The sequence below is a fragment of the Pelodiscus sinensis genome, chromosome 7 (genome assembly GCF_049634645.1).
Source record: "Pelodiscus sinensis isolate JC-2024 chromosome 7, ASM4963464v1, whole genome shotgun sequence".
Taxonomy (NCBI): Eukaryota; Metazoa; Chordata; order Testudines; family Trionychidae; genus Pelodiscus; species Pelodiscus sinensis.
The window spans coordinates 36,175,191-36,247,279 of NC_134717.1; positions in this window are offsets into that span (position 1 = coordinate 36,175,191).

Sequence of the window (72,089 nt, forward strand, 5' to 3'; positions counted from 1 at the left end):
AATGTTTATTTTGAAATTGTTATTTTGAAATAGCATTAGTGTGGATGATCTGGGGCAGCTAATTCAAAATAATTGACCTCCAGAGGGCTCTCACAGCTGCACTATGACTGCACTGGCCACACCCGCCAGCTTCACTGCTCCTTTTCTCCTATAGAGCTTAAAACTCCAGGCTTCAGGAGAAGGGCTTGTGTCACATGGCAAGCTTTGCCAGCCCCATGCCACACAGCAGGATCCAAGGAGCCATGACAGTCCCAAATGCTCCCTCAGAGCCTCCCATGTCTGCTACCTCTCCTGCTGCTCCTCAGCTACCACTGGCCAGGGATGCAGGAGAGGTCCAGCCTGGATTGGTGTGGAGATCATGGACCTCATTAAGGTCTTAGGGGGAAGAGATGACCAACCTCCAGGATCCCTACACCAGGAAAGGGAATGGTCTATGGCCAGATCATCACCAAGCTGGCTAATAAAGACCACAATAAGACCATCGACCAGGTCCGTAGGAAGGTCAAGGAGCTCCAACAGGCCTACCATGAGGCCAGGGAGCAGAGTGGATGCTCCAGAGAGGCACCATACATGTGCTGCTACTTTGAGCAGCTGGATGCCATCCTGGTAGGGGGGCTGGTCAACTCCCCTCAATCGTTGTGAAATCTAGCCAGGACACAAGAGTGGGGCTGTAGATGAGGAGAAGGAGGAGCAGGAGTCCAGCCAGGCAATCATGCCCACCAACCAGGAGCAGCTCCTCACCGTGTAGTCAGTACCCCCCTCCCAGGATGTCTTCCAGTCTTCAGACAATCTTAGGGAAGGCAGTTCAGGTGAGTTCTATAACTTTCCCTATACACATGTGGGAGTGGGCAGTGGGCTGTTAGGGGCTGTGCTCTCCTTGCTTGGTCTACTCAGCCTGGAGGCTGTACAACAGCCTGTGAACATGGTGCACATGGCTCCCTAGTCTGGAATACTCAACCCCACGATGCTATCACACAGGAACCCCTCCGTCCTTCTCACAAGGTTCCTGGAGAGGCCTGCCTCTGTGGTGGGACACCTACCCACAGCAAGCCAACGCTAAGGAGGCTGGGGTCATGAAAACACACAGCAGTACCATATATGGTGCAGGGTCATGCCCACACTCAGGAAGCATCAAGCACAGTGATGCGGAGGAGACTGATCTTGTACATGGGAACATGCTGGGGGGAGGAAAAGGAAGGAACCCCAGTAGCACTCTTTCTGGCAAGTGGCCTCCGCCACTCACACACACCTTCCCCCAGTGCCACCCCCCACCTGCTCCAGTGGGCAAGGATAGAAGTTCTCTCTCTGTGGGCTGCCACCAGAGCCAGAGCCAAAACCAGATCCAGTGTATGTGGGACAAAGTAGGAAACTGAGCCACCCCATTCTCCTTTCCCACTTGCAGGCTTCTGACCCGGCTGGCACTTTCCCATGCCTGCTTGTCCCTTGGCCATGGGTATACTAATGCCCCTGGGGATGTCTGTGCCCCTGATGGGAATTGCCCACTGTCTAGTCAACAGATGGCCTTGTTTCAAAGCACATCACCATTGTCTGAACAGAGACCTTCAATGTCATCTCAGAGATTAGGGCTCGACTTCATACACAGTGTCTCCTGGGATGACTGCCCTCTATGCCCCTTCTTCAGTTTGGGAAGCCCATGGCATCAAAGCCATCCACAATGGTGTCCATGTTCCCCAGAGTGACGACTTGCTGTAGCAGCATATGGTTGATGGCCTTTGCTACTTGTATGAGCATGGCCCCAACTGTAGAGTTCCCCATGCCAAACTGATTCTTGGTGGAGCGGTACCTGTCCAGCATGGTGAGCTTCCACAGATCGATGATGATGTGCTTCTGCAGGGGAATGGCAGGTGTCAGTCAGGTGTCCTGTTGCCAGAGGGAAAGAGTGAGCCACTCGCAGAGCTCCAGGAAGGCGGCCTTCCACATGTGGAAGTTCTGGAGTCACTATTGGTTGTCCCATAGCTGCAGAATGATGTGGTCCCACTAGTCCAAACTTGTCTCTGGCCAGAAGTGGCATTCCACAGTGTGAAGGGGACTGAGGGGGATGCACAGCACTAGAAGCACCCAGACCTGGGTGATGAGGGCCTGCAGTCTGGGCTGGTCCTCATCCTGCTGGAGCAACTTGTGGGCAATCTGGAAGTACTGTGCCATGAGGCACAGCACGAGGCCCATGAACCTGGCACTGCTGTGCAGCAGCTGAGAGTGCTGTGGCATTTGCAAGGGCAACCAGAGCACACTGCGTCCATTTGGTGTCCTGAGGCACAGCAGGCAGTGGATAAGTGGCATGTGAGATGTGGCTGTAAAGAGGAGTCCCTGAAAGCACGTGTCACAGCCTGCCTGACCAACCAGCCACAGGAAGTGTTCTCCCTCCTGGTGCCCTCCCCAGAGTACTTCCGGGGGCTCTAAGTCCAAAGCAGGCTCCAATCAGTGTGGACATACTATTTCAGAATAATTTTGACTGATTTCAATGATTCCCTATAGCGGGGATGCGCTATTTTGATATTGTTAAATCCAGACTTATTATTTCGATTTTACTTATTTTGAAATAATTTCCTAGTGGAGACATGCCCTAAATGTTGAAACTGTATTGCTGAGCCACAGGCTTTACTAAAATGCTTTTCAGACAGTAATTTGTAGTGCAACATATTGCTGGAAATGAATATGGAGATCAGAGAAAGATGCTGATGAGGAATTCAATGCAGGCACAATGTCATCAGCTACGTCTACACTGGCCCCATAAAACGGAATAGTCATGCAAAGCAGGTAAGTCAGAATAGGGAAATCCGCGGGGGATTTAAATATCCCCCGCGGATTTAAATAAACATGTCCGCCGCTTTTTTTCCGGCTTGGGGAAAAGCCGGAAAAAAGCGTCTAGACTGGCGCGATCCTCCGGAATAAAGCCCTTTTCCGGAGGATCTCTTATTCCTCCTTTCACATAGGACTTTCAAGTAGGACTTTCAAGTAGGAATAAGGGATACTCCGGAAAAGGGCTTTATTCCAGAGGATCGCGCCAGTCTAGACGCTTTTTTCCGGCTTTTCCCCAAGCCGGAAAAAAAGCGGCGGACATGTTTATTTAAATCCACGGGGGATATTTAAATCCCCCGCGGATTTCCCTATTCTGACTTACCTGCTTTCCATGACTATTCCGTTTTATGGGGCCAGTGTAGACGTAGCCATCTAGTTTTAGATGTGTATATTGCTAAATGTATCACCTACACATAAGGTGTTAAGAGAATGGCTCAGTTTTTGAATTTTAGACTATCATGCTTTTCCATCCATCACAAATAAAGGTGTCTGGGGTAGGAAAGGTATATCAGGTCAGCTTTGGGTACTATTTACTCCAGGACTGCTTCCTAGTAATAGACACTAACAAGTTATTTAGACTTACAATCTTCTATTCCAAAGTGATTATTTTTGAGGAAACTCATTGATTTTTGCCACCATCTACCAACCCCCCTAGGAAACATTACCCACAGTGCTCTCCTCTCTCATCCCACAGGAGTTGTTTACAAAGTGAAGTTGATCATTTTTGTTGGGTGCAGAAACAAACAAAAAGGCAAATAAGCAAATTAAACAGGATCTTTCAGTTTGCTGTAACTACCCTTCAATCCAACAGTTAAGTGACAACTCCTTTTTCTATAAATATTTCTTGTTAAATTCCTAACACCAGAAGCCTTCTTAAACTATCCTAGAATAATATACAGCTAGTACTTGGCCACATTCTTTGCTCTCATTTTATAAGCAGTAACACACTTGCTCAAAATGGTTTCATATGTTTCCATGATAAAATGACGCTCAAATTCCAACATTTCAGATTGCCATGATCATTATGGTAGGTCACCTGTGCTTAATATTTGGCATTTTGCAAATATATTTGAATATATTTGTCACATTAGTAACTATGATATCCAGTAAACTCATTGATAGAGAATCTAATTGCACAATGTTTCATTTCATCTTGACATTAGGAGGAGCTCAGATAAAAACACTTGGTGCCTACTCGCTGGTTTCCACGTGTTGTTTGTAAATCTTCATATTAGCTTGTGATTTTTTTTTTCCTCCAGAGAAGGACAGAAGCCCCATTTACAACAAGATTAAACAAACTACTAGTAGTAAGTGGACAATAGGGAACAATTTTGCATTGTCTGGGCAAGAGCCCTGTTGCATCTCCTTGTCCTGTATCCATCTTCCATCTCTTGGTGTCTGAGATTAGCTGTAAATACCTGCCAGTTTGGTCCCCGGCCATACAATAACTGACACAATGCCTGCCACAACCATGTTTGTAGCTAGTAAAGTTCCTCAGATCAATGTGAACAGGGATTATTTGCTGAGAATAATGCTATAAACCAAGCCAGTTCAAAAGTTAGGGAACATTGATATTAGCATATTTTTGCCATCCTTGGTTTTGGGAAAAAAATAGTCCCCGGTCACTTTGCCCACGGGAAAACATGACTGACCTGTTTAAAAGCCAGCTGTTAGCATGAGTTGGCTTAATCATAAAAGTTGACATCACAGACATATGTAAGATGATAAAATGTCCCTTTATTCACAGATGTCTCAAGCTCCTAACATATTTTAATATTACCTGAAAAACTTTTAAGCAATAATGATATCAAATAATGACCATTTGCTTATGATACAACGTAAAACTACAAACAGATGTAGGAAACCAATATGATACACTGTATTCGTTGGGGAGAAATTCCTACCTTCACTTCAGTGGAGTGTTCTCTAACGGAATAAGTGTTTTTCCACAATTGATGCTACATTAGATGAGATATGCTTGACAGTGAACTTCTGAACTGAATTCATTGATCCTAATAAAAAGATAGGTGGCCTGATCCTCCTTTGCCTTGCAGTCACCCCCAACTATTCAAAAAGGGTGTAAACTTCTGCTACGTCAGGTAGGAAGGTAGCTGGCATACGTGAGCAATTGTTATTCTTCTTAAGGATTTGTTAGCGGGCCACTGGTCAGTATGTTATGCATTCCTCTGTATGCCCAGTCCATGGAGAAAATAAGTCTGTTATAGCTCCCAGCTGCAGATCCTGGGGCACTAGCTCCATTTATAAACAATGATGCTTTCAGCTCTGGAGTTCCCCATTTAGTTGTTGATGTGTTACCCAAGATGGAAGCCATCACTTTGGCATACCTGAAGAGGATCAAATTAATACATTTTAAACCCATACTATGGAAAGGGAAAAGGAGATCCCCAGTATTCCAAAAGGGAACGCCCAAATCATTTACTTTCCAGTGACACTTCTCTTCTTACTCCCTCCCTATAACCTAGGGTTGTGGGTTAATTTACAGCAGAACCCTGGTGATAAATTCCACTACTGGAGATAGACATGCAACATGTGCATACCTTTCTTATGGCAGACTTTGGCTGTTTGCACATAAACCCAGTTTGCTAAAGGAAAAAGTTGTAAACTTGACTCCATTTCCACTGCCAAGTTGCATATTGGACTTCCCAATCCCCTGTCCCCCAAGGCATAATGCCCTTTTTAAAGGATCAAGGAAAACCTTCCCCTGTTCATTTCTCAGAACAAAAGTGTCAGAACTAAATTCTCTTTCCCTTCCTTATTCCTAGTATATGCTTTATACTACCCCTTCATGGCAATGACAACCAACATTAAAAGAGAAGAAAAAGGAGCAATAGCAGCAAGCAGGCTGGAGAATTTAACAATGATATAAAGATTGTTAAAACAGACAACATAAAGAGCATTTTTTCCAGACACTATAACAATTATTTCAACAAGCTGTAAATGTTAAACTTCAGCTCATGAGACTTTTAAAAAGTAGTGGATTCTAAAAATCCAACAAATTGAAAAGTGCAGACAAAATTTTGCTCCTGCTTCCACCATGATTATAGCCTTGAAAGTAGATTAGTATTTCATCTTTGTTCCTTGACAAAGACTGTAGGTTGACAGAAAATGTGCCATAAATTCAAGTCCTAGAATAATCTGTAATTTTTTTTCATCCTTTAAAATGATCTACATTTTGATTGGTCACTGATGACACCTCCTTGTCATACTGCAAGCTGCTGAGGCTGTGAAAGTGTAGCCAGCCAATCAAATTATAGAACAATGAGAAGGTCAAAGTAACATTGCATATTGCTGTCCTTCTGAAAATACATTGCACAAGGCATTAAAGATGGAAATTTAACCCCTTGCTGGTATTCTGTAATCCTGATTTTTACTACCTGAGTAAAATAGAGCAGGAGGATTTCCCACTAAGCCAAAGCAAGCAAAGAAGGATAAAACTCTCAGTAAAGGGAGCTTATAATTAAGGGTATCACTTGCCCCCTCATTCTGCCTTTTGTGGCAAAAAAGTTGCTAGTGAGGAGAACATGGCAGAGTCTTTTGTTATCCAAAGAAATGAACCATAGTTTTCATCCCACTAGGGGTTTCCACAGTAAATGGAGCTTTTCTTTATTTCAGCCTTATTTTAGCAGTTCTCAGACTGGCAAGCTGTTCTGGCATCAAGTTATCATCTACTGGAGCGACACTAAGGAAAAGAGAAAGCTCTTTCTTCTCTCCAGAGAAAAATAATTAATTTTAAAGAAAAGAAGATGCAAAAAGAAAAGTACTGTTCATTACACAATCACACACACAGTTTAAATATATGATATATACACATGCACATCTATCCAATGTATACTTTATGCATATGTATTTTACTTTTGAAGACAAAAAAAATTGCTATAATTTTAAAATTAACTACCAAGAAATGTAACATTTGTTTTATTTCTGGCCTGTACCTTACCCTGACAATATTGTATATATGTTTTGCATGATGAAACACATCTGTATTATGCTGGGTGCACTGACGCTACATGGGCTGTGAGACCGAAGAACTGTATCTTAAGGACCCTAAGATTTACAAGGAAAGTAAAGAAGGAGGAATCCCTTGATTTTCTGGCATCCTATGCCATACATCTAGACAAGATTATGTTTTCATTCTGTGAATTTTTACAATTATAACTCCATCCCCATATTGAAAGAAAAGTACTTTGCACTCAAGTTCTATATACCTGCTAGAAATGTTCTTTTAGTTACACAAAATATAATGCGGTTGTAACACTTCAAGCTAATGAGCATTATATACCATATTAAATAATTCCAGGAAGAAGGGACCTACCAGTGAAAGAGTAACAAAATGAGAACAAAATGGTCACTGCCAGCAGACGGGATACTGGGCTGGATGGACAGTGGTCTGATGCAGTATGGCTGTTTTTATGTTTTTAAAATGAGTGACAAAATGAAATAAGAAGGAAATGAGAAGTTTGAAATGCCACCTCAGGAGAAATTTTCTACATCAGCACTCTCTAAACCTGGTCCTTTCTGTTTTTCCATTGACAAGCTAGGCAAAAAAAAAAAAAAAAAATCAGTTTTCACTCAAGAACATATCAGGCAGAGCCCCCAAGAGGAACTGGAGAAAGCATTTGAACAGCTACAATAGGACACCTCTCTCATTAAAATTAATAGAATTTATACACCAAGCGACAATATAATCCTCTCAACTTCTGCAATCTACACCAAAATGGGGCTTACCAAAGGATTTTTAGGTCCTAGGTATTTGAACCAACTTGTGCGCTCTACTTCCATCATGATTCCTACGTCAAGAAAAAGGATTCTAATTACTCCAATTTTCAAAATTCTACTCTACTTATCTATCTATCTATAGATATATATAGATATATATAGAGAGAGATATTTTAGAAATGTGCATTTGTCCATTTTTTCAAGAACTCCTCCTAAACGTTAAGAGCTAGGATCACTAAACTTGGCATGTAGCTTTCTCTTACCCTAACTTAAAACAAGGTAAAGATTGGTTGTGCCAGAAAAATGAGAGGTGCCAGGAACTGGACTATTTTCCATAAGAAGGAAAGGGAGGGGGCACAGAGAGGAGGGACACGATACTGAGAGTGGATGCTGAGGACAGAGTAGAGGAGAGCTATACTGCAGAGTGACACCGGTAGGGTAGCTGAGACTGGGACGCGTCATCTTTCCAGTCACTGAACCAGGTAAGTAGTCCCTCTGCAACCCTTCCCTTACCCCCCAGCCCTTAGCCACAGAATTGGGCAGAGTGGGAAAAAAGGCCCCACCAGCCTGGGGGAGGGGAGAAAAGGCTCGCCAGATGGAACCTGCCACACTCCTTCATTCCTCACCCCCCAACCTTCACTCATGCACCCTCCTTCACATACTTATCCCACCAAGTCCCTCCTCAACCCCTCACCCTAACTCCTGAACCCTACATTCCCTCAGACTCCTGCCTTGCTCCCTCTATACCTCCAAGGCCCTGCTCTGACTCCTACACCCCCCATACCTCCAGCCCTGAGCCCCAAAAGACCCAGCAATGCTGGGTAAGTCTTCTAGTCCAAATATATCATAAACCTTGCTGAAGAAAACAAAATATTACTCCTGTTTCATTATCATGAATCATGAAACAGGTAAAAAAAGTCAATTTTATGCATAGTTTTAAAAAGTTATGACAAACCCAATGTGGACTGGGTTCACTAAAGTACAGAGACATTTGTGGACAGTAATTATTGGTGTGGTTAACTACTGGATACATAGCCGGATGTGTGATACCACTGCTCAAACTGCAGAAAGGGCCAGATGCTAGGTACTTTGCTAATGAGGAATTGAGAAAAAAAGATTAATTAGAAACAGGGTTACTGACTTTCCCAATTTCCCAATGCAAATGGCATCCAGTTCATCCAATCCATCCATCCAATCAGAAAAGCTGACAACCCTAAATTTATAAATAAACACAACAGAAAGAAACAATATATTTGTGCTTGCTGTCCTAATTTTGTTCCTTACTTATACATTCTCCCCTGATTTCATGTAAGCAGAACACAAGCTTGTTAAGTTTTCTTGCTTGGAAGGTAACTGGGACTGAGTACATAAATCCTACACCTGCAAGGAAGGGGTTAAGGAGCTGTTGGTAGCCCCATCACACCAGTATCTGCAAGTCATGACAGGAAAAGAGGAGAAGTTTAAAAGACACAAGCTCCACTCAGTAGCGGGCAGCCCTGGGAAGGCAACAGACTGATGAGGTTCCCAGGAAGAAGCCCAGTGGCTAGCACAGCCTCTGCCTGCTGAAAACAGGAAAAGACCCACTGAACTTTGGAGTGATTTGTTGCCCACTCACAGTCCCCATGAAAAAAGGGGCCAAATATGCTGGCTACAATTCCCAGCAGGATTCCCTCACCACCACCACCTCTTTTTTCCCCTCACCAGCACTCCTTTGTTTAGTCTCTTCTGCCAACCTGAGATTGTTTGTTTCACTGAAAGGGGGGGAAAGACTTGAAAGGTCTCAGTCAGAGGGCTGAGAGCCAGCCATTGCTAGACTGGTCTTGAACACTTCCTTTAGAAAGACTAGACTTGCGCTAGTGTACTTTGCACATAGCATCCAAAGGGAGTTCTTTGATGGAGACAGATCCTTGATAGTAATCAATAAGAAAGAACTTGAATCAAAACCCACTGAAGTCAATGGGAGTTCTTCATTGACTTCAGTGGGCTTTGGATCAGGCCCCACGGACGGCATTTAGAGATTCTCTCAAATGTAGCTACTGTATGATAAGTGAGGGAAGAGTGATGGAAGATATTTGCTTGTTTCATTAAGTACCCTCAGTCCCTGATTTCAAGAGCAAGCTGGCTGCCCCTGATACACTAGAATTCTTGGAGAGAACTGGAAAATACAGGTTGTCCCTTAATTGTGTTTCAGGTTTTCTTCTCAACTATTCAGAACTGGCATCCACATACTCTGCTGATAGGTGCAAAATAGGTAAATGAGAAATACAGCAATCTGCCTGATCTGGCTAAATTATAGAGTTAGATGTTATGACAAAAAAGCCAATTAAACCAATTAGGCCATGGCAATTTTAGCAACTTTGTGGGGTCTTCAAGAGAAATATATTGACAAATTAAATTGATGCTACTCAATTAAAATTTACTTTTTAATCAAAATTTAGGTAAGTTCCTAGTACTGTAAAAAGTAGCACACATGAATAGCCAACTAGTTTATCATGCATAAAAACAACCATCACCCTACACTGCCCAAAGTCAGGGAAGCTTTATGCATACTTGTGTCAGATTCTTCAATCTTCAAAGGAGGTCATTCATATAAATTCAGTAAAGACAGTAATGTGTGAATCTGATACTACCCTGACCCCATTCCACCTTCAAAAGCAACTCTAAAAGCTTAAACAGTAAAATTCAAACAAAAAGGCACTTCCATTGCTGCCAAACAGATAGATAGCCTATGTCTGAATTCAATTTACAAAAGAGAAACCTCACTGTACATTAGCTGCTTTAATAGATTCAAGTTTATTGTCAGAATATACATCTACCTGCAGCAAACTACACAATTAGAACTGAAGCAAAAAATGCAGAGAAAGTGTCCAATAAGCAAAAGAGACGATATAAAAGTTAATTAACCCATTTCAATAACAATTATCTTTAATAGAAAACCATCTTATCCTTCAAAAATTGCCACAATGGAACCAGCGGTAACACTCATATTTCCACTTTTCCAAAAGTTTAAAATTGTGTTGAACCTGTTCATGCACAATATATTGTAGAAACCTGTCAGGAGCTCTGATATAGTCACCCCAAGGTCTAATCCTATTATTTTGGATGAAAAACTACAAGCATGAATACAAGACCAGCCCTACCCAAGAAACATCAAGAAAAACATAAAGTACCGTAGGTGTCTGGCCTTAAGTGTTGCTAGAACAGTAACAAGCTGCAAGCAATCTATGAATCTAGAAATGGCAGTAAATAGGATTGCTTTCAGTTTATGAGCTGGTAAGCCTGTTTCATAGAGTAGTTCATGGTGACTGACAGTTAAAACATTGGGTCATCCACGAGTGCTTGTGCTACATGCCAAGTGGCACAACGCCATGAAGACTGATGGCACTAAGAGAAAAATCTCACAACAAATGCTCATCTGATGTAGCCACCTAGAGGGAAAAGGAATAAAAAGTGGAGAAATAGTTCAAAGTTGCAACCATGTCTGGAAAGAAACATCTGAGACTATGAAAACAAAAGTAAATACCATGTTTTTAAAATGATCAGAGATTGCCAGAACTTCTGACACTATAGCAATAATTGTATGCTGAAACTAAACCCCGCTCTCTTCAGAGAGATGTAATAAACAATCTTCCTTCAAACTTTTTCTTCTTTAACTTTTTTTTAATTCCTTTCTCTGTTTCTATTCTTCAGAACTGGCAGCAAGTTAATTTTGAGAGAGAGAGAGAGAGATAGACAGAGAGGCCTTTTTTTTGAAGCTGTCTCTCAGATCTATTTCAGGCCCTAGTAAGAGCTTTGTTCAGCCACTGATAGTGCTGTGATGCCCTTCTCTCTTCGGTTTCTTTTTTTTTTTTTTAGTGTGTAGCCACTCTCACCAAGGAAGTTTCAGTTATGGCATTACACAACAGCCTCCTTAAGAACGAAAATGAGAGCCTGGGAACATTCAAGAGAATTTTTTTTTTTCAGTTGGCCATAAGGCAGAATGAAAGAGGTGCATGGTGGTGAAACAATGAGAAAGGCCCCCTTTAGACAGAGAGATGAAAACACTGAAGTATTACAACTAAACTAATCAAAGGAATTCATGATAATGTCTCAGGAAAACAGAGAGGAGCAGGAAATTTGAATTATTATGAATGGGCTAGAACAGTGGGTTTAAGACAAGGCCAAAGAATTATGGCCTATTACAGTTACATTCTTTCAGGATTAAGTCTGTAGTAAGTCTGTGGAAGGTTTAGCAAAAAATAATGAGTGGGATTGCGGAGATACTAGAAGAGGACTATATAAGAACTAAGTATTACAATTATCACGATAGCTTATCCTCCCAGCTCCTGGAGAAGGGTGATGCTGAGTTATTTTTTCACTTAGCTCTAGGTAATGCCCCTGCAGTTTGGCAAACTGCTTTTTAAAAATTCACTTAAAGCAAATATTTATGTAAAGGGTGAACAGGATCTGCTTCCATTTTATTCTTTTCCCTAAAGCTTTGGGATTAGAGAAGACACCTAAGTACTGATCTTTTAATCTATTAGGGCAGGAATATTTTGATAGGGTGATGATATTTAACCAGGGGCAAAAGGCCAATATCAGGCTTATGAAATACTCAAGTCCCACTTCAGTCCTCAAAATGGAGTTTAAGGGGGACCTTGTGCTGGTCCTCTGCACAAGGGGGAATTTAATTGACACAATCCAGGCATATTTAGTCTTTCATTCAAACTCTTGCCACATTCATTTTAGAAACTGAATCTAGGAGAGTAGGAGAGGGTGTGTGTGTGTGTGTGTGTGTGTGTGTGTGTGTGTGTGTGTGTGTGTGTGTGTGTGTGTGTGTGTGTGTGTGTGTGTGTGTGTGTGTGTGTCTGTGTGTGTGTGTGTGTGTGTGTGTGTCCCCAGAATGAAAGCATAGAAATCTTAGAAAGTTCAACTAAATTATAGAGGGCTGGAAAGGTGAAATGGCATATTCTGCTAAATCCACAATGACAAGAAAAGAATCTTGAGCGGAGATGAGATGAAAAGAATCATTTTCCTCACTAGAGTGCAGTAAGCCTTCAATGATTTTTAAGGAACATTTTTGAGCTTTGCCTATGTTCTAATGTACATTTCCAAGAAAAATCAGCATCAAAAGTCCTTAGCACTCCAAATCTTCCGTGCACTTCTGTCCCAGATAGAAGAGGACAGTTGGTGTAGTCTCTCCTTGCCTCTTCTTCAATTCACCCTACTTCTCTCCTTGCTCTTTCTCTTGCTCTGTCCAGGCACCTTGCACATGAAACAAAAACAGAAAAAAAATCCACATAACCTACATAATCCCTTAGCTTCCTCAAAAGAAAAAAAAGAAAAGAACTCAGAGGTAAGAATCAAACCCAAACAATACTTGAACAATTCCCTGCCATTCTGTTCAGCTGTGGGCTTTGGGTTGACCGCAAAGAGGGGAGATTAGTATTCAGAAGTTATTTGTCATTGGGTAACACAAGGCAAATTTCTACCTATTGTTTTCAAACAGGCCAACTCTTCCACCTTTACCCTGAGAGATGCGGTTTCTATGTAAAATGAAGCTTCGCTTATTATCTTGGGGGTAGAACCCTCAATGTCAGGATTTGTTTTTAGTTGACTAAAAAGCAAATGCTGCCATTTGACAGTTGTATCTCAAGATTATGAGTGAGGAATTACTTAGGAATTCTCGTCAGCCCCGGATGGCCAGACTCTGGGAAGCAGGCAATGGAACCACACTTTAACACCCTCAGGCTTTGGATAGTGAAGAACATTAAGAGAAGCAGAGGCAAGGCTGGGAGAGCTGAACTATGCCCAGGGATTTACATGAGAAGGAAGGGGGGCTATATTGATGGTGGCTTTTGATCAGATGGGGTGAGTCCTAGGATGGTGAAATGAGGGCATTGGGGACAGAGGGTATGTTTACACTACCCCGCTAGTTCGAACTAGGAGGGTAATGTAGGCATACCGCACTTGTAAATGAAGCCCGGGATTTGAATTTCCCGGGCTTCATTTGCATAAGCGGGGCTCCACCATTTTTAAAACCCCGCTCGTTCGAACCCTCTGCCGCGCGGCTACACGGGGCATGAACTAGGTAGTTCGAACTAGGCTTCCTAGTTTGAACTACCGTTACTCCTCGTGGAATGAGGAGTAACGGTAGTTCGAACTAGGAAGCCTAGTTCAAACTACCTAGTTCGTGCCCCGTGTAGCCGCACGCACAGGGTTAGAACGAGCAGAGTTTTAAAAATGGCGGCTCCCCGCTTATGCAAATGAAGCCGGGAAATTCAAATCCCGGGCTTCATTTGCAAGTGCGGTATGCCTACATTACCCCGCTAGTTCGAACTAGCGGGGTAGTGTAGACATACCCAGAGGGACTTACATGGGGTGGTAAAGATAGGGTTTGGGGGACTGAACTGGATGGCAATTGTCTAGATAACTGGGCCCTAACCATAGGCAGGTGGCGGGTTCATTGCTGAGACAACTGGCTCACCAGGGACTACAATAGCTTCTGCTGTACCATCTCATGCATGGCCCCAATCCTCTAGCAGGATCAACACTTCTGAGGGCACGGGGCAATTAGATTTGGTGAGTCTCCCCTATGTGGAGCCAAAATGAAGGGTTCAGAGTGTGAGGTGGTTGTGAGTTGAGGCAGGGGAGTGGGTACAGTAGGGGGAAAGGGCTCCAACTGGCAGTGCAGTCTCTGGGGTGGGACTGCAGATGAGACATTTAGGGTGCAGAAGAAAACTCCCAAGCTTGGGCCAAGGTATTTGAGAGAGAGAGTGAGGGTTTGGGAGAGGGCTTAGTACAGCAAGTTGTTACCTACCAGCCCTGTGCTTTTGGGAGCCAGAGAGTGGCATTCATGGAAAACCATCCTCCCCCGCTTCTCCTAAGCCTTTGCTAGAATCAGACAAAGCAATGAAAAGGCCAGGGAAGACACACCTAAACTAATTAAGGAAACACCCCAGCCTCATCTGCACTGAAGATAGAACTCATTAGCATACAGAATGGAGATCAGCTCTTCCAAGGCAGGAACCGCAGTGAACTATGGGATACTGAAAGCAGAGAAGCACTGCCTGATGGGAAATCTCTACTCTAGATGCTAATGAACCCAAGCCTGCTCACACCCAAATTAGTCATTATCAGACCAATTCTAGTAATGAGCCTATTGACATCTAAAAAGTTGCATTGTGAGCTCATTCAAGGAACATCACCCATAACCAGGGCTGATCAGTCTCTATTGTCTCTCCTCTTTCTCTTTGAAATATTGTCCTATCCCTATAAAAACTCCTATCTTGCCCCAAGAAAAACTGTTCTGATACCTGGCTTTAAACTGCATCAGTTCCATTGAGGCTTCCTCATCTCCTGTCTGAGCATGCTAGGGGCTCTGCTCTGCTCCTGTCCTCTAGACCCCCAGCTACCATCATCATCTGGGAACCCCGATCAGTGCAAGCTCCATGGTGTGGTGAGGTCTCTCTCTCTCTCCCATCAACTACCTCTCTAAGCATAGCCTCCTGACCCTGCCCTATGTAAACTATTATATGGTTAGCTAGCCCTAACATTTGTAATCAGTTCCAATTTAGATTTAATATTGTAACTATTTGATATCTATTCACTAATCAAAATAACTTTCATTATTAAGCTAGTTACTTCTCTCTCTTTCTTTCTCTTTTGCTCACTCTTCCTTAAGGGGTGTTGTTTTGGCTTCCCCATTCGCTCTGCAACAACGCTTCTTGTACCCAAGCTAAAGATTCCAGTAGTGCCCAAAGTCCTGTGGTTTACCAGTGAATGATTGTGATGTGAAAGTAGGGCTAAGGAAGTGCTGAACCTGGGGGTGTCTGAGGATGGCAGCTTAAAGTGCTGTTTAATCCAGCCCACTGAGTCCAAAGGCACACGAGGGTGCAGTGTGGCATTGCTGTGAAACCCAGCCAGCTGAGTCTAGGGACATATGAGGGGGTCAGCTTGTGAATGCTGATTACCCAGTCCTCTCAGACGTGCTCTGTTAGTGGGTGTGAGTGTCTGTGTATGTTGCTAAGGTGGGAAGAACCCCATCCTGAGGAACCTAGTTCCTGCAGGAAAGCTCCAGTGGGAGGGGGAATTGACAGCAAGGAGAATTCAGCTCCATATGAGAGCACAAGTAAGCACAAACAGCACACTGATAGAATTGTTAACCTCCCCCCAGTCTCATAAGAGTAACGCTAATAAATGAGCATACCCCAGAGTATTGGGCAAATCTAGTAAAGTGGGAATAAGGATTCATGGTCTAGGAGGGAATTAGGGTGCGGGAAGGGGCTCAGGGCAGGAGGTAAGGGTGCAGGGTCTGGGCAGGCATTAGGATGCAGAAAGCTGGGGAAGGAGTGTGGAGTGTGGGCAGGAGTTGGAATGTAGGAGGGATGTCAGAGCTGGGGCGGGGGGTTGGGTGTGGCATCTGGGTGGGAGTTGGGGTCTGGGAAGGTGCTCAGGGCTGAGGCAGGTGGTCTGAGGGGGCAGGATGCTTACCTAGGGCTGTTTCCCATTGGTGTCACAGGTCTGGGTGATGGAAGATAAGGAAGGGGGCAGGTGTATCTGCCTGCTGCCTTGATCTCACCGAATGGCCATGATTCCTGGCCAATGGAAGCTGTAGGGATGGAGCCTGCAGGCAAGGGAAATGTGTGGATGGAGCTCACAGTACTTTCAGCTTCAGCCCAGCATGGACAGGGAAAGGAACAGCAGCACCCAGAGCAGTGTCACCTCCTACCAGGCAGGTGTTTTAGTGGCTACAGCCCCAGCGTAAAGGAGTCCCACAAAAAAGAGCTGTACTTTTGGCAGCCTAGATACCTTTCTGTGGAATCCCCTCCCCCTTAGCCTGAGGCCCTGGGCTGCAGCCCCTAAAGCTCTTTTCTTAATCCAGCCCTGTCCTGTGGTCTGTACTCCCTTCAAAAAACCAAGTCCAACTTTGGGATTGCTGACAATCAAACTGGCAGACCAGTTAATGGGCTGGGGGGAAGAGTGTCTCTCTCACAAAAATAATTCCTTTTATTTGTACATGGACTTGAAAACATACATACGGAGTGACACACAAAAAGTTTTGTTAGATTTCTGTTAGTAACCAAATGGTCATTCGCTAACCCTGTACTCACATGGAGAAGTGTCTTCTGGTCACAATAGCTGTTAGGGATGCTGCCCAGATAACAGAAGCAGGGATTTCTCCTGTGTTGTATGGCATCAGCTAGAGAAACAAGTATTTCAGGAAAGCCACAGCTTGAAAAGCCAGCAGCTTTTCATATACACCCTGAGAATCAACTGTTAAAACCTCAGCAAATCATGTGCTTCTGAATCTCTTGGCATTTGACCAAGAGCAGCAGGCTTCTAAACTAGCAACAATGAGAATAAAGTAAACTTTTCTCCAGTTTGGGCACCAATGTCAAAAATCTGGGCAGTCCTCTAGGAGAAGGCAGATAATTTCAGTGGCATATGTCTCAGCTAATTCTGATCTCTCAGACACCAGCTACAGTTATGGGGCAATATCTGTAAAAATCTAACCTCTCAAGGACACATGCATAGGGAAACAGATGGCTTGTAACAGACTGTTTAATCCCAAATCAAATAACAGAATCAGCACTTCAGGATGACTGCTTATATAGACATTTTTGTCAGGCAGTGTGGCCATTTTATGCTATAGGACACCCCTCCAAAAATGTATGAGGTGTGTTGGTTAATAAAAAGATAAGAGACTAATATTTTTAAAAGGTAATTTGGCAAACATTACATACAAGTCTACTATACTTGGGAGCAAATCAGGATGTGGATCAAAACATCACATTTAAAATTAATATAGTAATATGTAAAAAATATAGCTTAACCCATAGCTCTTGTTGTGAGGTACATTTAAACAGCTGTTTCAAGCTTCCGGTTTAGTTCCCATCCACCTACCTTCTCCCCTTTTCGTAGGTTTTTTTTTCCATTTGTGAAATGGGTCATTTTTGTAATTATAAAAGGGGGCTCCAAAGGATACTAAGCTAGCAAAAAATACTATATTTAAACGTGTTTTCAAAACATGACGTGGCATTGGGTATATGAGGAGATGGGGTAAAGTACATGGCAGAGCAGAAAATGGCTAAAGGTCTAAAAGACTAACATGGTCTTGTTCATCATGTTTAAGAAGGATCAATTCAAACTGGAACAGGTACAAAGAAGGGCCACTAGGATGATCCAAGGAATGGAAAACCTGTCTTATGAAAGGAGACTCAAGGAGCTTGGCTTGTTTACCTTAACCAAAAGAAGGCTGAGGGGGGACATGATTGCACTCTTTAAATATATTAGAGGGATAAATACCAGGGAGGGAGAGGAATTATTTAAGCTTAATACCAATGTGGATACAAGAACAAATGGATATAAGGTGGCTAGTAGGAAGTTTAGACTTGAGATTAGACGAAGGTTTCTAACCATTAGAGGAGTGAGGTTCTGGAACGGCCTTCCAAGGGAAGTAGTGGGGGCAAAAGATCTATCTGGCTTCAAGATTAAATTAGATGGGTTTATGAAGGAGATGGTTTGATGAGATAACATGATCTTGGTAACTAATTGACCATTCATTATCAGAGGTAAATACGTCAATGGAGGGATGATAGGAGTTACTATAGAGAACTTTCTGGGTGTCTGGCTGGTGAGTCTTGCCCACATGCTCAGGGTTTAGCTGATCGCCATATTTGGGGAAGGAATTTTCCTCCAGGGTAGATTGGCAGAGGCCCTGGAGGCTTTTCGCCTTCCTCTGTAGCATTGGGTACAGATCACAGCTGGAGGATTCTCTGCATCTTGGGGTCTTCAAAGTATTTGAAGGCTTCAATATCTGAGATGTAGGTGAGAGGATTATTCTCGGAGGGGGTGGGTGAGATTCTGTGGTCTGCACTGTGCAGGGTTTCAGACTAGATGATCATAATGGTCCCTTCTGACCTTAAAGTCTATCATGACAAAAACAGCTTCCATTCATTTTCTGACTACTAAGTGAAGATAAAAGATAAAAACAACCAAATAGCAAATTGGCTATTGTATGAACCTGTTGTATGAACCTGTCCCATTATTAATATTTCACATTTTAATATTCACGTATTTGGTATTTTTCACTGATGAAAGCAACACCAACCTGATTTTGAGATCCTGAATGTCCACCAACTAAGCCAATGGGTCTCTGAAAATCAGGCCACATAAGTAGAAGCCCAAATATAGATTTACATGAGGTTTCTAACTTTTAGCCCTATTTTTGATCACTTTAGCCATTGTCTTCAACTTCTCTTACTTTTAATGTTACCATGATTAGAATCTGTCACGGTCTTAAATAAAATCAGATAGATACCTTATAATAGATCAAAGGTACTGAATCTGTTAGATGCCAGGAGATCACTGGGAAGCTCTAAACACTCTCAATTCTCATTAAACAGAGGCCTTGGGACCCCCCAGCACCTTTCAGGATCAGGAAGTTAGTTAGTTCAAGTCATGAGAATTCCATGAGGTGGTTTTGCCAAGATAATTTGAAGTGGAACAAGGAGTTCTTCACCAGCTCCAGTCAACAGTGCTTTTTGGTTTAGCGCCCTTCAAATATGTATTGACAAACAGAGACAACAGAGCAGCAAATGGTTTTTAGCATGGTGAGGAAAAGAGAGATAATCTTTGAATGAATCAGTAAAATTAAATCCTAACAGAATCCTTAGTCCATCAGTGTGCGAGTTAAATATAAATAACACTGACAAATAAACAATATATAATATTTGCTTGAAGAGCCTGCGGTTTGTACCTCCCATCCTTCCGTACTATTGAAATCATGTCCTTATCTCAAGTACTTTTCACATATCAGAGAAGTGGCAAATTTCACAAAGCTTGCACTAATGTTATGCATTTCTATTCCAAGTGAAATGCTCTTCAGTAAGTAAACATGAGTATTCAATAATGCTGTTTCTGGAGACAATGGAAAAGCTCCCTGTTTCAAAATATATTGATAAATAAATCATTTTGAAAGCATAGGATAATACTGCTGAACACTGAAGGACCGAATCACTCAAGGCTGAGAATAGTAATGATGTGATTTTAAGTACCCTGGTTTTTTCGGGTTTTTTCATTTCCTCATTGTGTTTGACAATACACAACAAGATGTTTGTATTATCACATTTTATAATTCCGTAGGTACTTGACTAGATCGTTTGAGAATAATCACATTTCTGTTAAAGGACTGGGAGCATAATGAACACAGCCAAGTAAGTTGGATTTTGAATGTTTTCCATATTTCTTTTTTCAGTCCTGTATTGCATGGTTCTTCAGGCCCTGGAATGGGTTGAAACAACTGTGTTCTTACACTTTCATTTTATTGTGTGCATATGCAAAGTAATGATCATTCAGACATCAATGGAGCACAAAGGCTGCTATAAGAATCAAGACCCTATTATCATAGGTACTGGATTAACACAGGCCCTGATCCTGCAACAGCACATGCATACACTTCATTTTACATGCTGTGAGTAGAAATACACAAATAACTGGCTTTTATGTATTTAAAAAGTAAGTGTTGCAAGATGAACAAATGTTAAAATGAAAAATGTTGCATTTGAGGTAATTTTTTTTTTACCTTTTTAAAAATTAAACTGACATAAAATTCAAAATAGAAAGTTATTTCAATTGAAACATTTTATTTAAAAAATGTCTAAACTCAATGTTTAGATTCTTTTTCTAATTGAAGGGGAGTTGCCAAAACATTGACAAATTCAGCATAAATTAACAAACTGCTACAGTTGACCGAAATCTGCATTTTTCAGTGGGAAAAAAACTCTGTCTGAAAAATTTCAGTTGTGAACTAGTTTCATAAAAATCAAAAGGCCTACCCACATTCATAGAAAACTTAAGCACACACAAGTTTTTGAAGGTTTGGGACCATAAAGAATACATGGCTGTAACCTCTGATAGTTTACTAAAGATATAAAATAGATGAAGGTTGGGAAAGTACAATAAAACAAATGAGCAAAATAATCAGGATAAGAAGAACACAGCATTCTTTTTGACTAATTGTTTTCCCTAGCCTGTACAATATATATATTTGTAAATAGACTCCATTACATGTCTATAAATCCATCTGCTGCTGATGTTCTATTTTAAAAATACTAAATTCCCTTCCCATATCAAAATATTTTCCCACCATCCAGGATCTTTTCATACAGGTTTACTAAAAGCCAAGGGGATACAGGGACCAAAAAAGGTTGGGAACCCCTGATCTAGACCATCCCTGAATAGATGTCTGTGGGTATGTCTACAGGGTTTAAAAAAAAAAAAATCACAAAAACTTCACCTATGTCCACACTGTAATCATGTTTTTTCAAAAGAACACAGGGGTTTGTCCGACATTGGTAAACCTCATTGTACAAGGAAGAAAACCTTTTCCGAATGAGCTCTTTTGGAAAAAGGCATGTGTGGATGTGGAAGAGGCAGTTCTTTTGAAAACAGAGGCCTCCAGAAAAAAGCACAGGTGCCCTGGCGGACACTCTCTCCACACTAATCACAGCTCTATAGTTCCTGTCTCCAGTCACCTATTAAAGTTGCACGCACCTGGGGCAAGCCTTGTGGCAGGAAGCTTGCCTCAGAGCAGGACCCTGACCACATGGCTCTGACTGCCTCATGTCTGCTGACAGATGGCAAAGCCACAAGTCCCCCAAGATCTTCCTGGCCCACACAAGGAGCAGCACCAGGGGTCACAGGATCCACCCAGAAGCACCAAATGCCTGGTACCTTCCTGGACCAGGCCAGAGATCCTGTCCCTTCTGGAACTGTGGGGGGAGGAGGAGGAGGCCCTGAAGGATCTCAACTCCAAGCACCACAACACAAGATTAGAAAGGCAAAGGCACAGAATGAGCTCAAACTAGCTATGGGAATAAAGGGAAACAAGAAGACGTTTTATAAATACATTAGAAGCAAGAGGAAGACCAAGGAGAGGGTAGGCCCACTGGTCAGTGAAGAGGAAGAAACAGTAACAGGAAACTTGGAAATGGCAGAGCTGCTCAATGACTTCTTTGTTTCGTTCTTTACTGAGAAGTCTGTAGAAATGCCTAACATAGTGACTGCTAGTGGAAAGGTGGTAATTTTAGAAGGTAAAATAAAAAAAGAACAAGTTAAAAATCACCTAGAAAAGTTAGATGCCTGCAAGTCACCAGGGCCTGATGAAATGCATTCTAGAATACTCAAGTAGCTGATAGAGGAGGTATCTGAGCCTCTAGCTATAATCTCTGGAAAATCATGGGAGACAGGAAAGACTCCAGAGGACTGGAAAAGGGCAAATATAGTGCCCATCTATGAAAAAGGAAATAAGAACAACCCAGGAAACTACAGACCAGTTAGTTTGACTTCTGTGCCAGGGAAGATAATGAAGCAAGTAATTAAGGAAATCATCTGTAAACACTTGGAAAGTGGCAAGATGATAGGGAACCGCCAGCATGGATTTGTAAAGAACAAATCATGTCAAACCAATCTGATAGCTTTCTTTAATAGGATAACGAATCTTGTGGATAAGGGAGAAGCGGTGGATGTGGTATACCTAGAATTTAGTAGGGCTTTTGATACGGTCTCGCATGATCTCCTTATCAATAAACTAGGTAAATACAACTTAGATGGGGCTACTATAAGGTGGGTGCATAACTAGCTAGATAACTATACTCAGAGAGTAGTTATTAATGGTTCACAATCCTGCTGGAAAGGCATAACAAGTGGGGTTCTGCAGGGGTCTGTTTTGGGACCGGCTCTCTTCAATATCTTTGTCAACAATTTAGATATTGGTATAGAAAGTACGCTTATTAAGTTTGCAGATGATACCAAGCTGGGAGGGATTGCGACTAATCTGGAGGATAGGGTCATAATTCAAAATGACCTGGACAAATTGGAGAAATGGTCTGAGATAAATAGGATGAAGTTTAATAAAGACAAATGCAAAATGCTCCACTTAGGAAGGAACAATCAGTTTCACACATACAGAATGGGAAGCGACGGTCTGGGAAGGAGTACGGCAGAAAGGGATCTAGGGGTTATAGTGGACCACAGGTTAAATATGAGTCAGCAGTGTGATGCTGTTGCAAAGAAAGCAAAAATGATTCTGGGATGTATTAACAGGTGTGTTGTGAGCAAGACACGAGAAGTCATTCTTCCGCTCTACTCTGCGCTGGTTAAGCATCAGTTGGAGTATTGTGTCCACTTCTGGGCACTGCATTTCAAGAAAGATGTGGAAAAATTGGAGAGGGTCCAGAGAAGAGCAACGAGAATGATTAAAGGTCTAGAGAACATGACCTATGAGGGAAGGCTGAAGGAATTAGGTTTGTTTAGTTTAGAAAAGAGAAGATTGAGGGAGGACATGATAGCAGTTTTCAGATATCTAAAAGGGTGTCATAAGGAGGAGGGAGAAAACTTGTTTATATTGGCCTCTGACGATAGAATAAGAAGCAATGAGCTTAAACTGCAGCAAGGGAGGTTTAGATTGGACATTAGGAAAAAGTTCCTAACTGTCAGGGTGGTCAAACACTGGAATAAATTGCCCAGGGAGTCTGTGGAATCCCCATCTCTGGAGATATTTAAGAGTAGGTTAGATAAATGTCTATCATGGATGGTCTAGACAGTATTTGGTCCTGCCATGAGGGCAGGGGACTGGACTCGATGACCTCTCGAGGTCCCTTCCAGTCCTAGTATTCTATGATTCTAAGATTCTATAACATGGACATTTATTGGTGCATGGCCGAAGGTATGGCCCAGAGGGGACATCACCCCCACACTCTCGACCAAATCTGGAGCAGGGTCAACGTGCTCCGGCAAGAGTACGCCCGGGGCAAGGAGTGCAGCTCTCGCTCCAGGGCAGGACCACGCTCCTGCCCATACTACCAAGAGCTCCACCGGATATTGGGTGGTGAGCAAGCCCTTCCCCACACATACTGGTGGACTCAGGCTTGAAGACACCTGTGGTCACCCAGCCAGAGCTCCTGCAGGAACAGGAGGAGGAGGACAACAGACATCAGCTGAAGGAGGATGACGACAGCGGCAGCATCAGCAGCCTCAAGCTGGAGCTGGTACCCCAGGCCTTGGACTTCTCCCAGGCATCATCTGATGCCATGGAGGGATCATCAAGTGAATGCTGTCAGGCTGTCACACACAGGGTGGGGGAGGTGGGAGCCCAGGGGACGGGACGCAATCGTCGCTTGACATGCTTGGCCTGGATAGAGTGCAGCTGGCCGTGCATGTGCAAGCATGTGCAGCAGCCCTGGAGCGCACATGGGCTGCTGCTCACAGTCTGGGAGGACGCCCTCCCCCCACCAGCCACTGCAGGAAGCAGGCTGATCACAAGGTTGCACGCACAGCCCCACACGGACCGACGAGTGTTGCACATAGCACACAGCCATGCCTGCACACACAAGGCATCATCTGCTCCTGCAGACAGTGGTGCAGGTTGGGGGGTGGGAGCAGGGAGGGCCAGGCTGCTCCAGGCCCCTCTCCCACACATGGAACACGGGATGGTGATGTCCTGAGAGCAAGGTCATGTGGCCTCACAGGGGCCCCAAGGTGCCCAGGGGACTATCCTGCCCACTTCCCCCCATTCCTCCCCATGGACAAGGAGGCCAGGGTAGTGTCAGGACAGTGTCCCCTGTTCCAAGGTAAATTGCTCGCTGCTCACAGAGAAGGGCATGCCCTCAAGGACAGTGTCTGCATGGATGACTGACCCTCTCTCCCTCTTGGCACCAGCTGTCGCCCAGGCATACCAGCCCAGGCAGCTGACCAAAGCCAGGGGAGCCACAAGCGGTGGAGGATCCACTAGGACCTCATGCGAGAGCACGTAGCCGTCCTACGTGACATGCAGCAGACCCTGGCCCAAAAGGTCCACAATGACACCAAGTGGAGCAATCACATGTGGGACCAGCTTATGTGGCAGGGAGAAAATGTGTGCCATCATCCGGGAAGTGATGGCTTACCCAGATCCTGTCCCCGCTCCCCCCACTCCTGCTCCCCCTTGTCTTGCTCCCCCCACCCCTGACCCCGCTGCATCCCCCCTCCTGTCCACCCGCTTATTGTCTCCAAGCTCCACCCAACCCGGAGTTTGTCAAGGTCCCCAGACCCGAGGCGGCACTTGCAGGTTCTCTACATGCCACTCCCAGCCCTGATCCTCTTCCACCCGCCCAGCTCCAGGTTCTCAGCTGCCCTCCACCTCAGTTACTTTGATTATAAAAAACAATATACAAAGTTTTTGTTGAAACCAAAACTGGTGTCTTTATTAATTGCACAGGGAAGGGGGAAAGGAGGAGTTGTGGTGGGAAAGTTATTGGAGAGCAAGGCACAACCCCCAATTGGGGAGAGTTACTGGGGTCCTTCAGAGAACCTCTCCCTCAGGGCCTCCCAGATGCACACCCCTAACTGATGAGCCTGACAGATGGCAGCTGTCCATGGCTGTTCAAAGACCCTTCCCTCACATCCTCCCTCCCAAAGCCTTCCCTGTGGACTCCACTAGGTTGTGTAGCATGCAACAGGCAGAGACCTCCTCAAGGATGTTGCACTCCCCCACATCAAGGTGTGTTAGAAGGCACCTGAACCTGGCCTTGAGGCACCCAAAGGCACATTCCACCTGCATGCGGGCCCAGTTCAGGTGTGCATTGAATTGTTCCCTACTGGGGTCCAGGTGGCCAGTGTAGGGCTTCATGAGCCACTGCATGAGTGGGTAGGCCATGTCGTCAATGATACAGAGTGGCATCTGGATGTCCCCCATGCAAAAGTCCCACTAAGGGAAGAATGTTCCAGCCCCCAGCTTGCAGTACAGGCTAGAGTTCCTAAATATGTGGGCTTCAGGTGCCCGGCCCGATCACCTTACAAAAATGTCTGAAAATTGTCCCTGGTGGTCGACCAGGGCCTGCAGCACCATAGAAAAGTAGCCCTTCCTATTAATATCCTGGGCTGCTCGATTCTGTGGTGTACAGATCGGGATGTAGGTCCCATCGATTGCTCCTCCGCAGTTCGGGAAGCCCAGGGCAGCAAATCCAGCCATGATTGGGTCCAGGTCTCTGAGGCAGATGACCCTGTGTAGCAGGACAGAATTGATGGCCCTCACCACCTGCAGAAGGAGACACAGAAACACACAAAACAGAGAATGAGAGGGGGTGCCTGAGCCCATGGGAGCAAACACCCCAGGATCCACCTCCAATGAGGGCACCCCTCAGCAGCAGGGCTATGTGAGGTTGGGACAGCACAACCACCTCTGGGGACAGCCTTTCCCTCCAACCCCTCTTCACCCCCACCCACTCCTTTCCTGAGGGTCCCCCTTTCCCACGACTCCCCCTCCCCACAGGGAGTGCACCCCTAGAGTACTTTACCTCCATAAAGAGGACCCTGATGGTGGACTTCCCCACGCTGAATAGGTGGCCCGACAACCGGCAGCTGTTGAAGATGGCAAGCTTCCATACAGCAATTGTGACCTGCTTCTCAAGGGGGATGGCAGGCTGCAGGTGGGTGTCATCTCCAGAGGGCAGGAGTGAGCCAGGGACACAGCTCCAAGAAGGAGGCCTTCTGAATGAGGAGGTTGTTGAGCCTCTACTGGTCATCCCACCGCTCCATCACCAGGTGGAACTGGTGTCCAGTCTCCAGATTTGTCTCTCGACCATGGGGTGCAGGGGCAAGGGCCTTGCTCCCGCAACCAGGCTGAGGGTCTCACAGATGAGCTGAGAGTTGAGCTGGGGCAGGACTATCATGACAGTCTGCTAAACTGCTGCCTAACCTGCAGCATTACAATGTGGGGCCATCACCTGCCCGGGGCAGCTCCAGCTCCATAGCCAAAAGGAAAATAATGCTGTGGAATCCAACAAAGTTGAGCAAGCAGACCACCCATTGCAAAAGCTTTGCTGTCCCTCAAAGAGGTAGACAAGCCCACAGCACAACCTGAGAAATGGCTGTCCAGGAGGTTCCTTTAAGCACACGTCTCAGATAGCCTTAGGCAACAGCACCCGGAAGTAACTGCTGACCTAATTCTGAAGTGGTTCTAGGTGTAGTTACTTTTATGTGAGCAGGGCCAGATTAAGGGGGGAGCTAGCCGGGCAGCTGCCCAGGGCGCCAACCTATGGGGAGGTCTGATAGCAGCTGTACAGGGCCCTGCACACCCGGGGCTCCTTATAGCTGCAATTAGGTGCTGCGTGCCCGATTGCAGCTGTAAGGGGGTGCGCAGCGTGCCAGGGGATAGGGTCATGCATGCGCTGTGTGTCTAGGGGCGGAGCCGTGCATGCGTCACGTGCCCGCTGCCCAGGGCACAGGAATGGCTCGAGCCAGCCCTGTATGTGAGAGAGCATCCAATGAGTGTGGGTGCGCTTTTTCAAAAAATCAGATCACTTTTTTGATCCACTTTTGAAGTGTGGATGGTTTTGAAGAGATCTTACGAAAAAGCTTCTTTCAAAAGAAGCTTGCAGTCTAGACGTACCCTATGTAACTTGCTCTTAAACATCTCCAGAGATGGAGATTCCACAACCTCCCGAGGCAATTTATTCCAGTGTTTAACCATCCTAACAGTTAGGAAGTTTTTCCTAATGTCCAACGTAAACTTCCCTTGCTGCAGTTTAAGGCCATTGCTTCTTGTTCTATCATCAGAGGCCAAGGAAAACAATTTGTCTCCATCCTCCTTTTGACGCCCTGTTAGATACTTGAAAACTGCTATCATGTCCCCTCTCAGGCTATGTCTACACTACAGGCTTCTTGCGTAAAAAGCTTTTTGCAGAAGACATCTTCTGCAAAAACTTCTTGCACAAGAGCGCATCCACACTGCAAAAGCGCATTGAAAAAGTGATGCGCTTTTGTGCAAGAGTGTGTCCAGGCTGCTCTCTTGAAAGGAAACTCTGATTGCTATGTACAGAATGGCCACCATGGCACCTGTGTTTTTTTAGCTTGCCTCTTTTTGCACAAAAAAACCCTGTTCCCCAAAAACTCCGTAGTGTAGACCTAGCCTCAGGCTTCTCCTTTCTAAACTAAACAAGCCCAATTCTTTCATTCTTCCTTCATAGGTCATGTTCTCTAGACCTTTAATCATTCTTGATGCTCTTTTCTGGACCCTCTCCAATTTCTCCACATCTTTCTTGAAATGTGGTGCCCAGAAGTGGACACAATTATCCAATTGAGGCCTAATCAGCACAGAGTAGAGCGGAAGAAGGACTTCTCATGTCTTGCTCACAACACTCCTGTTAATGCATCCCAGGATCATGTTTACTTTTTTTGCAACAGTGTCACACTGTTGACTCATATTTAGCTTGTGGTCCACTATGACCCCTAGATCCTTTTCTGCAGTTCTCCTTCCTAGACAGTCTCTTCATGTTCTCTGGTAAAGTGGTCCATAATCCCAGATCCCACTTCTAGGAAAGCTTAGACTCCTGTGCTCAAGAGTTTTACCCTTGGCCTTTTTAATTGTAGACTCCCTTTGAAATTATACAATTATATGTGAATGGATAAGCAGTCTCTGGAAGAGCCTGGTCCTAGTCATGAAGGGCCTTGTAGATTAAGGCCAGAGCTTTAAATTAAGTCTAGAAATAATCACAAGCACGGCTATGAACTGTTCTTTCCCAGACGATTTGTTCAGCTATCATGTTGCCACATGCAGCACTAAATAGAATAAGTTGCCGTGATCTATCCTAGAGCTGATTAACTCTTATATCTCAGTGCCAATACCTTCAGCTACAGGTTCCTGACTAATCAAAGATGGTAAAATGCACAAGATGTACAGTACTTTGTGTCCTGGGGTAGTGAGGCATCAAGGAAGATTCTCAGGTTTCATGCTACCCGGACAACAGATGGTCAGATGTCCTCTATCAAAAGAGAAGATTAGTCCTTTCCAACAAGTTTTTTTATTTTTCAGCTCTTCTCAATTTTTAATTTCTTCTTTGTCCCTGAATTGAAGGTCCAGATGCTTATCTTTTTCCTTATTCAGATAATCTAACTTTTTGATGGGATAACTTACTGACTATACCTGGTCACGTGTTTAACAAACAAATCCTTCTAATCAGTCACATAGTTTAGCCATTAATTCAGACAATGCAAGTCAGGCTCAGAAGCAACATTAAACAAAATCTGATTGTTCCATCACTGTTCAGTGTTCACGTCAAATTCAATGTAAACAGATCCTACTAGCCATGTAGGCTATATTCAGCCAATCAAGGACCTAAGAAAAATGCTGTGGGTTTTTCCAGCATCACTCTTCCAGCTAAAGATCTGCAAATTTGACTGTACCAGCAAGCTGCAACCTCAGAAAATTCTCACATTCAAATAAAGTTGGTGCAGAAAGCTTTGACAAAGTTTTCAATACTGATTTTCTTTTATGTGTACAGATAAGACTTAAATCAAGGCTGATTTTTTTTAGAAGATCCACGGTCTGTGTTGAATGTCTCCTAACTTTCTAACATTAAAGTCATATTTATGGGGGAAAGCTTGTGCAAAATCAACACAAGAATCTATTTACCAGAATAGCTAAGAGGCATCACAGGATCAGGCAAATCAATACCATGTGTCATCTGTAGTCACTCTTCATGCCACATCATATTTCTATCATTTAGGATCCCAGTGGTCCCAGGGGTTGTGTATATTAGTCATGGTGTATCAAATTTTCAGACCTGGATGTCTGAAGTTTGGCTTGCTAAATCAATATTTAGGCTCCAAAATGGAGTGGTCTGATTTTTAAGGGAGATAAACAAAAGCCAAGGAAAGCTTCAGGTGTGAAACTGGCAGAGATTACCTCTAAACTTGCATAAAGTTGGTAGAGGCAGATCTTATATACTGCTTCTTGTGCCAGAAAGGCCTTCTTAATAGCTGTGTAAGGAGAGGGAGAAGGCATGTTGAAGGAAGGACTTGGTTGCAGCAAAGTCTCACCACTTCTTCACTGCAAAAGATCTCCAAAGCACATTACATTAGTAGCATAAGTTAAAACGTCTCTCGTCAGCATTAACTTGCTCTGAGGATGGGGGCTGTGAATCAGGGAACTGCAACCAAGTATTTAACCCCCTACAAATACACACACACACACACACACTTACTTGTCACTGTGCCCAAACTGTGAGACTCAAGCTATACTACCATAGTGCCCAAAGATCCTAAACAGAATTGGGCATGATTATACAAATAGTTAGAGATTTGGTACCTACACCAAATCTTTCAAAGTCTAACTTCAGATTGCATCACAGTTTCTCATCCCCACTCTCACCTTCATGTAGAGAAAAACTTCCCCAGACACCAGAATTAAACTGCCTTGTATAATTCCCAGCTATAAGAGACTTTTCAAGTGAATATTGCACTCCCACATTTGAGTTCTCTGGCCCAGGTTCTCAAGCAAACAAAATTCACTTTGGCAAATTTCACTTCATCAGCAACCAGACAACATTCAATATACTCAGTCACTTCGTATGCTTTTTAAATATTAGCATCTGATCCGCACATCTGCAAACACATGGTTTAAAACCACTGGGGCTAGGTCGTCAGCAGGCACTGCAATGGATTTGTGGCACACTGATTTGCAGCACCTATCTTCCCCACTACCACCACCTTTACATAAAAGCTGTTGTGCTGGCTATCTTTGGTTTATTTGACATCATCACATGCATTTGACTATTTGTGGCCAGTCCTATGATCATAAACAAAAGTAAAGACACATTCCCAAATTTAGAAATTCTCCTTTCTCCATCATAGTGCCTAACCACTAAAAACTGATATGGGGGCCCCATTGGACCATGTATGTGATGCTTCAGGCACTTTAATAAGAACCTAATGGTTCAGGTTTCTTTTTTTCTGGGGCTATGCCTAGACTGCAGGCTTCTTTTGGAAGAAGCTTTTCAGGAAGAGATCTTCTGAAAAAACTTCTTCACTAAGAGAGGGTCTACACAGCAAAAGCACATTGAAAAAGCAATCTGCTTTTTTGAAAGATAGCGTCCACTCTGAATGGACACTATCTCACATTTAAGCTGTGATTACTATGGATGGAGTGGCTACCAGGGCACCTGGGCTTTTTCCTCTTTCCTCTTCTTTCGAAAGAACTCCCTCTTCCCCATCCATACATGCCTTTTTCCTACAAGCTCTTTCGGAAAAAGGCTTCTTCCTCGTAGGAAAGGGTTTACCAATGTTGGAAAAACCACTCTATTCTTTCAATTTTTTTTTCAAAAGAACACAATTGCAGTGTGGACATAAGTGAAGTTTTTTCGGAAAAACTGCAGTGTAGACATACCCTTCCATATACAGGATGAACGTCTCCAGTCTGGCACTCTCTGGTCTGGCAACACTGGTAGTCCGGCATCATTTTAGTTAGCTGGATGTCCACTTACCATGTGTGTGGCCAAGTTTCATATGATCCCATAAAGTTGTTTATGCCTACCAATCCTGGCTTTCAGTACTCCGTGTTGTTTTGTAGCTCTAATTTACCCCAAAATGTCTTCCAACAGCCCAGTTGGCAGTGGAAGTGCTGGTAATGCTGCTAGACAATATTGACCTCCCATGGTTCAGAAAATTCTCCTTGGTCAAGTCCCGAGGATGCCAGACAGAAAGGTTCAGTCTCTATTTTGAAGTTTGGTGGGTACATGCTCATGCCACTGTCCCCAGTTTAGCTGCATCATCTCTCTAATCATTATCCAGTCATGGGTATTATTTTTAAAAAAATTAACTTTTTCACAAAACTGACAAAAAGCCAAAATTGTGCATCTATATCTTTTTATATAGCTCAGGTTTTTAGTGTAACCAAAACCAGCAGAATAAGAAATGTTTTGAATCTCACTTTAGCCCTTTAAAATAGTGATGTGTTTTGTTGGGTAGGCAATATAAGAATAATACACAAATACTTGGCATTCAGGCTACATCTTTTGCTAAAATTGTTTACTTAATGCCTTTCTTCCCCTTTGGGTATAGTTATTGCCAAGGCACATAGATTTATATTCACTCCTTTTTCAAGTACAATTTTTAGAGAGGTACCATATACCGTATGTCTAAGAGCAACCTCCAGGCTGCAGGCAGAATAAAACAAATCCAAAAAGTAAATGTACCTTTGCAGAAAATTGTTAAGTGGATTTTAGTTACAACAATAAATAATAAATAAATAAAGTCTCTGAAACCTAGAGAAGCTCATGTGTCCTCTTCATTGATTTTATCACTTCATCATGCACAACAAATCTGTGTCAACATGAGTGGCAAGTCTCTGAGGTAAAAAATGTACAAGTCAAGGCCATGAAAGCAGACCACATGCTTAGGAATTTGTCTATTGTAACCATAATGAGCTGGCCTGTTGTCTCTAAGGAGACAATTCTCGATACATAATGTGCTAAGAGAGGAGTTAGTGAAAGACTATTTTATCAATCTTACATAGTAATCTGTAAATCAATGAAGATTCAAGTCCTTAAAAGGAACAGAGGAATGAAGAATACCTGTTGATATTACAATCCTGAGGAATATATTTTAAAAACCATGAGCCAGATCTATACTCAAACCAGCAGTCCCATTGATATCAGTAGATCTATTCACTACAAAGACTAATCACATATAGATTATATCATCAGGCCCTAAGTATGTAAAATGACTCCCTGCATTTACAGCATTTTGCTGCATTCTATTTGTTAATTACAGCTCTTCAGTGATGTTGTTGAATATTTCCACCCATTTTACTTAAACAAGCTGAGGAACAGAAAGGAAAAGTTTTCTCCACAAATTCACAAAGTGACTCTGTGGCATAGGTGGAACTAAGTCTGTGTGTCCAGCCCTATGCTTAAACCACTACACAAACTTACCTCCATTAGAGTTCAATTATAAAAGAATGTACAATTCTCTAAATAATGAAAATGTGCCTCACCACCAGGGCTATGGAAAATATGTGCTAAAGAATTAGTGTTGGAGAGCTATGAACTGTCCCCATTCAGCTCCAAGGAGGGTTAACACTGAAACCTGCTATCTCTTTCTTTATACAGTAGAGCTGCATCTGCTTAAAAGGACAATCTGAGAATGCAAGGTTTAAAAAAATGAAAATAATGTACTGTTTTATCAAATGTTTGATTTTCTTTCATCATAGTATACTGGAAGGGAGAGTGAAAGATGTTTTAGGGAGTCTAGAGTAAATCTGTGATCAGGGCATGTGAAGATCTGGAGAAAGTGACTCAAAGGGGAAAATGACTGTGATCTCTTGCCTCTTGAATTGAGAGAGGTGAGGAGGATTTTTAAATAATAGAAATGAGGTATGTGAAATTAAGACCTTGTTTACACTGTCATGTTTTGTTGCCAAAAACTTTTAGTGACAAAACAGTGAGAGCGATTGCACTGGAATGCAACTTTTGTCAAGAAAAACCCAGTTTTGGTGACAAAAAACTTCCAACCCTGTGATGAACCTTTATCTTTTCCCTCCCTTTATTGTTGACAAAGAGTCAGTGTGGTGTGTGCTATTTGTTTTGTTGAGGGAACTGGCTTCTGCCAGTATCCCACAATGCCTGTGTGGATAGTTATGCTAAGTGTTTTGTGATCTCTGTTGCTCTGCAGGCACATGCCTCTTCCCTTTCAAAGCTCTGACAGCTGAATGAGCTACTCCATTTGGGGAATAAATAACATTTCACTGGAATGCTCCTATTCTGCCATACTAGGAATACAGTGGCAGGCAAGGGGGAGGGCTGGAAAGACTGCTGTGCTGCTTTGAGATTCCTTAGAAATGAGAGAAGAAGTGCAGAGATCAGCTCTGCTTTCCAACAACACTCCAATGTGAGCTGTTTACCCACAATGCTTTGCTCTGTCAACAGGGGAGTTAGCAATGTGGCCATGAAATGTTGAAAATGGGAGGCAGAAAGACCAGTTCAGCTGGTTTTCACATTTACATGTCGACAGCACTTTCATCACCAAACCTCCCCAATCTAGACACAGCCTAAGTAACAATTAGTGACAAATAAATAATAAATGAAACACAGTATACTGAAACACTTATTAATCACTTCGTATTTTCTTTTTAAAAGTCTTGCAGACAAAGTTGTGGAATGGTTATGTATTATATAGACTTTGGTCAGGTGCTTCATGTCACATTTTACCAAGTAGGAAAAAAGATGAAAGAAGAAGTGACTAAGGCGCCTGGAAATGTGGGAATTTTTGCCAAATTCTTCCTTCAGCTGCACTCACAGAAACACATTTTAATAGTCAAGGTTTTATTTCCACATACATTCGTTTTTATTGGCAGTTGAGTGAAGCAATGGTGACATCAGCTGACTAGTTGATTACAGATTTATATCCCATAAACATGAGGGCATATGGTGTGACTCTGAGATGGCTATCAAATGCTCACAGAGTCTAACACAGATCATGAAGTGAAGTGTAAAATGGGACACAAGTGACTTGGATTCAGTCATTTAGCATCTGCTCCAGTTGTGTTAATTCAGGCTGGACATTAAGTGATAGCAGGGACAAAGCAGAAACAGCAAGAAACCCTTACACACAAGACAGCTTGATTGCTTATGTAGATGAAAATGTTTTGTTATGCAAGAGATCTGTGTTTGAACAGCAGAGAAAAAGTCCTCATTCTTTGGTAGAATGAAGTACCACAATTTGGGCTGTGTCAGCAAAGGGGTCTGTGCTGGAGCCCTGTGGCCCTATGAGTCTGCATTGCAGCTTCACAAATAGGAGGCCAACTATTCTCTCAGGAACAAAGTCAGTACAGTATGGCTACAACAGTGTGTATGGAAGATGGAAGGCAAATCATAGACAAGAAAGAAGAGGTAAATTAAACCCCTGAAATCTTATTCAAATAATCTGGATGTGCCAACGGTATCTTTGGGCAGGTGAGAGGCCCTTAATCATGATCCAATTGGCCACAATGGCAAATGCAAGTGGACTTGTGTTTGAAAATCAAAGGCCCTGGTCCTGCAAACAATCAATTAATACGAATGCCATAAATTTGATTCACTAGGACTCACTTCAACCCAACCAAAGCCAGTGAAACTGACCAATTTTTAAAAAGCGAAGACACTAAGCATCTATTTTTGGAAGATAGTGAGCAGAGACTATTAATACATGAACTCTCTGGCAGTAGGTCAGAACTTCTGTAGCTTAAAGTAACTGGACACCATACAGTGTGCTAAATAGAAGTGTTCATTCTTGTGGGGGCCATTTAATACACGACATGTTTGTTCAGATTTGTCTGTATAGTCTAAGCAGATGGAAAAGTCAATCTCTCTCTCTCTCACACATACACACCTCCCTACCAGGACAAGAAATGAGAGAATTTTGATTTAGCGCTTGTGTAGTTAATTTGCTTTTGTCACTTGCTTTTACCCTTAACACAGGAAGGAAGGTATCACAGGTACTTGGATATTCATTGCAAACTACTATTACGAGGTTGGATAGTGCAACTTTGGGGCTGGTGTACTTTTAATGTTGTGTTGCACATCGATGTGACAATGTTATGTGCAAGTGGGCCCCTAGATTTGGGCTATACCTAAGCCTGAGCCCTATGCATATGTGCCACTCTTGTGGTGGTGGCCATCTCCATCAGGTATAGAGAAGAAAGAGTGTGGCCTTCAACAAGCTAATATTGCTCACAGCCAGTGAAGGGCAGATCTAGAATCATGTTACTTTCCCCACCTTTACTGTTTCTCTCATCTGTCTATCAGCTTTCCTGGACTAGTATGGGGGACACAGTAATTGGTAAAAAACCACCCCAAATATAAAAAACAGACAGAGCCAAATTCCTTAGGCACTGTTCTTTTATAGTTGTCACCTTAGATTCAATCTCCTGTAAACACAAGACTCCATTATAGTCTTCCTAAGCCTCAACTGGTATTCAGGTTTCAGAAGAGGCCTTAGGATGATCATGGGAACAACATATACGGGGATCTGCCTGAGTAGCAGGTATGAACTGGGACAGACTGAATGTTAATGAAAACTTATTCATGAATATTTTGGAAAATCAGCAAGTTTGCTGTTATTGGTCCTGATCCTGTTCATACTAAGAGTGAATTATTTGTTCTTTGATACTCATAATTTATTATTTGTTATTCCCATTTTAAAAGTTTGTTTCCAGCTAAGAAGCAGAAAAAAACCCACACTATATGACTTAAGTGAACAATCATGTATCATGAATAATAGCAAATAGGTTTAGTGAACCATTTCTCAGCAAGCCAAATGATGAATTTTGTTTGTATATATAATTTCAATTTTCATTTAATCACTGGTTCATGGGTGCTTTCTCTTTAAATTTCTTTGAGTGAAGTTATTTTTCCCCACAGAAGTTCAGTATAACTGTGTTTATACTCTGGTCATCTGAAGAAGTGGGTTTTGCCCACAAAAGCTCATGATATCATCTACATGTTTTGTTAGTCTTTAAGGTGCTACTAGTTTTTCCTGTATTTCCATTGAATTTCATACCTGAAAGGGATAGAAAAGTTGGGGGCTTTCACAATGCCTAAAACTGCAACATAATTACATAAAGAACAAAATCTACTGTAATGAAACTCTCGGTTTCTTTTTTCTCATTGAATTAATCCATTTGTATATTATAAAGAATCTTCTATTGATTTGGGAAACTTGACAGTTAGCTTAATGTGTTTGGGAAATAATTTGTGATTCTAGGCTTACTCTTCCCTTCCAAAGCATCTCTCTAAAGAAAGTGAGCACTCTACATACATCATCGTCAGGTTCAGGGTGGCAATGCAAGTCAGCAAGTAATGTAGGCGCATTCGTAGATGGATGTCGTAGCACCTGCTAATTTCCATAGACCTTTTAACTATAGCCTTGAAAACTGATTTTATCTACTCACCTTACAAAACCAAATAAAAGCTGTTGTTGGATATTCTAATGGGACCCTAGAGTCCCATTAGCAAAGCCTAAACCTCTGAAAACTAATTTGACCTTTCCTCTGAGAAAATGTGTCATCATAGAGGGTTCAGATGTCGACTGGTGTTAGTGGCTGAGTATTAAAAGATTAAATTATTAATGATGTGAGGTTTCCTTTTAAAAAATCATCCACCATTTTCAGACAGCTAGCTTCTAAGTATCAGAACTCAGGAAGAACAGAGACCAAAAGAGGTTCCTCTCAGAATTTAGACTAAAAGTAAGAAGCAGAATTTAAAGCTTCCTGAAACTCAAATCACTAGAATGAAAGCAAAGGAAGGAAGGTTTAGACTGCATAGGCTTTGTCTATGTATTTGAAATGGCTGCTCCTATGAACAGTATCACATGACCAGGGTGTGAGCTCTCCATAGGTTAATTCTTCATCATTGCTGGCTATAGTAAAAGATATCTTCCTCTATATGGTTTTCCTTTTCAATTCTCTACAGTGTGGGAGGAAACATTTAAAATTAATTAATTTCTGCAACAGAATATCCTGCACTGGGCTACTATTAATTATTTTTATTTGTGAAACATCAGCCACATGCTACAGTACGTTCTTTGCAGACAGCAAAAAAGGCAATTCAGTGCCCTTTTCTCTGACCCTCTTGTCATTTAACTGGGCTCTAGTAAGCTATTAAGGCTTTATGCAAATACAAATATCAATGTTTAATTCAGCTATCAAATGGATTTTTAGTTTGCCAGAGATTTCAACTTTGGCATTTTTCCTGCCTTATAGAAAAGAAAATATTTAAAAAATGGAAACACAATAAGAGATTCCACATTATGTTAGTTGCTGTCAAAGAGGTCTTTCTCTCTGTCCTTCTCTCTGTTGTTCTGGCATTCTCTATCTCCATTCTCTTTTGTTTGCTAAAGTAGCTTACTGATTATAATAAAGGGAGCCCAAGTGTCAGCTTCAGACTGCATGAAAACTATCATTCACATAAACCATTTTTCCTCACTTTTGTTAAGCTTCTTATCAAAAAGAACTCTCTCTCTCCCCCTCCTTCCCTTCTTTAGGATCGCTCTCTAATTTTGTTGAGACTCCTCTGCTAAGGTACGGCACTATAGTTCAGTAACTATAGGAAAGTGAACCCAAAAGAGCCAGCTTGAGACTACCACAAACCATTTTCACTTCTTATGTTAACATTTCATCTCAAAGGGCTCTTTTCTCTCTCTGTCAGTTGCAAGGCATCTCTTTGTCTCTATTGTGCTTACTGTGCTAAGGTGCCTCATTGACTGTAGTGAAGTGAACTCAAGCATGCCAACTTGAGGCTGGCACACATTTTTTTTTAATTTGGTTGAAGTTGACACCCTAAGGGACTCTTACTATTCTAAGCAGTAACTCTTTTTCCTTAATGCCTTCTCTGATGAGATAGCTGTGAAGTATATTAGATATGCAAACTTTGTATATACACATTACACATTTAATCTGACAGAATGTATCTGATCATAACGCACTGAAATATCCATTCAGGGGTATTTCTTGGCCATCCCCTAGAGTACCTTAGATATTTCACCAAAGTGGATCCCAAAAAGCAAGCAGAGATATCCCTCTTGCCTGGAGAATTTCTTAGTAAAAGCAAAGTATAAAGATTGCCGTTCAGATGAACCTCATGAAATGTATTTCTGAAAGAAAAAAAGAGCCCTCCCCCCTTCCTTCTTCATCCTTGAAGTCTAGCTTCTCTTTCACTGAGAAAAAAAATAAGATATAAGATGATATTTTGTGGTGGTGGTGGTGGTCAGACATGTGTCCTGACTTTCATTATTAATTATTATTATTATTATTATTATTATTAAAAGATATTGTGTCTCTATAGAAGCCATTCAAGAGGATTCACATGAGATAGTCTATATTTAATCCTAAAACTAAGCAAAAGCAAATATCTAATATACTTACCAACCTTTTTATACTCAGTGAAGAGGTGGCAGGAATACTACAAGAAACCAGATTCCTGGTCATCACTCTAGCAGTGATCTTGCAAAAATCCCAGCACTACATAATAGTAGGTTGGTGTCAATTTACATGACAATATCTCTTCAATACTTGAACAACAATGAGAGCAAGGTAGATGTTTGTTCCCTTGTACAACATTTGTAGAATAATTATTTTCCTGCAGCGATGCCCATAAAGTACTTTATCTAGATCACAAAGAATGCCATCCCTGAGTTAGTCCTATTTCAAATTTCTATCACTTGCCTCATCCTGTGAGCACCCTAAAATAAGTCATGCCTTTTAAATTAAAAAATACAGGTTCAGCACTGTGCAATATCAATAGACAAATCCTACTGTTCTGCTGTATGAGTCTATTTGTTGCTCACAAGGCACACAAAGCTTTTCACCTGCATAACAAAGGCTCAAAAGCATTTCACTCAATTTCATACTTTATAATTTTAGAAAACACAGTCACTTTCATGTATTTTCAGATTCAGTTTATGAATTTTATAGATAAAACAGAGGCACCCCAAAATCACGAGTCTCTTTTAAAAACCTTGTCCAGCATGATTTTAGTTAGCTGGATGTCCACCTATCTTGGGTGTGGCCAAGTTTCTGGCAGTCCCGTAAAGTTGATTTACAGCCCCCAGTCCCAACTCTCAGTGTTCATTGCTGTTATTTAGCTCTAATTTACCCCTAAACATCTTCCGAGAGCCCAGTAAGCAGTGGAAGTGTTGGCAATGCAGCTAGACAACATTGGCCTCCCATGTTCCAGCAAATTCTCTGGTTTGGCACTGCTCAGGTCCTGAGGGTGTCAGACTAGAGAGGTTCAACCTGTATGACTGACCAATTTCTATCAGATTTCTTTGGAAATTTTCCAGACACACAAAGAAGCAGGACATGAGAATTCTGCCAGGCCTCGTGAGCCATTGTGAACATTCTATAACCAACAGCACTTCAGGACATCCCCCATCAAAGTTATTCCAGCTATTGTTCCAGCACTTATTTTCTGCAATATTAGAGAAGACCACATTATTTTTCTTCAGTGCAAAACAAAACCAAAAACAACCACCAAAACCCAGCCTCTGACTCAAGTAAGCAGGAGTGTTGGAACAATAGTCAGGGTGCTCTTGCTACTTCAGGCTAAGGAGCACAGCACCACCCCTCCTCCTTGCACCTATGCCAGGAAAGAGTCATATTAATGATTATTTCAAGTAAGAGAAATTTGCTCCCTCCTCGTGTGGGTTTTATAATAGTCATGGAGATCAGCCATGATGTTGATGATGCTGTTACCGGGGGAAAGAAGGGAGGGACTTTCATTCTCCAACTCATACCATTGTATCAGATTTGTGTAAAGTTCAGAACGTTTCTGGGAAGAACAGAAAGAGACTAGCTCTGCTGTAGTCCATGGAAACTTTCTAGGAGATAGGAAATGTATTCATTTTGAAAATATTGAGTCACTAAGCCTTCAGACTGCATTCCAAAAGTCTACCAGAAACATTTCAATCAGGAGTGCGAATGTGAGACAGCCAGGCCATTTGGGCTAAAAAGCATTGTGCAGAATTATGTTGGCGAATCTAGTGCCCCCTAAATGACCTCATATTATGGCCATAGTATTAAGTCATGGAGAAACCTGTAAGTCAGATGAATAATTTTTTTTTCTTTTTTTTTCTTTTTTTTTTCTTTTTAAAGAGAAAGGCAAAACTCTTGAGTTCCCAGTAAGAATGCTAAATTACCCCATCTCCCAATGGAATGGTTCACTTTCATTTCCAAGTAGCAGTAAGCCTATTGACCCCGATGGTGTTATCCTTTTCACTGCTCATGCAGTACTTTCTTTAATCTCTCGGATCAAAGATTGGTCAATAAAAATCATCTCTGCTTTTGTGGGGAGCAAACAAACTGCTCTCAGTCCTATGATAATTGTAAATCTTCACTAAAATCCTTGAGAAACAAAACCCTATCTGTTAACATTAACTTTGCAATTGGAAACGTTTGTGTTCCCTTTTACTCCAAACAGTCAAAATGCACTTGTTCTGAATCATAGTTATTATTGTTTTAAGCAGGTTCATTCTCCTCTCACTTTTAATTCAGTAATTTTAGGCCATGAAATACTGCAGTTAAATTATGTTTGCACTCATTTTTGCCAATTGATTAGAATTATAGTACACTACACATCCTAATTAGAGAGACATCCCAGGGCTCATTGTGAAGATTAGCAGTACCTGTATATGCCAAAAGGATGGTATTCCTTTTTTTTTTTTTTTTTTTTACTACAAGCATTAAGGGCTTGATCCAAACCCCATTCAAGCTAATGGAAACTGACTTCAATGAGCTTTGGAGCAGATCTTGATTAACAATTCTCAAACAGTAATCCTACTAGGAAACATTTAACACTATAGAAAATAGACACAATAGGTTGTAAAGTCTTTCTTGGAAGAAGTAATTCAAAGCTGATAACTAGAGCCCTGCAAATCTGGAGATATTCACTTTAACCATGGATCATGTTTGCAGATTATGGATTGGACACGGATACAAATTTTGTATCCTCACAAATTTTGTATCCACTGGCACCTTCCTGGCAATCACCTTTAAGTTCTTTCCAGCCCATGCCATATATTCAGGCTGTATCCAAAAAATGCCACTCATTGTTCCATAACTTTTCCGACAACCAGTAAGACCAATGTGGAGAGCAAACAGGGCACACTAGAGCTCTGTGATTTAAAAGGACATAGGGCTCCCAGCTACCACTGCCACTACCTCAGTGGCAGCCAGAGCCCTGGGCTCTTTAAATTGCTCCAGGAGCCCCAGGTGGCATTGAAGCACTGGCTATGGGAGACTACAGTCAGACCCTCCCCTTTCACGCAAGACTGCCTCCTCCAGGAGGGCGTGGAGCTGAGCCACCCCAAGCTTGGTAAATTCTGTCCTCCGCTCTGCTTTCAGCCAACAGTTTATTGCTGTCCAGAGGACAAAAAAAATCTCACTGGGCATTAATGTTTAATCTCGATTACTGTCTCCTTCTCTATATTACGCACAACACCCCTATTATTTGGTTGGTTGGTCTCTGTACACCAGAATTGTACTTGGACTGTTGGTTCCCAGTAAGCCATAGAACATCTGAGAAGTGCCTTGCTATAGGCTTCAAGCCTTTGGAATTTTGATCAGCCCAGGAGCTGGAAATCTATGAATGGTTAATCTCTCCCTGCTGGGGAAGGATAGTACTGAACTGGGAAGATTCTTTATTACAAAAATTACTTGCTAAGCAAACTGAAGAGATAGGAACAGAGGCAGCTAATAGGAGATATTCAGAAGGATGGTGAATGATTTCATTCCATGTGCAGTACTACATGTGATATCTAGTTTGCCAGTAAAAGAACAATGTTATGTGACCTGTGATGGATGTGCCATGTGCTCTTCCTTGCCTGAAGACAGAAAGGATTTCATGTACCTGAAGTGCAAGTTGATGGTGGTGCTGGAAGAAAAGATTTTTGGATTGGAGAGGCAAAGTGAGATACTTCTATAAATTGGAGAAGCTAAGGAGTTCCTAGACAACTGAAGCCAGGAAACACCAATATCCCAGGTTCAAGGAAGACTGGAGCTCTTCCAGTGAGACAAGGAATCAGAGAAAAAGTCTGGCAGTTTGCAATCACCAGAGAAAAGATGTCACAGAAGCATTCTCCATGGCTGGAGAGATGAAGATAGGCAGACTATGGCCAGCAGAGATAAGAGAAACATGAGGAATTCCACACAACTAGAAATTTCAAATAGATACCAGGTCCTAATGTGGAAACTCTGGAAGATACTCCCCAAGAGTAGATCCAAGAGAACACAGAGATATACACTTCATGTCAGTAGTAATGACTCTGAATTGTGGAATCTCTCATAGATCAAGGCTACTCAACTTTGGAAGCCCCAAAGGCCACGATGATACTCCCAGCACCTGCACACTTAAGTGTGAAGTATCAGAGGAGTAGCCGTGTTAGTCTGATACTGGGAGTGCTGGTGGTGTAGGGTCTGAGTAGAGAGTCCACAAATTCAGACAGTCCTTCAGTGAAAGTGCCAATCCCCGAGATGATGGGGCATCTGGGATTTCCAGGTTTGTGGATCTTGGGTAATAGATAGAACAACCCTGGTCAGAGCTCTAAGGGTGTGTTGATTTGTTCCTGTGCTTGTGTGGGAAGTGTCTTGAGCAGATGGTGCAGTTTCTTAGGGTGTGTCTAGACTACTGAGTTTTGTCAACAAAAGTGGACTTTTGTCGACAAAACTATACCAGCGTCTACACTACCGCTGAGTTCTGTCGACATAACGTCGACAGAACTCAGCAGTTTTGTCGATGCTGGTAAACCTCATTTTACGAGGCATAACACCTTCTGTCGACAGAGTCCTGTCGACAGAAGGTGTTATTGCCTGTAGGATTGCGTCTAGACTACAGGGTTTTGTCGACAGAAGTTTTGTCGACAGATACTGTCGACAAAACTTCTGTCGACAAAGAGCGTCTAGACACATTCAGTTCTGTCGACAAAGCAGCTTGCTTTGTCGACAGAACTGAATGTGTCTAGACGCTCTTTGTCGACAGAAGTTTTGTCGACAGTATCTGTCGACAAAACTTCTGTCGACAAAACCCTGTAGTCTAGACGTACCCTTAGTGTATTCCTCAGTGGGATCTGAGGAAAGTGGCCTGTAGAATTGCATCTGACGAAGTGGGTCTTTGCCCACGAAAGCTTATGCTCCAACACTTCGGTTAATCTGTAAGGTGCCACAGGACAAACTTAAGTGTGGTTGCATATACATGCAAATATAGACAATTAGCTTCTTTCACACTGATGGCATGAAGAACAAAGATTATGGCAAGACTACACAACACACAGGCCCCATTTAAGTCAATTTTGCTGATATTAATAAAATGCAATATTTACCCAATTTCCATCCATATGACAGAACTTTTAATGAGCAATGACAGTCCAAGAATTTAACTACTAAAATGCATATAAACAGAAGACCATTATATTGACTTGCCATTGTGGAGCATGTTCCCAGTGGAGACCATGTTCAAAGGACTTTAGCAAGGCATTTGATACAGTACCAGATGGGAAATTATTGGTTAAATTGGAAATTATAGGGATTAATATGAAAGTTGAGAGGTGGATAAGCAACTGGTTAAAGGGGAGACTACAGCGGGTCATATTGAAAGGTGAACTGTCAGGTTGGAGGAAGGTTATTAGCGGAGTTCCTCAGGGATCAGTTTTGGGGCCAATTTTATTTAATCTTTTTATTGCTGATCTTGGCACCAAAAGTGGAAGTGTCCTAATAAAATTTGCAGATGACACAAAGTTGGGAGCTATTGCCAATTCAGAAAAGGATCGGGATATCATACAGGAAGATCTAGATGATCTTGTAAATTGGAGTGATAGCAATAGGATGAAATTTAATAGTGAGATGTGTAAGGTTATGCATTTAGGGATTAATAACAAGAATTTTAGTTATAAGCTGGGGACAAATCAGTTGGAAGTAACGGAGGAGGAGGACCTAGGAGTCCTGGTTGATTATAGAATGACTATGAGCCGCCATTGTGACATAGCCGTGAAAAAGGCTAATACGATCTTGGGATGTATTAGGCGAGGTATTTCCAGTAGGGATAAGGTGAGACCCTATTTGGAATACTGTCTGCAGCTCTGGTCTCCCATGTTTAAAAAGGATGAATTCAAACTGGAACAGGTACAAAAAAGGGCCACTAGGATGATCCGAGGAATGGAAAACCTGTCTTATGAAAGGAGACTCAAGGAGCTTGGTTTGTTTACCTTAACCAAAAGAAGGCTGAGGGGGGACATGATTGCACTTTTTAAATATATTAGAGGGATAAATACCAGGGAGGGAGAGAAATTATTTAAGCTTAATACTAATGTGGACACAAGAACAAATGGATATAAGGTGGCTAGTAGGAAGTTTAGACTTGAGATTAGACGAAGGTTTCTAACCATTAGAGGAGTGAGGTTCTGGAATGGCCTTCCAAGGGAAGTAGTGGGGACAAAAGATCTATCTGGCTTCAAGATTAAACTAGATGGGATTATGAAGGTGATGGTTTGATGAGATAACATGATCTTGGTAACTAATTGACCATTCATTATCAGTGGGAAATAGGTCAATGGAGGGATGATAGGAATTACTAGCGAACTTTCTGGATGTCTGGCTGATGAGTCTTGCCCACATGCTCAGGGTTTAGCTGATCGGCATATTTAGGGTCGGGAAGGAATTTTCCTCCAGGGTAGATTGGCAGAGGCCCAGAAGGTTTTTCGCCTTCCTCTGTAGCATGGGGTACAGATCACAGCTAGAGGATTCTCTGCATCTTGGGGTCTTCAAAGTATTTGAAGGCTTCAATATCTGAGACATAGGTGAGAGGATTATTCTGGGAAGGGTGGGTGAGGTTCTGTGGCCTGCACTGTGCAGGGGTTCAGACTAGATGATCATAATGGTCCCTTCTGACCTTAAAGTCTATGAGTCTATGATCCCATCCATGGGCCATTTGTTGAGCCCCGCATAAACACAAACCACATTCCAGGCTGCAAATAAGTGGGCCGTGGGCCATGTGTGGCCCATAGGCTGTGTATTAAGTAGCCCTGTCATAGATAATAGAGGACTTAAGGGCATTCAGACATACTGAAGAATGTCCAAGAAATATCTAAGATTCTTCCTGAGCAAATGAAGTAAGAAAGCAGAAGATTCTGGAATTGAATCACTAACTAGGTAAGAAGCTTTGGTTTTGCAGAAATTTGGTCCACCTTTCACAGAGTAGGGGGTTATGTAATTTTGGGTGGCCTCCAACTCAGCAGAATGGGAGCCAGCCTCCTTGGGGACAGACTGGCCAGAGTAACCAGGAAGAGAGTAAGCTAATGGTGGGGAGAGGGGTAAAAATAGAGAAGTTATGAGCATTCATGACAAAATTAAGATAGAATCATAGAATACTAGGACTGGAAGGGACCTCGAGAGGTCATCGAGTCCAGTCCCCTGCCCTCATGGAGGACCAAATACTGTCTAGACCATCCCTGCTAGACATTTATCTAACCTACTCTTAAATATCTCCAGAGATGGAGATTCCATAACCTCCCTGGGCAATTTATTCCAGTGTTTGACTACTCTGACAGTTAGGAACTTTTTCCTAATGTCCAACCTAAACCTCCCTTGCTGCAGTTTAAGCCCATTGCTTCTTGTTCTATCCCCAAAGGCCAAGATGAACAAGTTTTCTCCCTCCTCCTTATGACACCCTTTTAGATATCTGAAAACTGCTATCATGTCTCCCCACAATCTTCTCTTTTCTAACCTAAACAAACCCAATTCCTTCAGTCTTCCCTCATAGGTCATGTTCTTTAGACCTTTAATCATTCTCGTTGCTCTTCTCTGGACCTTCTCCAATTTTTCCACATCTTTCTTGAAATGCAGTGCCCAGAAGTGGACACAATACTGCAACTGAGGCCTAACCAGCGCAGAGTAGAGCGGAAGAATGACTTCTCGTGTCTTGCTCACAACACACCTGTTAATACAACCCAGAATCATGTTTGCTTTCTTTGCAACAGCATCACAATGCTGACTCATATTCAACTTGTGGTCCACTATAACTCTTAGATCCCTTTCTGCCGTACTCCTTCCCAGACCGTCACTTCCCAATCTGTATGTATGAAACTGATTCTTCCTTCCGAAGTGGAGCACTTTGCATTTGTCTTTATTAAACTTCATCCTATTTACCTCAGACCATTTCTCCAATTTGTCCAGGTCATTTTGAATTATGACCCTATCCTCCAGATTAGTCACAATCCCTCCCAACTTGGTATCATCTGCAAACTTAATAAGCGTACTTTCTATACCAATATCTAAATCGTTGATGAAGATATTGAACAGAGCAGGTCCCAAAACAGACCCCTGTGGAACCCCACTTGTTATGCCTTTCCAGCAGGATTGTGAACCATTAATAACTACTCTCAGGGGGTATGTCTACACTACCACCCTAGTTTGAACTTGGGTGGTAATGTAGGCAACTGGAGTTGCAAATGAAGCCCGGGATTTTAATTTCCCGGGCTTCATTTGCATCTAGCCGGGTGCTGCCATTTTTAAATGTCCGCTAGTGCAGACTCCGTGCCGCGCGGATACACACGGCATGGACTAGGTAGTTCGGACTAGGCTTCCTATTCTGATCTACCGTTACTCGTTTCAGGGTTTTACAAGGATTAACGGTAGTTCGGAATAGGAAGCCTAGTCTGAACTACCTAGTCCGTGCCGCATGTGGTCGCGCGGCACGGAGTCCGCACTAGCGGACATTTAAAAATGGCGGCGCCCGGCTAGATGCAAATGAAGCCCGGGAAATTCAAATCCTGGGCTTCATTTGCAACTCCGGTTGCCTACATTACCACCCTAGTTCGAACTACAGTGGTACTGGAGACATACCCTGAGTACGGTTATCCAGCCAGTTATGCACCCACTTTATGGTAGCCCCATCTAAGTTGTATTTACCTAGTTTATTGATAAGAATATCATGCGAGACTATATCAAACTAAAGTCTAGGTATACCACATCCACCGTTTCTCCCTTATCCACAAGACTTGTTATCCTATCAAAGAAAGCTATCAGATTGGTTTGACACGATTTGTTCTTTACAAATCCATGCTGGCTGTTCCCTATCATCTTGCCACTTTCCAAGTGTTGAGATGTTGAGAACAAAATTAATCAAGAAATCAAAGGACATAAGAAATTCTTCATTTGCTAATATTCTAATTCTAGGAGCCTGGGCACAAACATAAGGAATTAGAATTCTTCATTTCGGAGCATAAATTCAGTCTACTGAAAGTTGATGGGATGATGAGTTGCATTTTTGGAATGTTAACATTAATGCTTATAAACTAGTTGGGAAGGACTGAGTGGGCAAAAAGGGAGGGAGGAAAAGTGACGTTCTACAACAAAAATGGCATTACCTGTTTCTAAGTCACTCATAACTCATACGTATTCAGGATCATTTTCTTTTCAATCAGTGTCCTAACAGATAAAGTACAAGATGAGCACAAGCTAGTGTGTGCTACAGACCACCAAAACTACATTAGGGAACACTAGGATTACTACCTGTTTTGCACACATGTATAGTGTACGTAGGAGGAGGGGAGAAAATGTTGTGATCATGGCGGACTTCAATTTGATTGTCACATACTGAAAGTTTCATGTTGCCAATAGTAAGAACTTCCTTGGAATTCCTAAACATAGCTGACAAGTTTCTAATTCAAAATTGTTGCAGCCAACACAAAAGAATCCTTTATTAAACCAAAAAAGAGGAACTGATCAAAGAACTAAAAAAGTTAATGATGGCTTAGGAACAAGTGATCATCACTTGATCACATTTATAACGTACAAGCAGAATACAGTCCAGATCAGTGATGCTTGCTGCTTTAATAAGGCCAGTTTCACAAAACTGAAAACAATTATGAGCCAGATCACCTGGGAGGAAGAATTTAATCAGAGAATTGTGACTGATAAATTATTCTGTATTAACATCTTAATAGATACCCCAAAAGCCACCATCTCACAACTAAAGAAGAAGGCTATGCCAGTTAAAAAAAAAAGAAATCAATGTGGTTTAGAGGGGATTTGAAATAAATCTACTATATATTTTAGAGAGTTTGTCTATCTGTCTTATCAAGAATGTCTTCTGAATGGTAAGAGCTAAGACCATCAAATTTGATATACAGCTTCGTCTTATCATAACTTAGAACAATGTAAGCATTTGTTTGTGCCAGGAAAATGGCATGTGCCTGGAATGGGATTGCTTCTCATAAAACCAAACAGAAAAGAGGCAGAATCAAGTACACACCTCAAAATGGACATAACTGGGTGAATGTTGAAAAAAACTGAACCAAGATGAGCCAGAAAATTAGGATGAATATGGACTGGGATTGCTTCTCAATAAACCTTATAGAAAAGAGAAAATTGAGAAATTAGGAGAAGCACTCTGTTTTGGCACAGCTAAATCAAAGCTTAAGGTTTGAAAACTAGAAGAAAATGCTATTTCAAACCAACTTGACTATAGCAAAATAAGTTTTCAGATATGAAGAAAAAAATACATTTGAGGGAACTGTCATTTTAAAAAATGTACTAAAAATATTTAACAGAAAAATTTTAACTATTCCTTAAGAAATATAAAATAATAAAATGCTGTATTTTTGAAAAATACGATCATTTAAATAATCCTTTTATTTTCAAAAAATGACCATATTTGAGTATACTGGGTAAATCTGCTAGTAGACTATATAACAAATGGTATGCAGTGGAAGAAGTGAATGTAAATCAGAGGTTTAGAAAATCAATAAGGGAAGCCAAGGGATGGAAGGAGAAATTTCTTGCCAGTAGAGTTAAGGAAAATAAGGAATTTTCAAAATATATTAGGAACAAAATGAAGTCCAACAATGATATTGGTTCATTACTAGATCATCAATAATAATGCAGAAAAACAAAAGTTCAAAAATATTTGTATTTGGGGAAAAACAGATGAAACAGTTACATGGTGATAAAACTAACCCAGTCCACATGTACCTTACGAGGATGTTAAATGAAAGCTATTAAAGTCAGACATATTTTAAATCATCAGGGCAGATAATTGCATCCAAGAGTTTTAAAAGAGCTGCCTTTCTCTCGGCACCTGCAGGGGGCAGGACTGAAGCCAACCTTCCCCAGCCAGTTCTCCTGAACTGCCTGACCCATGCCATCCAGAGCTCTGATAGTGATTTAAAAGGCCCTGGGCATCTGGCCCCATGGCAGCTGTCCATTCCTCCCCACTCTGTCGGCAGCCCTGGTCTACAAACAAAGAATGTAAGACATACTTACAGAATGGGCATTATAATCCTGCATAGCAGGGACTCTGAAAAAGTTGTGGGGATTGTGGTGAATAATCAACTGAACATGAACTGGCTAGAGCATCACACTGTGAACGAGTTAATGTGATCCTGGGATATATGAACAGGAATCCTGTATAACAGCTGAGGTGATTTTATCTTTGTATTTAGCACTGGTGTGACTGTTACTTGAATGCTAGTTCTGGTGCCCCAGGTCAAGAAGGTTGTTGATAAATTGGAGGGGGTTCACAGAAGAGCCAGGAGAATGATTAAGGGATTAGAAAACATGCCTTATGGCGATTGAGTTCCTTGAATCTATTTAGCTTAACAATGAGAAGCTAAGGGGTGACTTGATAACAGTCTAAGTAATTACGTGGAGAGCAAATGTTTAATGATAGGCTTTCGATCCAGAAAGCTACAACATAATCCAGTGACTAGAATTTCATGCTACATAAGTTCAGATTGAAATAAGGCATAACATTTTAATAGGCAGAGTTCTTAACCATTGAACAATTTACCAAAGGTCATGGTCAACTGTCCATCGCTGTCAATTTTTAAGTCAAGATTGGATTTTTTTCCTAAAGGATGTTCTTTAGGAATTATTTTGGGGAAGTTTTATGGCTTGTGCTATGCAGGAGGTCAGCCTAGATGATCACAATGGTCCCTTCTGGCCAACTTCTTAAAAATCTCTTACAGCATCTGTAAGAAATGACTAGAAATAAGATGTATATGTTTTTGAATATTACAGGTTGAACCTCTGTTATCCGGAACTCTCTGCATCCATGGTGCTTCTGGACCAGGAGGACCACAGATTTTGCAGAACTAGAAAATCCCAGTGGCAGAGAGTGCAAACGGGGCAACGGAGCCTGCAGGACTCCAGATCCTGCAGCCAGCAGAACAGAGAAACTCGAGGGGGAAGGCCAATGGGGCTGGAAGCTCCTGGGGAGGCTACCACAGCTCACAGAACTAGGCAGCTGGGGAGAGGGGCCCAGCAAGGAGGCTGGCACCTACCCTTCCTGGCCTCCCCTGGTACGGCAAACTTCCTTGTCTAGGACTGGTCAGGTTCCAAGGGTGCCATACTAGTGAGGTCCAGCCTGTAGTAATCGTACTGATTTAGCATCTGTCTTTCCTCACCAGACACACACTACTGTTTTGCTAGAGCCCTCTCTTCATCTTGTTTGTTGTGTCATGTCTGAAATTAGATTGGAAGTTTTTCAGGAGATGGTTACTTATTTGTACTGTAAGAAGCAAAGCACACACTTTTGGGCACTATAAAATAATAAAGAAGAAGAAATGATGTCCTCTCACTGCTCATAAATATTGAAGTATAATTATTTTCCTCACACATTTATACTGCAAGTTTAATAGATATTTTGCTAGTGTACTAATTTTAAAAGCAGGTCCTTGCTTCCAAAGCCAGGTCACTTGCATGAAGATGCAGAGGTTAAGGGGACCTCTCGTTTCCATGGGTCACACCACATATTAAGCACGAGGGCAGATGCAATCTGCAAATTAGTTTCAGCCCTCAAATTCCAGGGGAGATGGAAATGTGGTATTCAGCTGGGAGGAGCTAGGATAGTCACCCTCAAGCACATTTCAAATCTAGGGATCCATCCTTTTATATTCCCTGCACCAACAGATCTATGGATATATACATTTTGAGGAGGTAAGGAGCCTAGGCTCAAACCCCTAAATTTGAAATGCAAGCTAAATTCTAACTATCATTTTTCCTTTTAAATTAATTAATTTATTTTCTCAATGCTAAAGTAACAAAACTTAGGCCTTTTTGTTCTTGGATACCTAATAAAACCAAATGCCAATGTCTTAGCCAAATACCTTGTCTAATTCATACTCTCCCTATAGCCAAGCGCATTTCTACTGATAGCATCAGTCAAACTAGTACACAAGCAGATAAGCTAACAAAAGGCATCCATGCTGTCTACTGCAGCACAAGAAATGGAGAAAAAAAATACAATACCATCTGAAAATCAGAAGAGGAAAAAATTAATTGCTAGCATAAACTCCACACAAAGAAGAATTAAAAAGTTTAAACCATAGTTGATGTTTTTATGAATGGCCATAGAGATGTTTGTTTACAATTTTAAAATCATAGTATAATAGACGCTGCAGAAAAGTATTTGTGTGCACAATACTTCCAAGGACTTTACTGTGATGCTATGATACAGCTATCCAAATTGCCGAATGTATTGTGTGTGTATATGAAGCTATGTTTTTTATTAATTCTGAATCTGTCAAACTCACACACAGCAGCATCATATATCAGCACTTCTTCCAATATCTTTTAAAAAAGTCGCAACATTTAAAATATTTTTTTCGTAAATGATGGCAGCAGCTCATTTAATGTATCATGGTTTATTTTTTTTAAACAAAGCACTCAGACAGTAAAAAAATGCATACTTCATATAGAAAATAGGTTGCTATTCCCTAAAATTGCCTCTAATGTTAGCTGAATATTAATAAAATCCATAAACCATTAGTACATTATGGCTGCTTTGTTCTGAATTACATAGACCTTTTATGTTTATTCCTCAGTGAAAATGCATAAAAAAATGAAATCCTCTCTAATTGTGCTCTCTGAAGATAGCTGGTAAAATCATTTCTAGCAGCTATAAATCAATTGTTGTATTAAAATGACCTGCCAGGTGCATCTTCTGGGTATCAGACTAATTAAGGGAATGTATTAATTGCAACTATTCATCAACACCACCAATGTTGTTAGGTAACCCTGACAATGAATCTTTTTACCATATTATCCCGCAATAAAACTGCAGTTTTACCAAATGTAAGGAGGGGGGAAGAACTAAAAAAATAATATATAGCTTACTTCTGAGTTTCAAATTGGTCTTACTTCATTACTTGTAAGTCAATTAAACACAAGACCAGATAAGCATTTCTGCATATATATTTTATACACTGTAAATACATGTAATATGAACTCTCTTTAGATAGACAGATCACAATTTCAACACCAAACTTCAGAGAGTGATGCTATTGTTTTATTTCTTTTTGTCATTGAGCAACTGATTCAGTAGGTGGTTCTACTGCATTCTTTTTCCAGCAGGCACTCAATTGTAAGAATAATGTATGAATAATTTTAATTAGTAAGAGAGCTCCAAAGAAAGAAGCTAAAAAATAAGGATTGTGCCACACCGTGTTTTATAGCTTAGCATTCCATAACACACATGAATATCATAAAGCTGTGAGTACCATAATGCACGCCTAATGGATGGTCAAATGAGTAGTACTTTGACCTTAGGACAGCTAATGTGATCAGTGTGCTAATTCTTCTAACCTGTTGACCAATTATAGGTTTATCCAATGGCATTAATTTATCAATGAGTAAAGAGATCCTACTGACAGAGGAAATCAAATTCTTAAATAAAAATAAAAATAATTAACTCTTATTTTAAACTTAATTTTAAATAAATTAAAATATTAATTGATGTCAAAAACAAAAGGTTTCAACATTGCCTTTATTTATGGCAGGGAGGGAGAAGTTAGGTGCAAGGTCTGAGCGGGAGCTGGGTGTAAGAGGGGGTGAGGATAGAAGTTCTGGGTGGTCAGTAAGGTGCAGGGGCAGGGTGAGAGTGGGGGTCTGGCCAGGATAGGGCTGAGGCTAGGGGTCAGGCCAGAAGACTCGGTGCAGAAGCAGGCTGTGGGTCTGAGCAGAATGTTGGGTATAGGAGCAGGCTGAGGGTGGGGGTTCTGGGCAGGTGATGAGGTGCAGATAGGGATGCGAGGTCCAGGAAGGAGGGAGGGTGCAGAAGTGGGCCATGAGCGGGGGCGGGGGGAGGTCTAGATGGCAGGTTGGGTGAAGGAGCAGGTTGGGAGGTGGGGGTACAATGTCTCAGTGGGAGGGGATATGTGTGAGGGTGCAGGATCTGGATATGAGGGGGTTGGGGAAGGGAACTCTTACTGGCTCCATGCACCCCGACACTCCCAGGCCTGCCCCTCCTCCCCACTGCTCCCTCTGCCATGACTCTAATCAATAGGAGCAGTAGAGTAAGCCTCCAAATGAGTGGTTTCCTGTGCTGTGGTTCCCACAAGGCTCAGGACTCTCCCTGTCACAGCAGGAAGCTGGCATTGGGTCTCCAACCATGTGGGGAGGGGAACACAGTGCTGGAGCCCCAGTTGCTGGAGCCCCTGTTGCGGGAGCGAGGGGGCAATGAGCCCAAAGTCCACAGCCCACCTGCAAAATGGTCACAGACCACACTTTGAGAAATCACTGCTGTATATGATCTTATAAATAACAAATATCTTTGTTGTCATAGAAGTTAAGATTATGTCCTGTTTTTCTCCATGATGTGATTATTGGACATAAAAAAATAGTATTTGTTGAAACTATTGATCTATTTTTGTCTACTACACTGCTGCAGCCATAAGAAGCTGTACCTTAACAGCTTTGTACACACTGCACATTTGTAGTTAAGCTCCCACCATGCTGTTTCCTCTTAAGAGTGTGTTCTGATTTTTTTTTAAAACTCTGAAACGTGGGGTTTAATATGGATATAAGCAGAAAAAGAGAAGAGGACTTGCAGGTGTAAAAGTTAAACATGGAAAACAATACAGAAAATATTAAACATAAAAAAAGAGACTGGGCCACATTCTCCTCTCACTGTCAGCAACACAGTTGAATCTACACTGACTGTAAGAAATAGGAGGACATAATTCGGCCCATTGCACTGATGTTCACATACTTTTCTCTGAATGTGTTTAAAGTATTTTTAACTAGCAGGCTGGCTCTTGCTAACCCACATTGCTTAGATATTTCTACAGCAGTAGTCATATTAAATTTAACTCAGTGCCATCACTAGAATAATCACCATCGTTGTCTCCCAGCTATTCTCCTCCCCGGCTGAACTTCCAAAAGATTCATACAGCAGATCATTTTGATGCTTAGAAGTCTGGATAAACATCCAAAAGATTCTCTCACTTTTCATTTGCTAGAACCCAATCAAAAGCTACCAGTTAAAGAGGCATGGCTGAAAGCCTAAGATATAGGCCCATGCCTTAAATTAGTTCCCACGCCTCACACTCATATTTTAATCACAAAGCATAGGTTGGCCCTGCAGGTAAAGATGTGATTGCAACTTGAGTAGTCATCCCATGCTAACATTAATCTAGCTAGCACAAGTAATAAGAGTAGTAAAAACATGATGAGTCAAGCTTGAAAGACCAGCTGCCTAAGTACAAGTCTGCCAGGGATGCTGGGTACATATTCAGGTTGCTAGGCTATGCTGAAGTCCAGGGCCGGAAGGAGGCATGGGCAAGCTGGGCAGCTGCCCAGGGTGTCAACTGACGGGGGGCAGCTGATGGCAGCTGTAAGGGGTGCGTGGTGTCCCTTACATCTGCCATCAGGAGCTGTGCACCCGGCTCCCGCAGCGCCGGCCCTCCCATCCCCACGGTGAGAGCCAGCAGTGCCCTCCCCCCCATGGCTGCAGGGCTCTGCACGGCCCAGCGCTGGCCGGGCCGGGCCGGTCTGGGCAGCGCATGTGCCGTGCACCCCGGGGGCAGGCCCCAGGCTGTGCAACAGTGGCTGTGCCCAGCGCGCGCATGCGCCGAGTGCTCGGGGATGGGTCCCAGGCTGTGCGTCAGTGGCTGGCGCACAAATGTACCATGCGCCCCGGGGGATGGGTCCACGCATGCACCCTGTGCCTGGAGGCGGCGCCACACACCCAGGCCCAGAGCGCCAAAAGGGCTCGGGCCAGCCCTGCTGAAGTCTGTACCAACAGGTGTTCACTGCTATGGTTACCTACACTAGCACAGATATAACTACCCTTTGCTTGCAGTTTGCATATTCTGTTCGTCCTCAATGTTTCAATTTTTCAAGCCCTGTCTTCATTCTGTTCTTTACTGGATCCTTTACGTGCTCTAGACTATCTAACTGAGTAGCAAGGCCCTGAGTTTTGTTTTTCAATCATGAAATGCAGTAGATTCAGGTCAGGAGAGGCTTTATCATTCTCTCTGGAGTAAGATTCTCATTAGAGTTGAAGAGGCATGTCTGAAAGTCTGAGGTAGAAACTGTAGCTTGTCCTTAAATTATTTGTATTTTGGTAGTGCCTGGTAGCCTCAGTCATGTACCAGGAACACAATGTTAGTTACTATACAATAACAAAATAAAAAAGATGTCCCCTTATCCCAAAGACCTTGCAATCTAAGGAAAAAAGGTTAAAGAACAAAGTGTCATTTTGCAATTTACTTTTAGCTATATTTGTATCAAGCAATGACAACAAGTGTAAGTGCTACACACGTTAAGACTTGTCTACACACAGGCTGGCACTGAAATAACATTGGTTGTACTTCACATGTTCAGTGCCAGTAACTGTGTGAGTACTTACTGTGAAGTAAACGTCTTATTTTGATTTAACTTAAATCAACTAAAAATTGACTTCACAGCCTGTAATGGTGTCCTATTGCTCCTCTCTCAGTCCCAGAATGCCCTATTCCTCAGAAAAAGCTGGTAGGGTATTCTAGGCTCTGGTAAACTATGCCAGGTAGCAAGTTCCTGAAAAATTAACCCTTCACTGAAATACCCTACTACCTAAGAAGGCTTTTAACTTGAGCCCACGGATCAGAGAGCTAGTTAGTTAAGACAACACTACCTAAGCTATTCATTGTCCACAGCCATGGAGTACAAGCAGTTTTTCAAGTTCCCCTCATGCAGAATTCCACACATGTCTCTATTCTGAATTGCTGCTGAAGTTGTGAACAGATACTGCCAGAATTGTCTAACTGTGTAGGCTTAAATAAAGAAATGGGCATGTAGTGAGATTACCCGGTTCTTATAGGACTTAAAATAAAATCCCAGCGTATCCAGTCTTTCAAATATGGTCTTCTTTAATATGATGTAGATTTGTTATGGTCAGCCACTGCACTTTAAGGTCAACTACTTGTCTCAAGTTTGCATCAATATATTTGAAGAGATATTCCGCTATTTTTTGGCATTCAAGCAGTTAGAAAATTAAAGTAAAATACAGTTCCTTTCTTTTCCCTCTCTATCCATATTGCTTTATGTTCTTGTCTTTATCCTCAATCCTTCCCTTAAAAATCTCTTTTTCACTCTCACTCCATCCCCTTGATCCATCAGACACAGCCAAGCCATCTGATACTCTGCCTTAAAGTAATTTTGGACAGAAGCAAAATGTCCTAGAATCCTTAGTAATCCTTCTCAGAGCCATGTACTGAGCTCTGGTTAGGCTCTTGTACAGCCAGTAAACAGTCTTCCAGCAACCAGCCTGGAAACTGAAAACCTGTTTCCTTAATGGTCCTGAAACAAAATAAGAAAGGGGGAGAAGGAAAGATCATTTAAAGCAGACCCCATCCCATAACCATCAGAAAGTGATATAGTTAGAGAGCTCAATACTTAAGCAGAGACTATCACAGCAATTAAAAGCACAGTAAGCAGCTAGAGGAAAACTCTCCCACCAGCTCAGTAGATATTCTGCAGCATGGAGATAGGATCCATTAAGGGGTAGTGATTCTGTCTAAAGAAGCTTTGAGAAACTTGGAAATGTAAGAATGAGAACCCAAAGCCTTCTCCAAGCCTTTTTTACCCTACAAGAGGAAAGTAAGAGACAAGAGAATGAAGTACAGAGGTCAGCACTAATGATACCCAGTACATAAGTGGGGAGATGACTAAGACAGTAAACAAAAGAAAGCCAGGATGAGGTAGATGAAGGAAAGGACACATACACCACAGAGCTCAGTATGAGAGCTGGAAAATGAAGGTGTGGATCCAAAGACATTGAGCGTCTAAGAATTGGAATAAACTATTTTTTACCGAAAGTGGTCAGTGTTATTATTAATCTTGGGACAGATTCAGCAGAACCAGATATGACACAAGTTCAGGCTCCTGGTGAAATGGACCAAAATATATTCAAAGACATTCAAATAAATATATGCACACCAACAAGATAAATCATCCAAACAAGCAAATAGTCTTCTTTAGTTGAGAGTCTCTATCTACTTAGCTAAAATGTTTACGAAAGAACAAGGCTTTTCTCTCTAAGTCTCCTTTATTCACCTTCCAGGATGAAGCTCAATTAGGTAGAATTGTGGAAGAGGATCAGGCCTTTAAGGAAACTTCATTCTATTGCACCCATGCACACTGCATTTTGAGTTGCCCCTCTAACTGCATATCCTCTAGAGGCCCAATCTTGCATTCCTTGTGTTACAGAATGCAAGCTGATTTAGCTGGAATTTTAGCTGTGCTAAAAACACAGCATCAGGTCCCTAGGTGTTGCTATGTCCTTTTCTATGTTGAATCGTCTTTTCTATAAACACTTTCAGAAATAATATGTCAGAAACACTGACAGCCTACAGTTTTTTTTGGAGGAGAGGGGTTGTAGCATCATTACAATGTAGCACTCAAATACAACAGAAGTGTGGTGTGGGGTAGTCTTAATACTGTTATGCAATACAGCCAGGCGTCAGATATTTCTTTTCCTGCACATATCTAGTCATTTGATTTTGCTGGTAGGGATTTATTCATAGATAGATTAGTCAATAAACTGTAATAAATTTATAATAGCAACAGTGGTACAGAAATTTATTTCGAAATCTCTTGCATGTTTTCTTCAAAACTAAAACAATGCACCAGACTTAGAAAAGAAAGCAGAGTAGCCAGAAACAGTTTCTTTCTATTGAGGTTTTTGTCTCCAAAAATACATGCCTTCATTTTTGTTGCAACTGATATAAGACTGATAATATAGATTTAATTTTACAAAGTTTATAGTACTTTCAACTAAATTTTGGTCCTGGCAGAAGTGTAAGAAATGTACTGTCAGGAAAGATAATGTCTTTGACATTAGCAGCTTCACTAGTATATTAAAAAATAAAATAAGTCTTCTTATTAAATACAGATAAAGCATGAAAACTGGCACATTAATGGTGGTTAGCTAATGTTTGGATTTACAGACCTTTCGCTTGTGGACTTGAGAATATCAGTTGGATACCGCAGTTCCTTAGAACCAAATTCTACCATAGTAAATCCGGAATACATCCCAGGAATCTAGATTTATCAGAGTCTGGGCCTCAATCATAAATTGAAATTTGCTTCATTGTACCCAGCCATTTCTATTGCTTTGTTGTTGGTGAGTCACAAGTATACTTGTCTACCTACCATTAGCTGCATCACCCTGCTCTACATCTTCTGAATGGGACTTCTGCACAGCACATTTACAGAGAGTTTACAATATGAGACAATGTGTTTTAAGCCAGCACAGGAAAAATTAATAGACTTATTTCTGAAAAATAATTAATACCTCAAGTGTCTGTGACGTAGGAAGCACAGCACTCCTTAAGGAGACCAACCAGTTGCCTCAGCAACAGGGGCTAGGCATCAGACACATGACAAAATTGACCTTAGCTAGAACCATAATGTAAAATGGAGGTAAGAACGATATGCTTTGTCGATCCATTCCTCTGCATGGGCCCACGAGGCTCTGAGACAGACTGATGCAGCTGCTTCACAGGTCCAGATGTTAGCTGGCAACGCTTTCTTGGAAATGTTAAGAGGCCAACTTTATGAAGCCTCCCCTTTTCCCATCCTCCCTCAACCCTCATAACATGTTGAAGAACAGAGTGTAATATTCAGCACTGTGATTTCCAGTGCTGTCAACATCAATCTCAAGGTCTTTACTGTTTTTCTTAAAGCCTGACTCCTGAAGCTGAGAAGATTTTTAAAAACAGAAGGAAACTTTCCTTCTAGGGTGTTTCTATGGTGAGATGATACTCTACTGCTGCCCCTCTGAGAGCAGGCGGAATTCACTCCATTTCCAAAATACCAATACTGCACATGAAGTCAAAAATGACATTCACCCAGCATAGTTCCAGAGACAGCTGTGTAGGAAATGGTTTTCCCATCCCTCAAGAATTTATGAAAATTCCTAGTTTTGGTTGAAACCTAATTTTTAGGCTGTGAAGGCTCACAAATTTAAAAACAAAAAACCAAAACATTTTCCTATGCTCCCCTCTACATGTTCCACTACATCCAAACACTGACGAATGTTTTGATTATATGAGGTTTACCAGTAAGTCTGGAGTAGAGTCAGGAATAAAAAACAAATCCTCTTAGTCCCACTTCTGCGCTTTAGTCACCAGATCACCTTCCTTCTTTATCGCTTATCCTATTTTCTTACATTGATACACCCCCTTTTTAATGTTAGCCATAACCTTAAATATAAAATTCTCCCTACCCGCCCCCTTTTCCTTCTGTTTCAGTGGGGTTTTATGTCAACTCTATTTATGGATTTGAAAATCAGTCCTTTATTCCGTATGAAATTTGTTCCAACACAGCTCTCTCCCTTTTATCATCATCTCACTAACAGTTTCAATCTTAATTTATATGGATTTTAGCTGTTAGCTATTTTTGTTGATTAGTTTTCTTTTGATCTGCAGAGCCTAACTACATTTTCCCTTATTTTCATACTTTTATTTCTGGGTGACCTGTAATCTTGTTTTCCTGATATTTTTATGGGAATTTATACAAATACACACTGCACTGCAATTTAATAAAGCAATTCTAACATACGTCAATTGTCAAACTGTATATATTATATACTATCTCATCTTCCATGAATTGCTTGGGTCCTTAACTCAATTAAGGGTTTTTTTAATAAAAAGAAAAGGTATATTTTTTATTTATATTATTGTATTTTTCAGTGTAATTTTTATGAAATTAATTTTTATTTCACATTTCTTAAAAGGATTGTTTAAATTTTTCCATTTGTTTTTAGTACATTTTAAAAATGGGAATTCCATCACATGCATTTTTTCTTCATCCCTATAATCATTTGCTATATTTTAACAAAAAGGGGCTATCATCAATGTGGTTTGCAATAACATTTTCTTCTAGTTATCAAACCCTTAAGCATTGATTTAGCTGTGCTAAAACAGAGTAGTACTTCAAATTTCTCCGTTTTCTCTCTTTTCTGTAAGGTTTATTGAGAAGCAATCCTGCAAGTTTAGCCTATTTTTCTGGCTCATTTTAATTCCACCCAGGGGTGAAAGTAATTTAAAAGTCTTGCAGGTACTGTTGTATAGCAATCCTCCTCACCCTCCAACCATCCATCATGGGAGGCCCTGGAAGATTGGGGTGGGGTGTTGAGATACAACAGGACTTATTTAACATTGAAGTGTGGGGTGAAGTGCAGGAAGCTCAACTCAGAAGGATGGGGACTGTCAGGGTGTGGAGGGGCTCAGGGCAGGGGGGAAATGTGAGGCAGGCTTGGGGAGAGGTGGGAGAGAGGAGATAAGGAGGGGTCCAGGGCAGGGATTATGTATGGAGGGAGTGTGCAGGGAGAGCAAGGGGCTAAGGATCCTCCCTCCCCAAGATTCCAACCAGGACCCCTTCCTATAAGTGGGGATAGGAGCAAGAGCAAAATGTACAGCCTGTCTGCCCCCCTGCATTCCCCAGCCAGTGTAAGGAATGCAACAAAACTATGCACTTTCCCATTACTCCCTGACAAAGGAGAACAGCCTGCAAAATACTGTCTGCCCCCTCATAGGACACCTGGGAGATGAGAGGCTCGGGGGTTAGGGCAATCCCAGATGAGGAGAGCACAGGCCCAGCCAGCCCCTTTCACCTGCCTGGTGATTTTGTCAGTTTTCTGTTTGGTTTTATGAGAAGCAATCCCATTCTGGGTACATCCCACTGTCCTGGCACAACCAACCGCTTAAGTTGCTTTAAGTAATGATAAGAGGAAGCTGTATACCAATTTGGTGGTCTTAGCTCTTACTGTTTAGGTTAGGAGGAGTTCCTGAACATAGACAGACAGACGGGCTCTCTAAAACAGTGGTCACCAACCAGTAGATCAGGATCTACTGGTAGATTTTGTAGCCTTTGACAGGTGATCCTGACTGGTTTGGCCAGGAGGCTATCAAGTGCCAGCACTTCAGTTGCCCCTCCCCATACTGCTGTGCAGCTCCTGCCCTCCTGCTTGCTGAGCAGGGGAGGGACAGGAAGGTGCCAATGTCAGGGTGCCCCCCTGTGATGGGCCACTCCCGTCACCCTTGCTGTGCCCGGGCGTGCCGGCTGCTCGCGCCACAAGCGGGGACCTGGGCGAGCACCGGCTGTGCTGCCGCGCATGCGCGGTAAGCCGGCGGCCACTCTTAAGCGCAGCGCCGGCTCAACGGAAGGGGGGGGCGTGCCCGCGGAGAGGAGAGCGGGGCCGAGGATGCCGAGGTGGCAGGGGAGGTGGAGGCAACCGGCGAGAGCCAGGAGAGGGAACCACAGGGCCACGGAAGAGGGGGCGCGGTGGCCGAGACCACAGGCGTCCCGTCCCACAGCCAGGAAGGCGGAGGGCTAGCGGGAGGCAGAGCTAGAGCCAGAGCCAGAGCCAGAACCGGCAGGGGCCGGGGCAGTGGAGAGCCGGAAAAGGGGCGCCAACCAGGAGGCGAGCGAAAGACACCCAAACTACGAGGAGACCCCCCGCCCTGAGGAGGTAACTAGCCCCATCCCTGAACAGAGTGTCGGGCCGCGACGACATCACACTCTCCTGAGCAAAGGGGAAGTCCCACGACACCGGAACAGCCTGTAGTACAGGTAGGAAGGGGGTCCGGACAAGGGAGCACCCGTAGGAAGAGCGACTTTGGGCGGTAGCCCTGAGGAGGGCAGCAAGGAATGGACATCCAGGTCCCGCCACGGGAGGACTCGCGGATTTGTGGAGGCTATACTTTGGGGAGACCGGGATGGGGGACTTAGTGGGCCCTGGGCAAAAGCAGGCGGGCTCCGGTCATATCGGGGTCACCCTGATATAAGGGAACCCTACCACGCCCTACAGGCCTAGAGCAAACGGTCAGTAGACAAAGAGGAAGCGGGGGGGCCCCTCCATGAACTTAACGTGGGCCCGCCCTGCCCCACAATCCTTTGGGGCTAAGAGGGAGAGGGGTGGTTGGCCCCTGACACCCCCCCTGCACTCTGTATCCCATCTCCACAAAGCAGAGAGGGAACTCAACAGGACTTGGGATGGAGTTTGCTGGCTGTTTTGGGGAGTGGTACAGGGCTGGGGTGAGCCTGCCTTAGCCTCACTGCACCACCACCCAGTAGCCACCTGAGGTAAGTAGGGCTCAGTCAGAGCCCATATCCTGAAACCCTACCCCAGCCATGAACCCCTCCTGCACCCCAAGCACATGCCCCAGCCCCAAGCACCTCTGCATCCAAACAGCCTCCCAGAGCCTGCTCCTAGAACCCCCTCCAACACTCCAACTGCCTGTCCCAAGCTCAGCTCAGATCCTCTCTCATACTCCAGATCACTTAATCGAAGACCAGAGTCTGCACCCCAACCCTCAGCCCCAGCCTGGTGAAAGTGAGGGACGCTGGGGGGGAGCATGGAGTGCGCAGGGACCTCAGAGAAGGGACACAAAGAAGGCAGGGCAAGGATATTTGCGTGTGAGGTAGATCTTCGATTGCACTTAAATTAAAAAAGTGATCTTGTGCTTAAAAAGGTTGGAGACCACTGCTCTAAAAAATATAGTAGGTGAAATGCTGGGCAGCAGTTAATCTTCAGAAATATACTGCTAATAATGAACTACTATTTAACATTTAATTCCTAGTTCTGGAAAGCTAAATAAAATCTTTAAGCATATTTAAAATGGTTACGTTTATTTAGCAAAACAGAAAGGAGTCTTCCATGACGCATGCAGCCATGACAAACAATTCTTCAGGATTTCTTTGACCTTTGCCAGTGTACAAGTCAGAGTCTTAGGGTACATCTACACAGCAACATTATTTCAAAATAATTAGCATTATTTCATAATAACTTAGTCTTCATCTACACAGCAGACAGTTATTTCAAAATAATGTCAAAATACTGTCAAGCTGGAGGACTTCTTACTCCGACTCCTGTAACCCTCATTGTACAAGCAGCAAGGAAGGTTGGAGGAAGAGTGCTCTATTTCGAAATATGTGTTATGTAGACACTCCCAATTTCAAAATAAGCTACACAATTTGTGTAGCTTATTTCGTGTTAAGCCCTGCTGTGTAAACACATCCTTAGTTTAAAATTATACTTTTTTTTCTTTTCACACCTCAGATTTGTAGTTAGAAAAGAAATAAATATACTTTGTTTACTGATGCAGAAACCTATGAAATAGTAGAATCATTGCCAGTATGTAAAATGGGGGAAGATATCAATATTTTATCAGAAATCTTCAGTGGAATTATTTTGGGCAAGGTCTTTTGTCTCTGTCCAAACTGTTGTTGGTAAGCTGCCTTCAACCAAAACTAAAAAATATAAATGCATGATTTCTACATATATAATGGAGAATGATATGCTAATTATTCATCAAATTAGTGGTGGTGCTTCACTATTGTTCTACAAAATATTTACCGCATTGCACTGTACTGTTCAGTTCTTGCTGATATGAAACAAAACCATTTGCAAAAAGTATGGAACAAATCCATTCAGGTATTTTTAAAGGGAAAATAATAGAACTATCATTGCAACAACTAAGACCTTCTACATTAATAAAATATAAATTTAGGAGAGCAATTCAAGATTTCCAACCTAGGCAAGCTGAGAAAATGTGGTTATAAATAGCCTCTATTCTCTTATGAATTTCTCTTCAACTAATATGTGTTTGTATGTCTAAATTCTTAGAATATATTTGTGCCATACAAACTACATAATTAATTTTTGTAAAGAAAGTGTTAAAGAATTATATTGAAAAACTGTTCATACATTTTCATTTTTATCAAGTATTTTATTACTAAAATGAGTTATCACATATTAGAATCAGATTTAAATTAATATTTCTCAAACCCTGATTTACTGAAGCACCACTAATATTAGAAACCTGCCAGATTATTTTCTGTAGGTGTATCAATAAAGATAGAGGTATATCTTTATTTAAGTCTCACACAGATGCACATATCCATACAGTTCTAAACAAATATTAATATTTTATCCTTAACACCCTTTTCACCTCATATATCTAAACAGGCCTAATGCTCAAACACCTCACATTTTATGTTACTGATGCCTCAATAATTATGATGGAACTAGGAAGGAAATGATACATTCCTTGGATGATTAAATCAGCCTAAACATTCTACTCTCATGATTCACAGTGGCATGAATGAAGGTACCATATTCTTAGCCTTATATCTGTCCTGCTAATTTTCTTTAGCTTCATTATTTTTTATTTTTTTTACCTAGTATCTTTGACCCCTCTTTTTCTTCTCCTCATCATCTGTCTCTCTCTTTTTTCTTCTAATTAGGCCACTTTTTTTCCTGTCCTTTTTGCTCCAGGTATACTTGCTACTTTCTGTCCCTGCACTCACCTCTTTTCCACATTATCTCAATGCACAATAACAGTGCATTTTTTTCCTTATTTCAGATTTGTGATTGTCTTTCTTTCCTCTGTCCCTGCCCAGACTTCCTACCCCTCGCCTAAGCTTTTCCTTTCTGCTCTGTTATCAGATATGGTCTCTCTTCCTTAAAGTTCACAAAGCCTGTGAGAAATGAAAACTACAGCTGTGGTAAAACATAGGTTTGTCCAAAAGTACTGCTGGTAATTCAGATACAGTTTACTGCTTTGTTCTCAAGTAAAAATTGCCTTAATTACCTGAAATGCAAAAAAACCCAAGAAAACACTGTTGGAGAAACAGACTTGTAGAAACCTTTTCAACACCAGTTTCATAAATTAAGTATAAAAATAACAACACATATTGGGGTTGCTTCTTATATGATAATAGTATTATTAAAACTAAATAGAAAGGGCCAGATTCTTTTGGTGTAAATCAATGTAAGTTCATTGATGTCAATGGAGCTACACTGATTTTAACCAGCTGAGGATCAGACGTTCTTTCATACATTTGTAATGAACCGTCTATGTCAAAATAACTTGACACGCCACCTTAATTTGCAAATCTTTCCATACAAAGAAACATTGAATTTTATTCTGTTACTTGCAGTGCTATAGTGAGAGTGAGAGATGGATAGAGGGCTAATAAGCTGACCAGCACATGCAGAGAAACCATTGGATTTAGAAGTTTCCTACAAGAAAACACAGAAATACTGTATTTAGTTTGCTGCTTCCCCTCTCTGCCTCTGTTAAAAAGTTGAACTTTAAGTCCGTTAACATGACCCACATTTATTGTTATTGCTCTGCTCTTTGGTAAGCAAAGACTTGTGCACAACTTCTCTTGTACAATAGTCTCATGCTTTCCGACGGGACACTTCATGGAGTAAAATTGTGGATAGGTTTTTGTAGGATTGAGGCCTATAATAATCTATTTTTGGGGGATGGGGTAGCATCTTTCTTAATGATGATGACCTTCCTACTTCTTCTGCTATATTGTATTCCTCTGTCTACCCAGACTCTTAAAACAGCACCCATATCAACAGTATCCAATTGCTATTTGCATCATCTTTGGTCACTATTGTCTTAATTTCACTGAAATTTGCAATTTTTAAAAAGATGTAAGGAAAAACTAAAAGTGTGAACTAGTATTGCATTCATTGATCATTATACATGTAACGTTTAGTTTTCCTTTCTGATTCACAAAGGACTAAATCCTGCTTTTTTTGTCCCCAGGCAAAGCTCACTCTAACAAAAGTCCTTTTGACTTCAGAGGAACAGCTGCAAGATTTGGCTTCTGTCTTTACTACCACAGCACAGACCTAAAAGGCAGAATTGGCAACTCTGGATTCTGATGTCCAGATTAGGTCCCTGAATCCACAGTTGTGCATTTATATATAAGTGGCCTGATTTTCAGAAATATTGAGCACCCATAAACACTAGTGTCCTCACTGGTAGCTCCATGTTCTTTGCAAGCAGGCAGCTTTTTACTGAGATTCCTTTATAAGGGTTGCACTGCAAGCAACAGAAAATATAACCTACATTTAGGCACCCAGGTTTGAAGATTTTGCCCTGGCTGAATATATTTCAGCCATCTACAGATACAGAAAATACCCACGCACATTCATGACCAACCGTGGTCAAACTGATAGCAAGATAGAGAAAAATTAACTTTGGTTAAATTATAATGAATTTGGGACCAAACTCTTCAGTTTTTCATCACATTCAGCACCATCTTATTTGATGTGCAGTTCCATTGACTTCAAAGGAACTGATCATGGAATAAGATACTGCTCATTGAGAGGCAGGAGGACAGAATCCAGCCCTTATTAAACAAGCATGTGTCATTATTACAGGGCTAAACCAAAAAACAATATCTTTCTAGTACACAAGGCATTGGAAATTTTATATAAAGGACAAAGACAGACAAAAGCTTATACTACTATTGAAATAAATTACACTGGACCAAATCCTACATTGACTTATAATTTCCTGCAATTCCGTAAATTAAGACAGAATTGAATGATTATATATTAAAAGTTTATTTTATAGGAACTTTGTAGGAACCATGAGCTTAATATGTGAATAAAAATGGAATTATATTCCATTCTCTCAATATATATTTTATAGAAACACTTAAAGATAAATATTACTGTGATAAGAGAAAAGCACTAGAACTAGCATTTTAGTATAAGTATTTTGTCCTAAAAGAATTGTAGGATTTACAGTGTGCCTGTGATATTTAATTGTAACATAAAATTAAAGACCATTTACTTGATATAAAATTGGCACAGTATGTAAATTAAGTAAGTTTCAATTCATGTCTTCTTACTCACATCTGTTCGAAGTTTAAATAGTTTTAGTGTCATTAATTGTTATAAAAGTGCAAGATTTGCTGTATGCTTGCCACTTAGGACCAAAGGCACAAAAGTCTAATTGAACTAAGTAATTAGTAATTTGTCATTTCCTATTGTCAGCAATTACTTTCCATTAGAAATCCTCACTGAAAATTCTAATTTGAAGTGAGGTTTGCATTTTATTGCTGTCCATCCAAATTAGTTTAAAATTGACAGCTACATTTTCATTTTAAAATTTAAGATATTAAATATGCTTGAAAAGGCTGAAGCATATTCTGCCCCATGTGTGCCGGTGATTATGCATCCATCCTCAAAAGGAGTGAAAAGTGAAATCCAAACCACCTCTTTTCTTTATTCCATATAGGAAGTATCTACAAGAAACACATGGTGGGTCAAATCCTACTAATGTGCACTGTTTCACTAAATGGGACTACTCAAATGAGTGAGATGAGCAAGATATTTAACCCACAAAATTATGTTATGAATCACTGGCTTTCTTATTTTGCATTTTATGTGGGCGGTACAGGCAGAATGAGAAGGGAACCTTATATTTTCATACTTAATCCTATGGTTTTTCCCACATGGCATTGCTGCAAGAGTGATTTTTCATTTGTTATTTTTCAGACTCCATTAAGGCAATCAGTACTGACCATTCCAAATGTTCTGAGTGCAATATGAGACAACACTTATGGCAGGATAAGAGCGCTTCAGAATGCTTGAAATTTGCAGAGCTGATTAGCTGGTGAGGAGGTAATGATTTACAATTAAGACATGCCAAAGGGATATGCATCATCATTTAAAACCTCACAACATAGAACCACCTATAAAGTGCCACCTTACTATCTGGTCAGATGATTGCCTTGCCCAGCCTGGTGCCAATACTGAAACTGGGAGAAAATGACTTTATGTCCAAAGTTGTATGTTCCAACTTTTCTCAACTTTTAATTTATTTCAACTTCTGTTTTCCAAGAGGAAAAATTGGAAATATTTGTAAGGTATACTACATATGAAAAAGACTTCTAACAAAATGCATATTTGTTTGCTTTTTGAAAGTCAAAGAGGCCACCCACAAAAAATGCTATTAGACTGGAATTTTTTTGATTAAATTTTTAAAATTCCAGCATTTATTGTAACCAGGATATTGTTCTGGTTACAATAGATACCAGATTAGCAAACTGCCATTTACCATATGATTTAGAATACAAATGCACTCATTATTACCAAAGACACTTACCAAAGGTACAAAAAAATCAGTGAGGAACCTTTACAAAATGCAGGAAGGTTTTGTAAAGAAAGACAATTCTGATATGAGAAGAGTTGACCAAGTAGATATTTAGAGGTTTATTAACCCACAGAATTAGAAATATATTAGGGGTAGATGAAAATGGAATTGCAGAATTATGTTTCAAATAATTTAATAATAATAAAAGGTAACATTGATCTCATCTATACATTAATCACAGTGATATTGTATACTAACATTTTTCTTGTTCCCAATTTACATAAAATCATAATTAACTTTTAAAGTCAAGAATGGTGATAAATTTATTTTAATTTTAAAGGTTCTATATTAGTGTATACTGAAAGTACACATTTTCCATTGAAAATCTCAGTAAAAGTAGCTGATATCACAGACCACTAACCTTTATTGGTAAATGGATCTAAATGTTCATTTTCAATGAATTCCTATGAAGTAACATATTTCCAAATGAATACCAAAACAATTCATCATGATTATTTGACAAACAAAACTGAAGAAACTTATTGACTTATTAATTAACACCAGATGTCTACAATCCGAAAATTCACCATACCAGGGATCTCTCAGAAAGGCAGTATCACATGCAAGAGCTCTTTATCCTGAATTTTGTTTAAATTATAATATTTAGTCAATGCAAAAAATGACATTTTTCATTTTATAATCTCAAAAAAAGAGGAAAACTGAAAATGGAAGGGAGAAGGGTCAACTGGACTTATATTGCAAGTCAACTGGACTAGAAACAATTTTTCCACACTGCAATCAGTTTTACTTCTTACTGTATTAATAGGAGACTGATTATAATTAGATGCTTGATATGTATTAAAAAATCTGAACTTCAGATGTGTAGATTGCTTCTGCACTATGTGTGTCTTAATTCTATGGGGTTTTCGTAGTGAGACCTGAAGATCTCTCTCAGAATAATAAATATGCAAAATATATTTGAGACCCCTTATTCTGCAATTTCTGCAATTGTTTTTAATTGCCAAATGAACAGAATTAGATTAAAAGTTCAATAAATACTGATCAATAGTCTTGTAAATACTAAGTCTATACAATGATCTTCTCTTTAAATATAGTTCTACTACAGGAATTGTGCAGACTATCTGCATTTGAATTTAATGAATTGTTTTAAAATCCAGTTAGATTTCCTTCTAATAAAAAGATATAAAATATCCAGGAATGTGGTCAGAAAAGATTATAAACTAGACTTTATTCCTCCACTATTGTACTTTGGTTTAGCATTAGCTCACAATCAGAAGTCATCTTCTGTCTAACATGTAAATAAATTATCAGGCTTCAGTTACTTTACCACTAGCTGTTTGTCATTCAGGAAAATAATGGTTAATCAATGACTAATCAATGAAGATGTGTAACGTATTAGTTTGCAGTCCTTCATCATCCTATTTTCTTCAATTGCCTGCGGGTTTGTGTTCAGTACTTACAGAATCGATTACAATTGAGAGTGATCATTCAGCTCATGTTGAGAGCTGTCAGCTGTGCTTTCTGCTATGAGTTTACCCTCCTGTTTAATAGGAGATGCTAATATTTAGCTGCATCTCTAACAAGCAAGGTACCACAGTGGAAAATTTTATGAGAAGTGCTTAAGTGACTAATTGCAACACTACATGTTACTTGATGAAACTAAACTTTTCCTGACTTCACAATAATCATAACCATTACTGGCTTGCTGTGGAAAATTAAAGGAAAATAGCTGTCTGCTTGAGTCTGATCATGCCTGCAGGGAAGGTCTAAGAAAGGCAACTGACAATGATGCCTTTGTGCAAAACTGCAGGGGAAAAACAGATAATTCTTCAATTTTCATATAAACTGACATTCTTTACCATATGTGACATTCATGTGTGTGTTCAATTTCCTACCAGAGCTACTAGAAAAGTTAGACCTGAAGACTTTTGACACAGGGCTGCATTTATGAGTAACAAAGAGTTGGGGTTTTTTTTTATAACAAAAGTAATGTTTCACTGCTTGACATGTCTGTTTTCTTTGAAGCAAATATAAGCTTGTCACCAACATAAAGCTAAAAGAAGATTGGCTGTTATCCCTCCTGCACTCACCCCTTCTTTCTCCCCACCTCCCATCGCCCACACGCTGCTATCAACGTTTAGGGTTATTCACTTTAATTATTGCTTTTATAGTTCTCTTACCAAATCCTTGTTACTGATAGTCATAGGGTGTGACTGGAGAGACTAATAATCATTAATATATTTCACTAAATATTTAGAGCTTAGTTCTATTGATTAAAAGATGTGTAAGCTCGCTTTTCTAACCGTTTTAGTTCCAACAGCACCCTCTTGTGGCTGAAGTAGTGCAGATAATCCAGTCTGAACTGAATGAGATTTGTATGCAGTACTAAGCCTACTGCCACTGTCTTTATTGGCCAATATAAAGAAACACACACACACAAAAGAGGTATCTATCATCAAAAAGTGACCTTAATGTCCTTTTTTAGCTTAAAGTGCTTTAATATCATTCCATGAGCAAGTGTAATGTGGAAATTTAAAAATGATCTAAGAAGTGGTTTTAAATAGGCCCATTGGGGCATTCACTCTGCAAAAGTCTCATTTCTCAACTGATTTGTGCAATTTATTGATTCATCTTAGAATTTTATGGATATTTTAGGATATAGCTCAATTGGTTTAAATTGCTACTGTAGTGAGGGGAAAATACTGCATTAATCACAAGAGCTTCCGAAAACAGACAGATATTCTGGTATCAGAAAGCATAAGGCAAAGACCAATAAATGATACACTATTATGTGTGCTATTAAAATCCATCATATACCTCTATTCTTTGTAAATTTGATCTGAAATGAACAGAACATAGAAATGAAGTGAACAGAAAATGTTGATTGAAATGAAGAGCAAAATACCTGCTATAATTTAAACCAACCGATAAGTTATTTACAATATCTATCAAACTTTATCATCTTGTTCTTAGGAAGAGTTTTATTTCCAGTAATTTATTGGAAATAAAATTGAAAATTTTGGAAAAAACTAGAGCTCAAACTGTTTCTTTTTACAGGGAGAAAAAAAGATAACGAGAGATGAGCTACCAGCTATTTAAATTCTAGTTGAAAATGAAAATATAGAAAACTTCTAGACCATATATTCTAGAAGAAGTTACACAGCAACTTTAGGACTAGCATGTAAGCATTACTGCACACAGTAAGGATGAACAATTAGTTACAGAACTCAAAAGAATTAATAAAAAAATAAGGTCTACAGATTTATGAGTTAGAATAGATTCTTCACATTTTGATATGAGAATCAGAACAAACACCAATCAAAACAGTCACCATTATAGTTATCTGTGATTCAGATAAATACATGATTATAACAGCTTTAGAACTTTTCCAGTGTTTATCCTGAGTCCTGTATACATTTATTCCTTTTGGAGTTAACATATTTCCTTAAAAGCGCATAAGAAGAAATTTTAGAAGAATAGTCCAGTCCGCCACAACCCCTCTCTCCTTCCCCCCCCCCCCCAACCATGCATCCCTTACAAAGTAGAAGGGGAATAATTGTCCACCAGAAAGATAAAGCAAGTTATTGCTCTGAAAGGACAAATGTATGATAGCTTTGAAAACTGGATGCTTATTTTTAGTGCAAACTCTTATTGTTCTAAGCTTATGCAGCTCAACCCAAACATATTGAGAACAAAAAAAATGTAAGTGCCTCCATCCATTCCTAGCTATCATGTGAAGTTGAGGGTGAAAACAGTTGCCCATCTAGATCGAGCTTCTGATCACAGTTCCTACATTTTGTCTTTATAGTTTCTATTTGTCGTCTGTGAAGTACCCATCACCCTGGTTTTGCTATACAAATACAAAAATAAATAAGGTCTTCTATTTTCTATTTTACAAGTCAAGGTATGTTCTTGAATCTTTAATGTGTCTCTCTCTGGGAAAAGTTATTAACTCCTTATATTTTAAAATAACTTTTATTGTAAGATGCATGACCAATCCTTTATAAACATAAAAA